Source organism: Acomys minous, assembly GCF_964271855.1.
Source record: "Acomys minous genome assembly, chromosome: 12".
Lineage (NCBI taxonomy): Eukaryota > Metazoa > Chordata > Mammalia > Rodentia > Muridae > Acomys > Acomys minous.
Window position 1 is genome coordinate 1,670,994 of NC_140493.1, and position 67,908 is coordinate 1,738,901.

Consider the following 67,908-nt stretch of genomic DNA (forward strand, 5'->3'; position numbering starts at 1 on the left):
TTCTTGGCTCCGAATCTCGGCTTTCCATTCCTCAGAGACTAGACGCTGGCTCTACTTTAGTTTCTTTCTCGCAACCGACACGTCTCTCCTTAAACTCTGGGTCTGTTTAGTTGGAAGCCTTTGGCTACAGAGGCAGCAGACTGGACCCCGCGTTAGTGTGTCCCTCACTGCCATCTCCACTCTAAGTGCTCTGGGAAGGGTATGGCACAGGTGGCATGCTGTGAGAAGACAATGTCTAGTGATGGGAGAAACAGCTTGGGCTTTAATGGGAGTGCCAGAGGGCCTGGCTCCTAGCAATCCCTTCCAAGAATTTAGGCGTAGTGTTCAGTTCCCTGGAAAAGGCTGACCAGTCCTAATGGCCCATGCCATAGAGATCAAGGAGCCCATAATCTCTTGGGGTCTAAAGCCACCTCATCCTGCTGTAAATGGGTTCTGCTTAGCTCGCTAAAAAAAAAAAAAAGAAAGAAAGAAAAGAAAAAGAAAAAACACTTGAGGAAGTCACATGTCAGGAGGGAGGAGAGAGCTCTCTCTGTCTTCTGTCAACTGAGGCAGGTTTGGGTGATTAAGGGAAGAAAGCAAAGCCGTTTTTAGCCCAGAGGATTATCTTTGAGGTGTGCTGGGAACCAAGAAGTAGCTTCCTGCCTGCGAGGCAGACCAAACCCCAGATGACTCTCAGGTAATTGCTTGTTTCTCCTCCTGCCAAGCCAAGTAGGCTGGAATATAAAGGCCAGCTTCTCCTGTCGTCTCCATCTTCTCCTCATCCCTTTGCTCTGCTAAGTGACTGCTAGCTCACCGCTGCCACACTCCTCACCATGAGCAGACAAGCCTGCAAGAAATCCTTCAGCTGCGGGAGCCAGGGCTTCTCGGGCCGCTCGGCCGTGGCGGCCTCTGGCAGCAGCAGGAAGAGCTGTGTGGCACGCTCCGCGGCAGCCTGTGGAGGGGCTTGTGGGTTCCGGAGTGGAGCAGGGGGCTTTGGCAGTCACAGCCTCTACAGCCTGGGTGGCAGCAGGAGTATCTCTATCAGCGTGGCAGCAGGTGGCTCCCGGACTGGTGGCCTCAGTGGGGGGCGTGGCAGCTGTGGCGGTGGCTATGGAGGTGGCTTTGGTGGTAGCAGAGGAATGGGAGGTGGCTTTGGGGGGGCTAGCGGCTTTGGTAGGCCTGGTGGCTTTGGCCCTAGTGGTTGTCCTGGGGGAATCCAGGAAGTGACCATCAACCAGAGCCTCCTGCAGCCCCTCAATGTGGAGATTGACCCCCAGATTGGGCAAGTGAAGGCCCAGGAGCGGGAGCAGATCAAGACCCTCAACAACAAGTTCGCCTCCTTCATTGACAAGGTAAAAGCAAAGCCCAGAGGCATTGTGGGATGTCTGAGCAGCTAAGGGCTGGTAAACAAAGTTGCCCGTGGGAAGTCCGGCTCTTGGCCTGTTCTACCTTGCTGCTTCCGGGGCAGTGAGCACACCTTTGCTGTTCTTAGTGATTTCTCATTCCAGCTGTGGGAGGAGGGAAGGACTCGGATCTTAATTTCCCTCTAGCGATGAGACAAGGGGCCGTCATGGTCGAGGGACGAGCCCGCTTTTTGTCCTGAAGAATTTAGCCACAGACCCAGAACAGTTTACTTTCTCTTTGACAACCAATTGTGCGATACTTTCAGCTAGCAGCTGACTAACCTTGCACAAGTCTTGAGACTGCCTCTTCCCACCTTCAACAGCGCCTTACCTTCCCAGTGACATTATGTCTCTGCCAATGGTAAGTCGAGCCATCCATGGTGGGGCAGAGCAGGGAATGCTGGGTCCGAGGCAGAGATGAGCCCGGGAGTCGAAGTGAACCTTGGTGAGCTGCAAGATGCACTTCTGAGGGCTCACTGGTCCTTTTTTTAAAAAAACTACCTTCATGGAGGCAAAAGAAGTTTATATGTAAAGTCTAGTTTGAAAATCACTTTAGTCTCGCTGACCTACATTTTGAATCCTGGTAGGCTTAGGGCAGTCTGGTCTTCGGCTCTTCGGTCACTCCATGTGCATCTTGCTCTTGATGCTGTCCCAGGTGGTTGTAAGGACTAAGAGACATAGAACGCATGAAAGCAGGAAGTATACAAAGCCCCTCCACGCTCTCCTTTTCTCGCCCACGTCTCTTCCAGAGTCTGAAGCACAGAGGTCACCATCCACTGAAGAGCTTGGTCCATTTCTCACCTTTCTACTCTTTTCCAACGTGCTCGGCTGAAGAGGCCTTTCCCTTCCTCTCTTCCCTGCAGGTGCGCTTCCTGGAGCAGCAGAACAAGGTTCTGGAGACCAAGTGGGGGCTGCTGCAGGAGCAGAGCACAGGCTCTGCCTCGGGCCCCCGGAACCTGGACCCTTTCTTTGAATCCTACATCGGCTGCTTGCGTAAGCAGTTAGATGCACTTCTCGGGGAGAGGGGAAGCCTGGAGGCTGAGCTGAAGAGCATGCAAGACCTGGTAGAAGACTTCAAAAAGAAGTAAGAGGCGGCCCAGGGGGCGGGGCTTCCTCGTTTGGATTTTTCTAGCACATCTTCAGCTAACACCCTCTGATGGGCTTACTGGGTGAAGTCTGGCCAAGCAGAGGCTGGGGGAGTGGACCGTGCTTGTGTGGCTGATCCTGACATAGTATATTTAGTCTCTGGCTGGTTCCCCTCCGACATCAGCCCAGATGAGCAAGAGGCTGGGAGCTCCTGAGGCTGGGAGCTGCTACCCTGGTTAACAAAAGGGCGGGGCCCCGTGAGGGCGGGGCCCCGTGATTCCAGCTGTCCCTATTCTGAAGTGCGGCTGTGGGTCAGGGCTGGGTCTGAGCGCTCTGAGCCCCTGGTCCAGGGCCGTATAGTGCGAACTCATTCCGTGCGCCTGGCCTCCCGAGTCCGCAGCTTCCCTCCTACCTCCTTCTTAAGGTTCCAAGTGCGGGTTCACACCTGAGGCCGGTGGGAAGTGAGCAGGGCCTCCCGAGGTGGGAGGGAGCTCCAGACATCCCAGGGGTCAGGACCCATGTGGAGGGCGGGGTATACCCGGGCGTCCCCATTCTTCATTCGCTGTACAAGTGGGTGGGTACCCGCTTTGTGGCAGGCTCTAGGCGGGGCTGTGGGAATCCAAGAGCTATAATAGCACTTGCTCTCCAGCCTGTGTAAGTGAAACCATGGCATTGTGTGTGTGTGTGTGTGTGTGTGTGTGTCTAGGGTAAGGGCAGGGCCACACGTGCCACAATTAGATGTGCAGAAGGCAGGGGACAGCTTTTCTTTTTTCTCCAAGATAGGGTCTTACTATAGAGCTCTGGCTGTCCTGAAACTCTCACTATGTAGACCAGCCTGGGCTGGAACTCACAGAGACCCATCTGTTCCTGAATGCTGGGATTAAAGGTGGGCGACACAGTGCCCAAGTCCAGGGGGCAAATTTGAGAGTTCTTTCTCTTCCATTGTGTGGGTTCCAGGGGTCTATTTCAAATCATCAGGCATGGAGACACTTTTTTTTTAAAGACAGGGTTTCTCTGTGCAGAAGAAATTTTCTGTCCTAGAACTTGCTCTGAGGACCAGGCTGGCCTTGAACTCATAGAGATCCACCTGCCTCTGCCTCCTGAGTGCTGGGATTAAAGGCATGCACCACTGCTACCCAGTTTGGTGGCACATTTTTAAACAGAGTCCCAAAGCCATGATACAGTCAGAAGATTTGAGTTCAATTCTTAACCTAAATCCCTCTACAATTCCACTGTAAGGAAGGGAAACTGAAACAGGAATGCCAGGTGAGGACAAACTGCTTCCTCCGTCTCCTGTGGGTACATTGGCTCTGTGAAGGCTCAGAAAGTTCAGGCAGGTGGCTGGACTCTCGGTTCAGGCCCAAGTGCACACACTTTGGCCTCTCATCAAACTTGGAGGAGGAAGAGGGAGGCAGCCCCTGAGCTCCGAGAAGTCTCCAGGCAGGATGTGATTTTTAGGTCTTGGCAGAATGATCATGTGGCATCCTTGTTAAAAAAACGTTTTGAAGTTGATGGTAGCAGGTCATGGATCTCAGAGTGAGGACACTGTGGGCTCCGTGTGGCTGCATGGTCACCTGCCCTTGAAGCAGGTGTCCTGTCAGATTCTGCAGGAGCACTGGGGCCCTCATCTTGTCCTCTTCTATAGTGTGTGTGTGTGTGTGTGTGTGTGTATGTGTGCGTTTGTGTGTGTGTGTTTATGTGTGTGTGTGTTGTCCGCATTGATGTCTGCACACCAAAAGAGGCTATCAGATTCCATGACAGTTATAGACAGTTTTGAGCTGCCAGGCGGGTGCTGGGAATTGAACCCAGGACCCCAGGAAGAGCAGACAGTATGTTTAGCTGCCGAGCCATCTCTCTCCGCTTCTGAAATGTCACTGTCTCAAGCTGTGGCTCTCTCTGCTCAGGTATGAGGAGGAGATCAACAGGCGCACTGCCACCGAGAACGAGTTTGTGGAGGTGAAGAAGGTGAGTGGTGCTGTAGACCCTGGGTCGCTTGCTTTGTCTCCCACTGAGGGGGGAGAATCCCGCTGTGGGCGGGGCTTGCTTCTTTCCTCACAGTCTTAGGAAACGTTTGAAGGAGGCCGTTCATCTTTAAACCCTACTGTAACAGTAAGCTAGTTAGTAACACGAACTAATAACCAATTGTGTGTGTGTGTGTGTGTGTGTGTGTGTGTGTGTGTGTGGCCTATTTTGTGTCTGTTCCCTTTAACAGGTAAGGTGAGATGGAAGGGATAGAGAGGCGGGCTCAGAGGGAGGCTTGGGTCCAGGGGGACAGGGAGACAGGGGTCATACTCTGGTCTCTCTCTTTCAGGATGTGGATGGCGCTTATATGAACAAGGTGGAGCTGCAGGCTAAAGTGGACAGCCTGACAGATGAAATCAACTTTCTGACTGCCCTTTATGACATGGTGATTCTTTCGTTTGCCCCCTAGGGACTGTCCACCGGCCGCTTTACAGGCACAGCACTTAGGGGACAGGTCAAGTGGCGGCACACCCACAAAGCCAGCCCCAGGTCTCCCGACTCAGCTTTGCCCAGATCCAGGGAATGCTCCCTTTGCTGTTCCTCCTGGCTGCAGGGTCAGGGCCCCTCTGTCCCCTGAGCCCCACAGCTCCAGGCCATGGTCAGGCACTAAATAACAGGCCCTCTGCGCTGTGCTGCGAGGGGAAGCCCCACTTGGGCCCACGGGCTGGCGTTTACAGGCGGACACACTGCCCTCCTGTGCAATTTGTCCCTTTCTTTTGGCCCTTCTGTTGGCACGCTGTAGGCTGTAGCCAGACCGGAAATAACAGCTTAATTTTTCTACTCTCCCATTATTTCGCTCCATTCGTGGGCATCTCCATTAGTAGAGAGATCCCAGTATCGCCCGGGATCTGGGACCATCCATGTTTCCTGTAGGAGCTGTCCCAGATGCAGAGCCACGTCAGCGACATGTCTGTGGTCCTCTCCATGGACAACAACCGCTGCCTGGATCTGGACGGCATCATCGCCGAGGTCAAGGCCCAGTACGAGGACATCGCCCAGAGGAGCAAGGCTGAAGCCGAGGCCCTGTACCAGGCTAAGGTGAGGACCCTTCCTTTCTCCCCTTAGCTCTTTAGACTCTGACCAGCCTGCTCACTTTACAAAGCCCTGCTGATTCCGCCGCCGTCGTCTCTCTTCTGTCAGCTTGGGGAGCTGCAGACCACAGCTGGCAGGCACGGGGATGACTTGAGGAGCACCAAGAGCGAGATCATGGACCTCAACCGGATGATCCAGAGGCTGCGAGCCGAGATTGAGAACGTCAAGAAACAGGTGTGGCGAGGCTTCTCGGAGGGAGGGTTTTGGGGGCCTGGGAGAGAGGAGGCAGCGGCCCAGCTCTTGTCCAGGCTTCCCCTCCTCTTCTTTGATGGAGTCACAGCCTCTGCCTTTGGGAGCCTCTCTTGGCTTTCAGCTGTTTCTCCTGCAGGCTGGGCTTCTTGAAACGCCAGCAGGAGAGAGGGCTGCCCATTCTGTGGGCATAGCTAATCTGACAACTGTAGGGTTGGCCTTAAGCACGCAGATGCCCTGTGCTACGGAACATTTAATTTTATTTAACACCTTATAGAACCCCAGTGGCTTCTTTGTATCACTGGAATGAAGTGGTCTGGGAAGGGAGGCTTTTTTTTTTCTTTTTAAACAGCCTTGTAAAAGAGATCAAAGGCTAACAAGCAGCTGTGTTTCTTTTCTTGATGAGTCATGAGCTAATTTAAACGGGGCCCAGGATGACTTAGCCAAATTGCAACACCGACTTGACTTGTGAGCACGTGCTCACGTGCCACTAGGGCAAGCCGATTCTTTCTTGGGAAGAGCCCCCTCAGGTGTTTTGTTTCCTAGCCCTGTGCTAACTTCCTCTTTTACTCTCTGCCCCAGAACGCCAATCTGCAGACTTCCATCGCGGAAGCTGAGCAGCGTGGCGAGGTGGCCCTCAAGGATGCTGACGCCAAACTCCAAGACTTGCAGGCTGCCCTGCAGAAGGCCAAGGAGGACCTGGCCAGGCTGCTGCGCGAGTACCAGGAGCTCATGAACGTCAAGCTGGCGCTGGACGTGGAGATCGCCACCTACAGGAAGCTGCTGGAAGGGGAGGAGTGCAGGTGGGGGGAGGCCACAGGGACAGCGTTATCCAACTGTGGCTTTACGGTGACCTACGATAGCAAAGAAAGAAGTAAATAATGACAATAATAAGAGAGGGCAATTTGGATAGAGACCAGCGAGTCTCCTGAACAGCAGAGGGAGTGCTTAAGTCCACTGTCCTGCTTTTAATCAGCCACTACTGTCTAATTATCTAACTTATCATGGGCACGGTATTGAATCGAATACTTCTGCTCACTCATGTGGTAGGAAACGCATTTTGAGGCTGTGACAAAATTTATAGACCAGGGCTGTCAGTTGGAACATTTCAAGATGAAAATATTCTATGCCAGGCTTTCAGACGCAATAGCTCTTAGCCTCTCAAACCCTTCCTTCCATCTTCCCTCCCCCTCCCATTCCTCACTGTTTTTTTTTTTTTTTTTTTTTTTTTTTGAGATGGGGGTTGTCTCGCTAGCAGTCCCAGCTGATCCTGATTCTTCTGCCTCAGCCTCCTGAGCGCCAGGGCCACTGGTTATGCTCTGTGCTTCCTTCTGGCACTTGAAACGGGCGGAGTGCAACCGAGGATCTGAGTTTTGCATTTAATTGAGCCGAATTTACTATCTTCCTGTGGCTAGTGGTTAGCATATTGGAAGTTCGGTGTGGACAGTCCTTCAGTGCCCACTGCTGAAGCCGAGTCTATGTGGGAAAGTGCTTTGACTCATGCATATCAGTGTGAAGCAAGGGCTTACTGAGTGGGACCGCATGTGAGGGGGTGCCAAGAACCCAGGGACGGTTCTGTTGACCCCTGAACCATGCATGGTTATTCAGACCTCAACCCAGTAGAGGAAGGAGAACCCAGGCTTGGGAGGGAAAGGGCGTCTGATCCGTCTCTATGGGAAAGAGCGGGCATGATTTCATTGCTGGCACTTTGACGGGGGCACTAGAACATTCTATGTCTGCTAAGCTACACCTGCTCCATGAACACGCATAAGGCCCAGGGAGATGGGCATTGTGACTGGGAAAAGTTTCAAATGCAGCACACACAGCAGGCCAGCCTCTCCACCATCACTACTACTGCTGCTGCCCCAAGCCTCATGCCACCCCAAGTCTCATGCCACCCCAAGTCTCATGCCACCCCAAACCCATGCCACCCCAAGTCTCATGCCACCCCAAACCCATGCCACCCCAAACCCATGCCACCCCAAGCCTCATGCCACCCCAAGTCTTATGCCACCCCAAGTCTCATGCCACCCCAAACCCATGCCACCCCAAGTCTCATGCCACCCCAAACCCATGCCACCCCAAGTCTTATGCCACCCCAAGTCTCATGCCACCCCAAGTCTCATGCCACCCCAAGTCTCATGCCACCCCAAGTCTCATGCCACCCCAAGTCTCATGCCACCCCAAGCCCATGCCACCCCAAGTCTCATGCCACCCCAAGTCTCATGCCACCCCAAGTCTTATGCCACCCCAAGTCTCATGCCACCCCAAGCCCATGCCACCCCAAGCCCATGCCACCCCAAGTCTCATGCCACCCCAAGTCTCATGCCACCCCAAGCCCCATGCCACCCCAAGTCTCATGCCACCCCAAGTCTCATGCCACCCCAAGCCCATGCCACCCCAAGTCTCATGCCACCCCAAGCCCATGCCACCCCAAGTCTCATGCCACCCCAAGTCTCATGCCACCCCAAGTCTCATGCCACCCCAAGTCTCATGCCACCCCAAGTCTCATGCCACCCCAAGTCTCATGCCACCCCAAGTCTCATGCCACCCCAAGCCCCATGCCACCCCAAGTCTCATGCCACCCCAAGCCCATGCCACCCCAAGTCTCATGCCACCCCAAGTCTCATGCCACCCCAAGTCTCATGCCACCCCAAGTCTCATGCCACCCCAAGCCTCATGCCACCCCAAGTCTCATGCCACCCCAAGCCCATGCCACCCCAAGTCTCATGCCACCCCAAGCCCATGCCACCCCAAGTCTCATGCCACCCCAAGTCTCATGCCACCCCAAGCCCATGCCACCCCAAGTCTCATGCCACCCCAAGTCTCATGCCACCCCAAGCCCATGCCACCCCAAGTCTCATGCCACCCCAAGTCTCATGCCACCCCAAGCCTCATGCCACCCCAAGCCTCATGCCACCCCAAGTCTCATGCCACCCCAAGCCCATGCCACCCCAAGTCTCATGCCACCCCAAGTCTCATGCCACCCCAAACCCATGCCACCCCAAGTCTCATGCCACCCCAAGCCTCATGCCACCCCAAGCCCATGCCACCCCAAGCCCATGCCACCCCAAGTCTCATGCCACCCCAAGTCTCATGCCACCCCAAGTCTCATGCCACCCCAAGTCTCATGCCACCCCAAGTCTCATGCCACCCCAAGCCCCATGCCACCCCAAGTCTCATGCCACCCCAAGCCCATGCCACCCCAAGTCTCATGCCACCCCAAGTCTCATGCCACCCCAAGTCTCATGCCACCCCAAGCCCCATGCCACCCCAAGTCTCATGCCACCCCAAGCCCATGCCACCCCAAGTCTCATGCCACCCCAAGCCCCATGCCACCCCAAGCCCATGCCACCCCAAGCCCATGCCACCCCAAGTCTCATGCCACCCCAAGTCTCATGCCACCCCAAGTCTCATGCCACCCCAAGCCCATGCCACCCCAAGTCTCATGCCACCCCAAGTCTCATGCCACCCCAAGTCTCATGCCACCCCAAGCCCATGCCACCCCAAGCCCATGCCACCCCAAGCCTACTGGGGAAGGCTTCCTGGAAGAGGAAGGTTGGGTAAATAAAGGCAAGGTAGGGAAGAACAGGATGGGGAAGGGCATGTCAAGATGGAAAATTCCATCCTAATGGAGGGCGAGAGGCAAGGGCTGCCTGGACCAGATCTTCAGGGCCAAGCGTGGGAAGAGGAGGACATGGAGCGTGGCTGGCAGAGGTGCTGCAAGTCATAACTACAATCAGCCCCTATTTGGGGGGGGGAGATGGAGATGGGCACCCCTGGGTTAGCCTTTCCCTTCTCAGGGGCTCTACCCCCAGGAGGGCAGATGGGAGGAGGTGACGCCCCAGGCTATGAACAACTCTCACCCCTCTCTTTCAGGATGTCTGGAGAGTGCCCGAGTGCTGTGAGCATTTGTAAGTACCATATTCAGGGACCTGCCCCTGGGGGCGGGTGCAGAGGGATGGCTCACTGGGCGCAATCTCCTGCTGTGCAGGCGTGAGGACCTAAGTTCGAATCCTTCACCACTCACTTAAAAGGCTGTGCACGCCTGTAGCCTGGGGCTGGGCTGGAGGGGAGGGAGCCTGGGAGCTGGCTGGCCAGCCACCCTTGCTAAAACGGCAAGCTTCAGGTTCAATGAGAGACCCCATCTCAAGTGAGGAAGCCGGAGGCTGACATCCTTCTTAGGCCTTTGCACGTGTGTACACATGTGTGCATGGGCACTTCACTCAAGGCACCCCTGTGATATGAGCCACCTCTCAGCTATAGCTGTGTGCTGTGCCCTCCATGTAAGCTGGGGTCCAGCTCTCTAGCCCTTCGGTTTGTTGGGTGTGCCCTAGGATGGAGAACCAGAAATTTTGTGAACACTTCCTGCTCCTGTTCCTAGCTAGGGCACTAGAGAGCCAACCAAGTTTGCTTGGTCATTTGTAAGCTAACGCCTTGGCTGAGCAGGGTGGGGCTGAGACAGTCAGTGCCTGCCTGGCTCCCCAAGCCTTCCTCCTGAACTGTTTGTCCCCCTGTAGCGGTGGTCAGCAATGTCACCAGCACAAGCAGCAGTTCTGGAGGCTTCAGAGGGTCTGGTGGCAGCAACCATGGAAGGGACAGCAGGGGCGGCAGCAACAGCGGCAGCAGGAGCAGCAGCGGGAGCAGGCTTGGAAGTGGAGGCAGCATCTCCGAGAGTCAGCGTGGAACAGGCTTTAACACCGGTGGCGCCCAGACCTCTGTAGGCAGCAGCTACAAGTCCAGCAGGGGAGGCGGTGGCAGCAGTGTCCGCTTCTCCCAGACCACTAGTTCCATCCAGCAAGTAATCCACCCGTTCAAGTAACCCTCAGGGGCATGAGCATTCCCACTCCCCTGCTTTCCCTGCCTCGGCCTGCAACTTCACATTGCCCCATCTTCTTAGCATCAACAGGGGTGTAGTTCAACCCTGATTTCCCTCAAGTTTCTTGGAGAAGGGGCCAAACTCCTGGCTCTTAAGTCTTCTCATAGGTCGGGGTGGTTCAGCTACTAGTCTGGGCTCATGGTGCTCCTGCGATGGGCCCCAAATCTGGATAGCAACACCTGAGCCTACGCCTTCCTGAGCCTTGGTGTCGGTTCTCAAGAAGCCTTCCTCATCACAGCTGGCTTCCTTCCTCCCCTGAGCTGCGGATCTTTTGCTTATGACATGTTGCACTTCCTTCGCTCAATAAATTGCACCATGCTAAACAAAACTGGTGTTTGCCTTTTATCCAAGGACTCATGGGACAGACCGGATCCAACAGTAGAGCGAAGTTAGGTCTTTTAGAATAAGGCCTGCATTGGCAAGAGGGCATGGCATGTGGTCAGTGCTCTGGAGGATGGCTTTTCTATTGTAGTTCACAAGGATGTCACAATTAGACAAGCACTAATGTGTGCTGAGTGCCTGGTGCACCGCTGGACTTTCCTTAAGATAATAAGAGCTTTTAGCAGCACGTCTGTGAGGCGGATGTTATTGTCGTCTTTGTCTTACTGGTAGAAACAAAGGCATTTGCCTTACACAACTTACCCAGGGCCAAGCAGTTAGGAGGAAGGGACCTCTGCGTGAAAGAACCGACTCAACCCAAAAGCACGTAAGACAAGAGGTTTTGTGGCTGATTCTCACATTGTGACTCACAATGTCAATGGGGGTCCTAAGGACTTCTTGATTCTTCTAGTCCTTAAAAATCCAAAAGGAAATCACATTTATATATTTTGGGAGCACACTTGTGTCAAGGTCAGTTTGCATTTTGGAGGGGAGTCAGTTCCCACTCAACCTTGGTCGCCAGGCTTGGCCACATGTGCCTTTGCCTACCGGATCATCTCTCTGGATTCCTCCTACAGTCTTTCCATGACTGGGTAAGTGAAAAAGCAGGCACACTCTACATACAGGCACATGTCTTGACAATGGGAAATAAAAGGGGCTTGTGGTCTTCTGTGGGGGCACAGCGCACGTGGGACACTTGGCATGGTGCCAATGCATGGGATGCCTTCACTTCCTGTTTTGCTCTTGTCCTGAAGTCTCTACGCACCACCTGAGCTAACGTGGTGGCCCCAGTGGATTTGTTAGACCACTATGTCCTGAGGAGAAGGAAATACCTCCAATCCACCTTTGAGCCGCTGTTGCTCCTAGCCTCAGAGGCTGGCCTGCCTCCTCACTGGTCAAGGCAGGATTGGTATATCTTTCTGCATCGATAACAATCAAACCACAGCTTCTCTGTGTCTGCTTTCTAGTGGCGCAGGGTCCCACGGGATTGCACAGTTTGGGTTTTCTTCAGCCTGTAGGGCTGGAGAGATGGCCCCACTGAGAGCATGCTATGGTTCTGTCCGTGGTGCTGAAATGGGCAAGAGCGTGTTCTCTCTCTCTCTCTCTCTCTCTCTCTCTCTCTCTCTCTCTCTCTCTCTCTCTCTCTCTCTCTCTCTCGTGTGTGTGTGTGTTGTGTCTTTCAGAAGCCTGACACTCCCAGAGCTCCCTCTAACTCACCTCCAATTCTGCTTCAGCTACTTTTGCTGTTGTTGTAGCTGGGCTAGCATATTTCTTGTCTAAAATCAAATAAACATTTGATTTTTTAAAAACCCTCTAAAATATGTTTACAATCCTATTTGCATTTTCTATAGGACCAAGACCTCAAATCATGTGTCTTTAAAAGTCATTAAGGGTAAGAGCTGCGTGTCTTGTGTTTTCCTTGTTGCCTTGGTTGCTGCAGAGTCTGTAGCTGTGGATTGGAATATGTGCCTTCCTCTTCTGACCTTCAATACATGTATATGAATGAGGAGGAGGGGAAAGACTTGAAAAAAACTTCTTTTCTTTAATGATATATTAGAAATGGCTCCTGGAGAAAGCAAACTAGTTAACTAGAACCTTAAAAAAATTACAATTATTTATTTATATGTGTGAGTGTGTGGGAGTGCCACATAGTGCAAGTGGAAGCCAGAGGCAGGCCTAGGTTCTCTCTTTCTACCATGTGGGCCCTCGAGATTGCACTCAGGTCATCTGGCTTGGCCGCCTTTACCCTCTGACCCACACTGCAGGTCTGAGTACGTGATTTTAAATTGCCAACAATATTATCCATCAACTTGGTAATGAAATAATAGCTTCCTTTCAGGAATAAATTTTAAGGAACAAATTAAATAATAAATACAAAAGCCACCTATAAAATGAGAGATGGCTATATCTATCTATCTATTTGAACATTTAGATTAGCAGCCTTATTATATTCTCTTTAAATAAAAGGGCTATGTCAGGTAACATGCTGTGCGTTCAGTAAGCACTTGTGCACCAGCAGACCAGTTAAACAATGCAGAGACTGTTAGAGCTTGGCACAGCTGGTCTTTGCACAGAAGTGCAAGACTTGACCACCGTCATTCCCAAGGTTGCTGTTGTTAGTCCATTTCTGAGGATTAGCTAGAAACAACTATAAAAGCCATCAAGAGAAACCTCCTTCCAGACAGTTATATTTCCTCTGAACCATTGTCCACAGTGGTGGTCATTCTCCTGTGGCAGGGAATCCTCATTTCAGCCCGGTCCTTAGAAATTTCACGAGTGTGTCTGAGTACTCCCTCAGAGGTCCCTGGGGAGGCACAGCCTGGAGTACAAGTTTACACGTATGAGCCTGGTCTTCCCTTCATACGTTTTATTTCCCAAGAGGGTCTCTTCTACTTCTTCTGCTTGGAGAAGCCCCCAGACATCTTGAGAGCGTTCCCACAGAATCTTTTGGGTGCCAGAGCCCAGCCCTGTAAGTGAGGTCTGGCTAGTCCAGGAAAGGGGTGAGCACCTGCAGCCTTACCCTTGACAACCCCTTTCTGTGCTGACTCACCCTGCGCTGGCAACACGTTCCACGTCATTGCAACATCTCTCATATGGAGCTGTACAGGTGCTTTGTCTGCATGCATGCGTAGGGTTTTTAAAATAATCTCTGTTAAGTCTTTCTTTGTGCTCGTTCAAGCTCCAAACTGCCAAATTGTTTTTGGGTTCTGCTCCAACTATACACCTAAAGGCTCTAGTCAGTAATACATTCCTCTTCCCGCCAAACCCACCCGTCCCTGATCAGCCTCCAGCTCACGCTTTTCCACAGCTCAGCAATGCTGACTCTTCGGTCTCCCTTAATCAACAGTAAGGGCATCGGGCTCAGAAACATCGTCACTGTCACTGCTATTCCAGACCCCCAGCTGTGAAGAGCAGAGGATGTGTGTTGGTAAACCAAGGACCACCCAGCTGGCCTTCAGCGGCCTGGAGCTAGCTGCCACATCATCACCAGCCGCCAAATGTGACACCTTTCCACAATCGCATCTTCTTCCTATGCGCATGCGCTATTCCCTTTTATAAAGGCCATGCCCTCACGGCCTGCGCATGCACTATACCCCTTTCTAAAGCCCTTGCCCTCGCAGCCCGTTCTTTCTCCTCTATACTTGCTCAGAGGCAGCTTCCCTCACCTTTTAGATTTGCTGCATCCTGTGACTTTGTTGGACAAGTTCCCTCTTTCCTTTTCTCTTCAGGATCTCCACTTATTCCTCTAATCAATTGCTGCATGTTTTACTACGGGTCTCTCACAGCCCCCCGCCCCCCATGTGTGTGTGTGTGCGCACACACGCGAGCCAGCTTGACTCAATGTTGTTGTTATTGTTATCATTGGATATGATTCACCCTGCAACAGCTCGCTGTCCTCATCCCCAGGGAGACAGGGTTTCTCTGTATAGCCCTGGCTGTCCTGGACTAGCTCAATAGACTAGGCTGGCCTTAAGCTCACAGAGATCCATCTGCCTCTGCCTCCTGAATGAGTGCTGGGATTACAGGCATGCGCCACTGTGCGTGGCTCACTGCAAACTTTTATTTCGAGATAGGGTTTCATGTGTCCCATGCTGACCTGAAAGTCACCATGTAACTGATGAGGACCGATCTTGACTCCTGATCCTTCTGCCTCCCAAGTGTTAAGAGTATAGATGTGAGCCACCACACCTGGCTCAGCACACTTTTTTTTTTTAAATGAGTACACACTAAACACAGTATGGTAAGCCAGTAACTCAGCTGTTCTCAGTCAAGCTCTGCACATGCTACACAACCGTGTGCACCACACCGTCTACACGCCTCTGCCAGGGCAGCAGCTTCATTTACACAGTATCATCGCAGGAGCTGTGCATTGCTTCAACATTGACATGGTTGTGCCATCTCTAGGTGGTAGGAATTTTTTTTCTCTATTGTAGTCTTCTGGGACCACTGTCTTAGTTAGGGTTTCTATTGTTGGAAGAGAACAACATGACCAAAAAGCAAGTTGGGGAGAAGGGAGTTTATTTGGCCTCTATGTCCATATGTTCATTATTGAAAGAAGTCAGGACAGGAACTCAAGCAGGGCATGATCCTGGAGGCAGGAGCTGAGGCAGAGGCCGTGAGGGGTGCTGCTCACTGGCGTGCTCCCCGTGCCTAGCTCAGCCTGCTTTCTTATAGAACCCAGAACCACCAGCCCAGGGGTGGTAGCACCCACAGCGGGCTGGGCCCTCCCCATCACTAACTGAGAAAATGTCTTACAGCTGCATCTCATGGAGGCTCCTTCCCTCTCAAATGACCCTGGCTTGTATCGAGCTGACATAAAACCAGCCAGTTCAGCCACCAGCAACTGTGTGGTCCACGATGGGCTGAAACATCATCACGTGGCACGTGGCAGGTTTTGGACAGAACGCAGGTTCAGCGCGCAGAGTTGGTGAGGCCCCTGGCAAGCCGTGGACATGCAGGCAGGAGGACAGCAGAGGACCGACGTGTCAAGGCCACACTCACAAGTATCTTCCTTGTAAAGTCTTGTCCTCGCCAGCGTAAAGACTGACAAAGGAAGCCAGATAAAGAGAAATAGAGGACATACCTTGGTAGATCTCGGAAACCCTTCACTGAGTAAACTTAACAACTGCAAGACAGCCCAGTGCTCACCAGGCTGAGACCACAGGTAACTGCGCCTCCAGCAGAGAGTTCTAAGTCTGGAGGGGAAAAGCTTGGCTGGGAAGGTCCATTACAGTGAGGAGTGTGTGTCCTACTACAACCTGCTCCTGCTAGAAACAAGCCCCACAGTGCAAGGGTTCCTTTCACTCCCCGCCCTTGCCAACACTCCTTATCTTATCTTTCACCAGTTGCCATCCTAACAGGGGTGAGGCTTTATCTCACTGTGCTTTCATTTGCATTTGTCTCATGGTTGGTGGTGTAGGCTCCTTGCCCTCTGTTGGTGGGAATATAAGGCAGCCCAGCCCAGCCTGGTGGAAAACAGGACGGAAGTTCAAGAACCACCACATGGTTTATTAATTCACGGTTGGGTATATTTACAAGGGAGATGAAATCAGTATCTTGAGCTTATTGCCAAGACGTGGGATGTAACCTCTCTGTCCATAGACAAATGAATGGATAAGGAAAATGCTGGCGCTGGGAAGATGACTCAGTAGTTAAGAGCTTTTCTGGCTCTTCCAGAGGACCCAGCTTCTGTTCCCAGCACCCAGGTTAGGCAGCCTGTAAGTCCAACTCCAAGGGCTAAAGAAAATTTGCGTTGGGTATGCTGAGACATACCTGTGACCCCCGCCCAGCTCTTGGGATATGAAGGAGGCAGGGTCAGAAAGTCAGGACCATCCATCTTCAGTTATATAGAATGTGTGAAACCCACCTGGACTGCGTGACATCTTGTCTCAAGAAACTAAGAAACAACAAAACCAAACAAAAGCAAACCAGAAAAAAAAATGTGACAAATGTAACAATACGCAATGGCATTGTTAATGAGATGTGCAGGAGAAAGAAGCCCTAGGCTATGACAGCATGGATGGCCCCGACCCCCTGGGGGGGCACTATGCTGAGTGACAGACACACACTCCATGATCTCATGCAGGTGTGAAATGGTAAAAGTCCTATTCATAGAAACAACGAGAGAGAGTGGTTGCTGTGAGCTGAGTGGGAGACATGGGGGGCGGGGTTTGGGATGGGGATGGTAGTGTGAGGGCAGAGCCTTTATCATATGAGGGGAGCAAGTGGTCTAAAGTGGAGGAAGAAGAAAGGAAGGCCACTCCTGGCCATGTCTCTTCTTAGGTGGTGATAGCAGTCTGGGGACTGGGATCTTTAGTGACAGTCTTTTGTCTTGGTCAGAATGTTGTCTCTACTCCCTCCACCCCTTCCCCTCCCGCTCCCCACAGAGGGGCGGGGTCTCACCACATCGTCGTTGAGGCTGGCCTGGAACCTGTCATCCTCCTGCATTGCTCCTTACTGCTAGGATCTCAGGGGTGCACAAGCAGCCCTCACCCTTCTGGGTAACTAAAGCAAAGCGCTCTGAAGTCCTCTGCGTGGCTCACCTGGTGACTTTTACGGTGGAGACGATGATGCCGACTCTGTAATGTGTTATGAGACGTTGGATGGGAAAGCCCAGTGTGGTTGACGGAGGGTTTCTTTTTTGTGCAATAACATAGCAACTGTTAAAGCGAAGATCTTGTTGTTTGCTTGGCTCTGTGCTACAAGCATCTCATGGACCTGACGGCTCCAACTTTCCCAGTCCCACGAGACGGGCAGTGCCTGCGCTTTACAGATGGAGCTGAAGTGTGGAGAGGCAAACGTGTAGAGGGTCAGAGAATTCATATGGGGTGGGGTCCTGACTCACATTCAGCAGGTGAGTTCTGGGACCCCACGAGGCAGAGTGTTAAGTGCCACGGAATCTGTCTACTCAGGTGAGATCTGGGCTCCGGGCTATGAGCTTTGTAGCTGCCTGGTCACCCCCCACAGGCCCCCACCTGTTGTGGCTCCCTTCTTACCATGCCTGAAGTCCTCCAGTTCCATCTCATATGTCAGGAATGGTGATGCAAGCCGGCAATAACAGCACTCGGGAGGTGGAGGGAGGGGGTGTCAGAAATTCAAGGTCATCCTCAGTTATTTGAGGCCAGCCTGGGTTACAAGAAACAGTGTCCCCTCCAGAAAAGAAGGTGCTGGGGAGATGGCTTAGTGGGTAAAAGGCTTGTGCAAGCATGAGGACCTGAGTTGCCCAGCACCTTAGGAAAACAGTCGGTAGCTCCAGCCCCAGGGGAATGGAGACAGGCAGACCCCGAGGGCTTCTGGGGAGGCGGTCCAGCAGAAGTGTCAAGCTCTAGGTTCAGTGTGAGTCTGAAAATATAAGATGAGGGGCAGAAGAAGACATCTGACATCAGCCTCTGGCCTCTGCGTGTGGGCATGAACTTTTTGCCCCAAAGATATGGTCGTGGGGCTCACATGACGTCATCGGCGTAGCTTCTTGCAGTGTCAGAGCCCAGTGAAGGGCCATATTGTTTATGACCATTGTTCCAGGAGCCCGCTTGTTCTTTAAATGGAAGAAAAGAATAACAGTTGATTACTTACGTTTGTATACGGCTAAGTCGCCTTAACACGGGAAAGGGGGCACATGAGCCTGGAGTTTCCTGAGTGTTGCATATCCTCCATCCCAGGGATTTGGGATTCTGATCCTCACCCCAATACCAACAACCCCTACAGCCTGTCTCTTCTGACGTCCTCTTGATCACAATGTATGGAAGTGTCCTCTGCCCATACAGCTGTGACTTATGACTTATGAATGAGCCTTACTGTTTTTCTTGAGGTTCAGCTTGGGGCCAACCTGCAACCTTACTTCCCCTTAGGCCCACACATGCCAAGCTGTTCCCTGTGCTTTGGGGACAAGAGACTTCTAGTTACTACGCTGGGTAAAAGAGCCTTAGTATGTTTGGGACAACCCCTTCCCCGTGGGGTTCTGCGGAGCCATGCTAAGGCCTCATGGGGCCTTCTATGGTTAAGAGCACCTGGTAGGGTTGGGTTGACAAGACAGAAGGAGACTGTTTCAGCCTTCATTCCTAGGCTGGTCCTGGGTTCTAGTCAAAGAGGGTTTTAAAGAAAGGTGGGACCCTGGATGCTTTGGGCCTTTAGTTGATGGACCAACAGCCATCCTAACCCAGAAATCAGGAGAATTCCCCAAGGATGTCTCTGCTTGCTAGATACCACCTTCCTCCTGCTGGTCACAGGGCCTGCCACACTGGCGGTGTGGCCCTCAGCCCACTTGTGTCCCAGGCTGCAGGATGAGGGCCTGCCAGGGACTGCCCTGTTGGCAGTCCTCTTTTCTTTTTGGCTTGGGAGGGTGGAGCTGCAATGCTGGCTGCACCAGGAACATGCTCTGTAGCTTGGACCATGTTCCTCTCTCTGTGCCTACTTCCTCCTGTGAAATGACACCGATGGGCTGATGGTCTCAGCTGCAGGCCTAGTCCTGACACTTAAACCAAGGCTGGAGCTCCTGCTCTGTCCAGCAGCTCCTCTCTCCCAACCTCTCTCGCCTCCTCTGCTTCTCTTCTGCCCATCACAGGCCCCAAAGCTCCAGTGGCAGGGCTAGCACCGGCCGCAAGCACCGGCCTGTGCCTGCACCCCAGTGCCTTTCTCTCTGGGTGGGGCCTGGTGAGTGAATCTTCTTCTGGCCTTTCTCTGCCACGCGTGGGGGAGCATATCTCTGTGGATGCTCCTCAAGAGCCCTGCCTGTCGTGGAGTATGATTCTGGTGGCTGATAGCTGCTGGGCCTCACCCTCTTGGCAGCCTTGGGTTTCAGTGTTTGGGAGTCAGGTGGGGACAATCTGACTTCCCACTTTCCTTTTAAGGAGAGCACTTGCTGATGGCAGGCAGAGAGAGATGGGGATGGGGTGAGATCAGAAATTAGTAAATAGGACAGCCACAGAGCTACGGCATGCACACGTACATGGCGGGGGGGGGGGGGGGCAGGGGGGGTGAGGCAGGGGACGGCAGGAAGGAGACATGGATTACTTCAAGTCTTTGTTCTTCAAAATATCTATGTGACAGCCTTTGCTTTCACTTGGAGTTGCGGGGCTCCTCCATTAGCCTGCGCCAGCGATCTGCTGGGCACTTTTAGGGCTCCTGGCCAGGTTAGCTCCTAACGTTAAGGAGATTCCTATTTATTTAGATGAGCGTGAAGACAGAGGTGAAGAGAGATGGACATGGGCAAGCAATACAGACGAGGACCACAGCGGGTGGGTGAGAGGGCCGCCCCACCCCGCAAACCCCGGTATTTAGTTTTAGAGGAAGCTTCTTGAAGGTGTTAGGGGAAGGAGCGGCACTCCACTCACGCTGGAGCGCGGCCATCATGGCGTCTCCCATGCTGCGGATGTTACTCTGTGTTTCAGAGGTCCGAAACCGAGACTTGAGAAGGCAAGCGCCTAAATCAAAGGGCCAGGAAGGGGACAGGCCATGTTTCAAAGACAAGTTTAAAGATGCTCTACCTAAGGACCCCTTCGTCGGCCACTGTGGCCATGCCCACCGCGGCCACGCCCACTGTTCCGCCATGATGCTCCTCCCATCTTCTCTGCTGACCTCTTTTTTGCTGCTTCTGCCTCTGGTGAGTCAGAACCCTGAACTTTGGGAGACTTTTCTCACGCGCAGGAAGCTCCGGAGTCCGGAGTTTCACCTTCAACTTTTTCTTTCTCTGTGCTGTGTTCTCCTTATCTCTGGAGCAAGGGGTTGGGAGGCCTGGCTTCATTGTCCTATCTGAAGTCCCTAGAAGTGTTGGGACGAGATCAACAGACCTAGGCTGGCCATCTGTTTTGAACAGTCCTGTCTCAGCTTAAGCTGGAAATCGCAGTTAACCCAGCTGCTCACCAGGATGGGCCGAGGGGAGAGAGCAACTGTGCACACACTTTGAGGGCGTGGCACTGCCTCAGTTCTGCTATGTTTCAATTGATGGTGTCTGGGAAGTCGGTGGTACCCAAGACTCCAGAGCAGGCAGCTTGTCTGAGATGACAACAGCCAGGAGCAAGCAGGGTCTGGAGAGGAGACCTGAGCATTTGCCTCCCTACCTCAGGCACACTCTCTTCCTCTTCACAGTGATTCCTGGAGGTGACCCGTTAAGCAGTTCCCATGCTCAGAATGCGCTGGACAGTGACAAGGTCTGGAGTCTGGCAGCAGTCCTCCGCACACTCCCAGCTGCAGGATGTTTCTCTCCAGGGGTGTGCCTGGCCTGTCTTTTGATTTTGTAGGCTACCTCATCTTTCTTACCTTGATTGGGATTTCTGCACCAAATTTGGGGGACTCAGAAGTCAGATCCAACTATTGCAAAAATAAAAAATTGATTTATTGCATGAACACACAGAAAGGGGGCATTTAAGAATCTTACGAGAAATTATCCCACAATCTGGAAGAGAACAATTCACATTCCATTTGTGACTTTGGCCCTGCCATGCTTCCTTCAGGCTTTAAATAGTTGTGTCCATGTGGGCAAATCATTAATAATTTTTTCCCTGAAGCTAGGAGTTTATTCTTTCTCTTCAGGTTTAAAAATTTTATTGGTGCAATTTGCATGACATTCACCAGTTATTTGTGCCCAGAAGCACATGCACACACATCTGTGGGACAACACGAATAGATTCTCACGAACCTCACGCTAGTCCTCCTATTGGGGAGCAGTCCTTCCCAGAGACCGCACATGCGCTATGGCTCTTTCACTGCTATCCCCTGGTAAGTACAGAATTTGAGAGCAACCCCTTAAGAACTTACTATTATCGGGCTGGGGAGATGGCTCAGAGGTTAAGAGCACTGACTGCTCTTCAGAGGTCCTGAGTTCAATTCCCAGCAACCACCTGGTGGCTCACAACCATCTATAATGTGATCTGATACCCTCTTCTGCAGATAAAGCACTCATATGCAACAAATAAAATAATCTTTAAAAAAAGAAAGAACTTACTATTATCATTGCCATTTTTTCTAACCAGGAGGACAATTTTATGCTGAACAAATTTTTTTTAAAAAAAATCCAAATTAAGGCTTCCATTTTGTTTATGTCATCTTCACATATCCCTTAAAGGACAACTACACTTTTGGGGTTTTTTTGGTTTTGTTTGTTTTGCTTTGTTCTTTTCACAAAAATATTTTCAGTATCAGATTAGAAGTGTTAGAACAGAAGAAGATATTGTGGGGTAGTTTTCCTCTGAGTCTAAGAGACATTAATACAGGGAGACACTCACAAAATATTTTGTTCACACACACGCACACACACGCACACACACACACACACACACACACACACACACACACACACACACACACACACACACACGCCCATGTGCAGAAGGACAGCAAGTGTCTCCACTTCCATCCCAGCTGTGGTCCCTGAATCAGTAGACACGCCATTGTCCCTTCCTACATCTATCTCTTCGACACACCCCAAAACAAACAACTCAATGTCGTTTCCTAGGAAAAGATCAATTTGAGATTTGAGGAGAAGCTCCGCAGGAGTTTTCGACACTGAGATCCTGAGAGATTTGCTCCCCTTCTGTCTTCTCCGATGTAAGAGATGAGTGATAAACGATCAAGTCGGGGGAGTTTGTCCTCAGTGCAAGCTCAGCAACACGTAGGTGTGAGGCGTTTAAGCAGATGCTACTGGCAGGCAAATACTCCCCTCCCAGGGCTCGGAAAGTTCCCAGCCCAGCAGGCGTGTGTGCCTATGTATATATAGGGCTGAGCCAGCCAGGTCCTTTCCAAGGGACTCACAGCTCTTTTCCTCCTGCTCTCTGCTTCTTTCCCAGGTGGGCCCTTGCTACCTGAGCCTCTGGTTGCCCTTAGCAAGCATGAGCCGCCAGTTCAGCTCTCAGTCTGCATTTAGCTCAAGGAGCAGGCGTGCCTATAGCGGCAGGTCCTCCTCGGGCTTTGGAGGGGGCAGAAAAACTGTGGCGTCTGTGTGTCAGCTCCAGGGGAGGTGTGGTGCTGGCTATGGAGGGGGATTTGGCTCCAGGAGTCTCTACAGTCTGGGTGGTAGTAAAAGCATCTTTGGGAGCCTAGTGGGGAGAAGTGCTAGTGGTTTCTGCCAGGGCGGAGGGTTAGGAGGAGGATTTGGGGGAGGAAGGAGCTTTGGGGGTGGCTATGGTGGAGGTAGCAGATTTGGAGGTGGCTTTGGGGGTGCTAGCAATTTTGGGCCTGGGGGGTTTGGCCCTTCTTGTCCTCCCGGGGGCATCCACGAGGTGACTATTAACCCGAGCCTCCTGGAGCCCCTTCACCTGGAGGTGGATCCTGAGATTCAGAGGGTCAAGACCCAGGAGCGGGAGCAGATCAAGACCCTCAACAACAAGTTTGCCTCCTTCATCGACAAGGTGAGTACCTCAGCGGCAGGCAGAGTCCCTGGTGGCCGTACAGATGGCCAAGAGGGTCTCACACTGCCAGAGTGCTGCTGCTACTACTACTGAGCTAATTCTGGTTGATGACAACAGCTATTTCCTCCTGTGTGTGTTCTGGGATTTCAAGGAAGCGTTTAACCTGGGCTTTCATGTAGGGCCCCCTTCCCCAAGATAGGGTTTCTCTGTGTAGCCTTAGCTGTCCTGGACTCACTCTGTAGATCAGGCTGGCCTCAAACTCATAGAGACCCACCTGCCTCTGCCTCTCCGAGTGCTGGGATTAAAGTGGGCTGACATTGCCTGGCTCACGTAGGTTTTAACATAAACATTTAACATAGGTTTCTCAGGGATGTGTTTTTATTTTATTTTATTTTTCCCTATTAGTAGAAAAGGAGATATGGGTGTGGTGAGGCCACCAGACACACACCACAGTGATCTTACTCTCACCCTCACTACATATGTCTTATTAATCTGTGTGCCCAGCCATTTGCCCACTTAATCACCTGTCCCCACATCCATCCTTCTGCCCACCATCCATACACGTGCATCTGTCTACTCACTTGCTCACCCACCTACTTAAACACATCTATCTGCCCATCCATCCATCCACTTACACACACACAGCATGCAGTTATCTACTCATCCACACACAGCTGGCCAGCTGCTTATCTTCTCAGGCACACATATCCATCCATCTCCACCCACCCACCCCATCCACCCATCATCCATCCATCATCCATCATCCATCCATCCACCCATCCATCCATCCATCCATCATCCATCATCCATCCATCCATCCACCCATCCATCCATCCATCCATCATCCATCCATCATCCATCATCCATCATCCATCTATCCATCCATCCATCCATCCATCCATCCATCCATCCATCATCCATCATCCATCCATCTATCAGCTACCTATCATCCATCATCCATCCATCATCCATCTATCCATCCATCCATCATCCACTCATCATCCATCTGTCCATCCATCCATCATCCATCCATCCATCCATCTCCTCTATGTCTGTCCACCTATTTATCCACTCACCCATCTGTCATCATCCACAATAACCATTGTCTACCCATCCTGCCACCCACACTCACACACACAACCGATTTATGTGCGTACCATTCCCTGCTGTTCGGTCATCTGCATATTAACCCACCCACCTGCCTGTCAATCTACCTGTCCATTTGCCCCACTCCCATTCAACTCACAAATATTTTATTAGGTCTATTGTGTGCTACTGTACACAGAAGCTTTAGGGGTGGCTAGGACACAAATTAGGCTTTTAGGGAGCTCCAAAACTGAATGGCAGAGAATTGTGACGGTTTAAGGGAGATGTGTTAATATGTGTGATGCTCTTTGGGTCACGGCGGCTCAAAGGTGCCATGAACAGTGCCTGCTGGCTATGGGGGTACCTTGCTGGGGACCTCAGGTCCTATATGAATCTTGAAGATGGAAGCCAAACAGTTCCCAGGCAGAGAGAATTTCCATGCAGCAAGGAGGCTGAAAAGTGTGACCCCCCCTTCAGGGAATTTCAAATGCCACAATTTCTAGGAAAACGACAGAAGGAAGGGGGTGCTGTGGTATAAGGAGAGAGTCCGACAGCCTCAGCACCTGGGAAGCTGTTGGTGGGCAATTTGGCGACTCTCCTGATGGCAGGCTAAGTCAGTGATGCTGGCCTTAGCTTAGGAGCTAAGTAAATGATGCTAGCCTTAGCTTAGGAGCTAAGTCGGTGATGCTAGCCTTAGCTTAGGAGCTAAGTAAGTGATGCTAGCCTTAGTTTAGGAGCTGAGTCAGTCATGCTAGCCTTAGCTTAGGAGCTAAGTCAGTGATGTATGGTAAGGCTTTCTGTCTCAGTTGTCCTTTTTACTTGGGGCTAACCAAGCACTACTTTGAAGCCCTTTACCCTAATCCACATGAGGTTTGCCTCATGCTCGGGTCTCTGAGGAGAGGTTGACATATAGCTATGGTAAAACCTTCCTTTTGGCACTTGCAGAGGAGGAAGGCACAGAGCCCACTGCCTGATAACAGGACAAGTGTTGGAGATGGAACAGTGTGTGAGCAGGAGGAGAGCATAGAGGGAGGGTGATGGCCAGGCCCAGGGGAGTTCAACAGAACCGTACGCTGTGTCGGCTTCTGATCACTCGGGATGAGAAACCTGTCTAGACATCATGGATGCCTGATGCTTGAGTACAAGGAAGATTGGCCAGGAGCAAGGACTTAATGGTGAAGGAGATGCTACCAGGAGGTCAAGGTTGGCCAAGGAAGGAGCAGGAAAAACTGACATCAACAGAGTACCATGGATTTCTTGAAATTAGTCTGGGATTTTCACTGGCTCAAGGCTCCTGCCGTGAATAGAAGACCGGTTAGATTTACAGCAGGGTACCAAGGCATGGGGAGGGGGGAGGAAGGGAGGGCAGCTTTGTGTTCTCCCTGTGGAGCAAGCCCTGTGATGACCATCATCAGTCCCTGGGCTGCCACTCTGTAAGAAAGCAAGCTTTCGTAACTGTAATTTCTCACCCTGGTTTCTGCCTGCCCTTTAGTACAGCCTTGGCTATTCTCAATAGCACTGCAGAGCCATCCTTTGAGAGGAACGCGCGCTCTCTCTCTCTTACATAAGTCCTCCCCTGGAATCTTGTGTCATCTGGAATAAAAGCCACAGTCAGAGGAGGCCCCACTGACTTTCCACTCACAGGGAGTGTCGCCACAGAACAGAAATGGATAGTGGCTGGAAGTCCTCGTGGGGGTGTTGTAAGCTGTGCTGACAAGTTTGCTCCCAGGGCTGGTTGCCCAACCCCTTGCTGTGATATGCCAGCCAAGATAAGGCTGAGGAACAGTGTCTTCTGTGCACAGTCCTCTGGTTCGCTCTGAGTCAGAGTGAAAAGGGACTTATCAGGGTTGGTCCCTTAGACAGGAGGAGTGCGGGGCAGTGACTTCTCCATCTATTTCACAGCTCCTGGAGGTGGGGGCTGGACTTTGGTGATCTCTCTCTCTCACTCTCTGTTAGTGTAGATATATATATGTGAATGGATGTGTTTACAAATATATTTATGTAGGGATGTATTTGTGTGTACATGCATTTGTGTATGAGTGAGTGTGTGAGTGTGTGGATGTCAATATTTGTGCATGTAAACATGCATACATATGTGTGCATTATGCACATTTATATGTGTAAATGGATGTGTGAGAATGTGTAGCTGTGTGTGCACACACAGGCACGTGCCTGAGGGAAGCATCACAGCCATCACAGCCATCTCTACCACTGGACGGGAGCGGAAGCTCTGCCTGTGGGCACCTGGCAGAGGATCTGTGCATGAATTCCTCCCCCATGGCCAATCTTTGTCCCCACAGTTTGAGGGGAAGAAGTGTCAAAACGCAGGGTCATGTCCACATTCTACTTCCTGGACTAGCAAAGGCAAAAAGCACTTAGGTTAAAAATTCTGAACTGGGTTCTAGCAGCATTTAATATAAGGTATAGTCTTGAAAACCACAGTGGCAGGCAGCAAACACGGCAGTGGAGGCAGGGGACACCCAGCAAAGAATATTACAAGAACTGTTGGTCCTTCTGTGTCGTCCGTCTTGGGTCATGTGACTCATTCCAGTCATGAAGACAAAGGAAATGGTCATCGCTCACGTTGGCGTGAATAACTTACATGTGGGGTGAGAGCTCCATTATATAAAGGAGTGTAGCTGGGTGACACTGGCTAGAGGTGACCTTAGAAACTACATGGCCTCCCTTGATGGCTAGAAGGCCCATCTTGAGTTTCTGAGGTCTGGGTGTGCTGTAAGGCCGCTGACCGCTCTTCCCAGGAGAAAGCTGTTCTGAGTATGGGGTGTCCTGGGGGATTTCGCTCTTTAGGTCCGCTTCCTGGAGCAGCAGAACCAGGTGCTGCAGACAAAATGGGAGCTGCTGCAGCAGGTCAACACCTCGACTCGGAGCAGCAACCTGGAGCCAGTCTTTGAGAGCTACATCAGTCAACTGCAGAAGTACGTGGACTTTCTGACCACAGAGCAGTCCCGCCAAAACTCGGAGATCCGGAACATGCAGGATGTCGTGGAGGACTACAAGAACAGGTGAGGGTCCTGGGGAAAGGGGCCAGGGGAGCCTGTCAGGGTCTTGCTGCTTGGGGGGCCTTCTGCTGCGGGCATGAATGGGTGGGCTCTGCATGGTTTAACTGCAGGGGTGTGACAGTCCTGGCAGGACAGCAGTGACAGGAAGGGCCGGAGAACCTACACATGACCTTGTAGGCAGTGGTGGACCCTCCTTGCTGGTGCTCTGAGGAGCAGATCCGTGGTTCTGATCCAGCCGGTTGTAGCCAGAGCTTATAAATGATGAACCTGTTTCCAGGGGATGCCGGCTCATGCATTGGGGGCCACACTGGGAAACACCGGCTGAGATGAAATCATACTTAGTAGTTCTTAGTATTGGGGCCTACTAAGCACCAGAGAGCCTACTAAGGCACAATGGTAGAAATGACAGGAGCTGAGTTTCAGGCCAGCTGCTACTGAGGGACTGTAGGTGCCCGAGGGGCCTTTTCCACAGTCTCTCACCTCGAGGGGTACCTTGACATGCTTACTGTGTTGGTCCACCGGAGGGTCACGCGTGTGCGAGTCTACAGGGAAAGATAAAACCCACAGAGCTGGGGACTGTTCCTCTCTTAAAAGTTAATCCCAGCACTCGGGAGGCAGAGGCAGGTGGATCTCTGTGAGTTCAAGGCCAGCCTGGTCTACAAAGTGAGTCCAGGACAGCCAGGGCTACACAGAGAAATCCTATCTAAAAAAAAAAAAAAAAAAAAAAAAAAGACTCAAAGTAGTTGTTACTTTTTGGTCTTAAGGGAAAAGCTAGAGGGAAACAAAGTTGCCACATCAGAATAAATGTTGACGTTTGGGGACATTCTGTGGGTCTCTGAGTTTTCCATGTCCAGTCCTTGTCCTGGCTGTTGGTTAGGAGTTTTGGGAGCTACCTTCGCCACTTATCAGTGGGGCCAGAGCACCAAGGCCTGGCAGGAGCAGCAGTGCTGTGAGCAAGGGCTGTCTGAAAGTCTGGGAGGCAGAACCCTGGGGAGCAGAGGTCAGAGGTCAGCCCTTGCCCCCTGTTTCCTGCCTCCATCCCAGGTACGAAGAGGAAATCAACAAGAGGACCAATGCTGAGAATGACTTTGTCGTTCTGAAGAAGGTAAGGGACAAGGGTGGGGGTGCTTGGGGAGCACGGGACTGGGTAGGAGAAAATTCCCTGGGGATGCTCAGCGCTAAGGACAGGGTAAAGTCCTCAGCATGGCTGGTGTGTGCTCTGTTCAGCTGCAGGGCCCTTATGCACAAGGAAAGTCACACTGACACAGCTGTGTCGCTCCTGGGATCCCCCAGGCTTCAGAAATGGAAATTAAGTTAATGCCAGTTATGTTTAGCCTTGGGACCTGGGGAGGGGCCTGGAGAGCTGATGTGGCTCACCTGGGTGTGGAGGTTTCTGCCCAGGAAAGCAAGTTTCCAGGCCCCAGGTTTGAGTGAAGTGATGGGTGTGGTTTTTAGCCAGGAGGTAAACGCAGAGAGCGTTTGTCACTCAGTCTGCGGCCAGCTGGGAGGTTGGTGGTAGGCAATGCCCTGGTGACAAAACCAAACATCTCTGCTCCTCAGGATGTGGATGCCGCTTTCATGGGCAAATCGGACTTGCATTCCAAGGTGGACACGCTGTATGGGGAAGTCAACTTCCTGAAGTATCTGTTTGACACGGTGAGTGCTGTCTGACCCGGAGAAGCACCCCCTCCCCATCTCACCAACGTGTGTCAGGCTTTTCCAACAGGGCAGCCATTCCCTCTCCTCGAGTGGCTCTTGTGGGCGCAGTGGAGATGGGTGGGGTGGTGAGAACCCTGAGGTAGGTGAGGGTGAAGGAGCTCTCTGCCGCGTTCTCTCTCAGGCCATGCGAGCCATGAGGTAACAACCAGGTCTTCATGTGGGACTTCCTGTGGGAAGACTGAGGGCCACAGGACTCTGAGTGAGCCCTATACAAGACAATAGGAGAGATTTTTGTGGAAAAGACAAGCATAAGGGGAGTGGCAAAGGGCACTCCCCATGCCCACCTGTCACCTACGTCTAACTTGGGGGCCCATGTGGATAGGGCGCTCCCCGTGCCCAGCTGTCACCTGTGTATTGTTTTTAAAAATTATCTGTATTACCCATATTATCTGTAGGCCCACCTAGCAATCAATCAAGATGCAGACACTTGTTATATTTTAAAATAACCTTAATTAACCTTGGGCAGGGCAGATATCAATCTTCTAGACTACCTCCCATAGTAGGGCCTCAGGCATGGGATCCCTGATTCAATCCCACGCCATCTGTTTTTAATAATTTCTATCCAGCTACCTCCCATGTATAATCCCATATACTTGCTTATGTTCTTCATCTGGGACAGATTCTCCATCCACATTGGCCATGTGCTTCTCCTCCATCTAACCCATGGCAGCCTTCCTCTCTTCCCTTCAGGTCTCTCTCCTTCTCCTGGTGGCCGTCCTTCTTCTTCCCAGAATTCCTCTCTCTCCTAGCCCCACCTATCTCCTCTGCCCTGCACTGGTGGGATGGCTTTTTATTAAGCAAAAGGTGGGTCAGAGACAGCAAGCAGTAATTAGCATCAAAATACATCAGACCATCCCCAACACCTGTGTCTAACTTAGGGGCCCATGTGGATAGGGTGCCCCCATGCCCACCTGTCACCTGTGTCTAACTAACCTGGGGGCCCATGTTGATAGGGCGCCCCCCATGCCCACCTGTCACCTGTGTCTAACTAACCTGGGGGCCCATGTTGATAGGGTGCTCCCCATGCCCACCTGTCACCTGTGTCTAACTAACCTGGGGGCCCATGTGGATAGGGTGCCCCCCATGCCCACCTGTCACCTGTGTCTAACTAACCTGGGGGCCCATGTGGATAGGGTGCCCCCCATGCCCACCTGTCACCTGTGTCTAACTAACCTGGGGGCCCATGTGGATAGGGCGCCCCCCCCATGCCCACCTGTCACCTGTGTCTAACTAACCTGGGGGCCCATGTGGATAGGGTGCCCCCCATGCCCACCTGTCACCTGTGTCTAACTAACCTGGGGGCCCATGTTGATAGGGTGCCCCCCATGCCCACCTGTCACCTGTGTCTAACTAACCTGGGGGCCCATGTTGATAGGGTGCCCCCCATGCCCACCTGTCACCTGTGTCTAACTAACCTGGGGGCCCATGTTGATAGGGCACCCCCCATGCCCACCTGTCACCTGTGTCTAACTAACCTGGGGGCCCATGTGGATAGGGTGCTCCCCATGCCCACCTGTCACCTGTGTCTAACTAACCTGGGGGCCCATGTGGATAGGGCACCCCCCATGCCCACCTGTCACCTGTGTCTAACTAACCTGGGGGCCCATGTTGATAGGGCACCCCCCATGCCCACCTGTCACCTGTGTCTAACTAACCTGGGGGCCCATGTGGATAGGGTGCTCCCCATGCCCACCTGTCACCTGTGTCTAACTAACCTGGGGGCCCATGTGGATAGGGCACCCCCCATGCCCACCTGTCACCTGTGTCTAACTAACCTGGGGGCCCATGTGGATAGGGCGCCCCCCATGCCCACCTGTCACCTGTGTCTAACTAACCTGGGGGCCCATGCTCTGAACTGAGTCCATTTAATAGAAGGAAAAATGAACTGAGAGATTCAATTAATTATTTGCTTGGCCAACCTGCTAGTCAAGTGGCTCTAAACTGGCGTCCTTTCCTCAGTCTCTGAGAGTTTTTATGGCGACGAGGAGGAGCAACCGTGTTTGTGAAAGGCTGTATCAAAAAGACCCTGAGGCCAGAAGCAAGGCTAGGGCTGCAAGCACAAGAGGAGGGTGGTGGAGAGGGGCGTCTCGGGGCTCCACAACTTTTATTTGAGATACTTAAGACCCTCCCTTTGTGTTTCAGAATGTATAACAACTAAGGGAGTTTTCTCTCAAGAGGCCCTTCTGGCCCAGATTCCTGGCTTCCTCAGACAGCCATGAGGGAGAAGCAGAGAGAAGGTTGAGGCTCTGGGAGGAGGGAAGGTGTGAGCTGTGCCCCATGTCTCACAGGAGCTGTCCCAGATGCAGACCCACGTCAGCGACACCAACGTCATCCTGTCAATGGACAATAACCGCTCCCTGGACCTGGACAGCATCATCGACTCCGTGCGCGTCCAATATGAATTAATCGCACAGAAGAGCAAGGATGAGGCTGAGGCCCTCTACCAGACCAAGGTGAGCCTGGGCTCTGAGTCTGTACCCTAAACAAACAGATGATTCTTAAACTGCTGCACCCCAAAATAATAAACAGGTACTCCTCAAACTGCTGTTGCCTCCTGACTTTGAAGTCTAACATCTCTGTGAGAGACTTCAGAAATTCTGGCTAAGGGCTATCCTTTTCTCCTCACCACTGAATATATTAGGATAGTTCTGGCCTGGTTATTTATTTATTTATTTATTTATTTATTTATTTATTTATTTGTTATTTCCTTATGGAGAACTCACAGGTGCCAGACTGCTTAACCTTCCTAAGCCTTGTAACAAGCAACTGCCATTAAAAACATTAAAACTAAATAAACCCAGGAGGGCATTTTACAAATGTGTTCCTAACCACTACAACATGCTTATTTTTCATAATAATATCTTTTTCAGTTTTCTAATTTTCTCTTTTATGAATCACTTAGAAACCCTAGAGTCACTTTTTGTGACTCTATTTCACAATGTTCTTAGGAGTATAGGGGCTTTACTAGGTCAATGTGTTTGTCACTATGATGTTGGGCATATTTTTGACTACCTCTTGGGTATGGATTCACGTTTTTGAATGGTTAAGACTCTGGTTGAAGGAGCAAATGCTGACAGCCCAGTCACTGAATTCAGAGTAACCAGGATATGGTGACTTGTGCTGTGGACTTTGGCATCAACTCTGGTGTCTCTGACCTCCGTGCCAAAGTCTGAAAACAGATGTTCTGAGATGCAGTGGATTTTGTCACAAGAGTGGGAAGGGTGTGTGTGTGTGTGTGTGTGTGTGTGTGTATCAGAATGTACATTTTCTTCCCTGCTCTTCCTGAGGAAGCCCTGTGTATCATCTGGTTGATGAAGCAATACTGGGAGAGAGAGAGAGAGAGAGAGAGAGAGAGAGAGAGAGAGAGAGAGAGAGAGAGAGAGAGAGAGAAGGAGGGAGAGAGAGGTGGGGGAGAGAGAGGAGAGAGAGGGGGAGAGACAGAGAGAGACACACACAGAGAAACAGAGAGACAGATTGAGAAGGAGAGAGAGACAGACAAAGACAGAGGGAGGGGAAAGAGAGAAAGAGAGAGGGGAGAGAGAGGAAGGGAAGGAAGGAGGGAGAGAGAGAGAAAGAGAGAGAGAGAAACATGTGTGCTCTGAGGGCTTCTGAGGCCATGTTCTCCTGCCTGGAAGGATAATTACTCTGGAAAAGGGACAAGGAGTATGGTAGGTGGAAAGAGCGAGGGAGTCCCAGTGTGGGTAAAGGCTGTGTGAGGGCTTAGCTGTGTGGAAAAGGGGTAAAGACCATTAAGAAACAGGTTTGTCTGGGTGGGATATGAGCCTGACCTTAGACTGGTAGAAATGAGGGAGAGGGAGGCTTGCTATAGTGGTGTGTGTGAGTGTGTGTGTGCGTGTGTGTGCGTGCACACACATGTGTGTGAGTGTGTGTGCATGAGTGTGTATGTGTGTTGCATGTACTGTGTCTTCTTGCTCCTCAGCGGAGGGAGGTTTGGGATGAGTGGGAGTGCGCAGGATGACAAGATAGTGCAGCCCAGATCTTTCTCTGGGAGACCCCAGTGCTCTGTAGACACTGACGATGGTGTTGCCTCTGACCCCGTACATAGTACCAGGAGCTGCAGATCACAGCCGGGAAACACGGGGACGACCTGAAGAACAGCAAGATGGAGATTTCAGAGCTCAACCGCAACATCCAGAGGCTGCAGGCAGAGATCTCCAGCGTCAAGAAGCAGGTGGGACTGGTGCTCTGGGTGGGCTCCCCAGACGTCCCAGGTCAGACTCCGGGAGCTCAGTACCTCTGCGGTCCTCCACCTGTCCCCAACGCAGATCGAACAGATACACGGGTCCATTTCCGATGCTGAGGAGAGAGGAGAGAGGGCTCTCCGGGACGCAAAGCAGAAACTGCAGGACATGGAGGAGGCCCTGCAGCAGTGTAAGGAGGAGCTGGCTAGGCTGCTGAGGGACTACCAGGCGCTGCTGGGGGTCAAGCTGTCCTTGGACGCGGAGATCGCCACCTACCGCACGCTTCTGGAGGGCGAGGAGAGCAGGTGGGTGAAGAGCAGCCGCGTTGAGGGGGCGGGGGGCGGAGTTCTGGAGAGAGGCTTTGACAGGTGCTCCCAAGAAGATTGTCCAGGACGAGGAGAAACATGCAAGTTAGGACGTATAGGTTGGAAGGGTAGGGGAGAAGCCATCGCTACCGTGCTCCTGTACCCCCCAGCCGAAGCTAGGTGCAGCCAGGTGTGACCCACAGATGCCACGAGGCTTCCAGGAACAGCATCCCTCCTCCTGTGGTTGACAGCTGTGCTTTTGATTTCACAGGATGTCAGGGGAGCTGCAGAGTCAAGTGAGCATCTGTAAGTAGCAACGGTGGGAGGGGGCGGGGCGGGGCGGGGCGGTGGGCGGGGACGGAAGCCGATTGGTGCTGGGCAGGGGTCTGGCGCCGGTCGCCTTCCTCCTACAAAGAACACCAAAGTGAGCAAGGGCTAGTTTCCTTGCATGTGGTACTTGACAAGACTGGCTAGAAGTCAGCAGGATGTGTATACTCAATTAAAACCTGAGCACAGAGGACGTGTCTCTAAACAGGGGCGGCACACTTAAATGAAGGCCTACATCCTTTTGAAGTGCGCAGTTGACTTCCAATGCCTCTGTTTGCAAAGAGGAAGAGATCGCGTCGGATCGCCGCCAGGCTGTAGGAGCTCAGACCAGGTGCAACTGGGTCGCCCCTTCTGACCGCTCTGTCTGTCTTTCCCCGGTACAGCGGTGCAGAGCAGCCAGGTGACCGTAGGCAGCGGCAGCTACGGAGGCGGCAGCGGCAGCGGCAGCGGCGGGGGCTCGGGAGGTTATGGTACCGGCTCCCGCGGCGGCAGCTATGGCTCGAGCAGCAAATACAGCGGTGGCGGTGGCGGCCGGAGCGGCGGCTCCTCCCGCACGCAGATTGTGCAGACCTCCACCCTCAGCTCGCGCAGGCGCGTGGTGGAGTAGCTGCTTCGCGGCAGCAGCTCTTCCCCTGCCGCCTTCTCCCCTTAACTGTCTGGTCTTCTCTCACCTACCTTTTCCCAACGGGTCTCAGCAAGCTTCCAGGTCACTTCGACTCTAGGGGAGGGCGCAGGGCGGATTTGCAGCCTTTTTACTTCGTCAAAGTCACAGGCAGACACATGCTAACTCAGGCACCCCTCCACTGGTCCTACCACTGTCCTGATCCCAAGGGGCCTTATCCAGCAAAGAACAAGAAAGGAAACAAAACAAAACAAAAGTGAAAAACAAACAAACAAACAAACAAAAACAACTTGGAGCACCTCAGTAAATAATAACCGGACCTAAGAGGCCTTCGGAAATTATCCCTCCCAGAAGCCTGTTTAGTGCGGACATCTGCACCAGGAGCCTTCGTGTGTGTGTGCATGCATGCATGCGTGTATGCGCGCTCGTGTGTGTAATGTGTGTGTTCCCACAAGCGCACGTGTGTGCAGTGTGTGCACCTGTGTGTGTGTGTAGTGTGTGTGTGTGCGCGCGCGTGCGCGTGTGCAGGATGGGGCGCTTGCTCTGCAGACCATGACAGTAGGGGTAGGTTTGTTGTTCTGATTTGGTACCTGTAGTTCATACCTGTGTTGACCTGTATTGATTGTCCCCTGGGTTAACAGGCCCAGGTCGGGATGTTTCAGTGAGCATGGGGACTTAAGTCTTTGTCCGAGGAATGTCTGTGCTTAGCAGCAGATGGGGATGGTATGGACCACCAAGTTCTGTTTCTGTCCCTTCCTCTTCCAGCAGCCCCCTGCATTAGGAGCCAGTCCCTTCCAGAACTCTGCTCCAGTGGCCCTGCTGAGAAGGGCTCTAACACCAGAGCACCTACTGTAGGGCAGCCCTGCTCTGCGCATGTGCCTTGGCCTGGGGAATGAGAGCGCTTGACTGTGGGGTTTTGCAGGGACCGCGGTGCAGGCTCTCATACCTCCTAAGTCCCTTTTTCTCCAATTCTGAGCTCTCTGCCAGACTTTGTCTCCTAATTTAAAACTTAATATACAGTTCTATCCAAAGCACTTGAACTGCGCTGAGGGGGCAGGACGAGGAAGGCCCCAGCCGGTGAACGCCACGGGAATGGGGAACGTGGTTTTGCTCCTGGTCTGGAGTCCCTTTCACTTGCTTGCCTGTCCCTGCAGCCTCTGAGTCTGTAATTCCACCTGGGAGAGCATCTCTGTAGGGGCCCGCTGGGGAGAAAGCTGCACTCTGAAGGGTCTGGCAGTTCTGGTTTTCCTATAATAAATTTTTCTGTGATCTCAGCATGTTGTGTGGACAGAAGACGAGTTATTTTGTCAGTTCTCCGAAATTAATTCGAATTTGAAAACTTAAGACTTCCCCCCTTGTGTGAGTATGGTTGTATACAAATGCACAGGAGCATGTGTGTGCCGGTATGTGTGCAGGTGTGTGCACATCCCGCAGAGGCGGAAGACAACATCAGCTGTTGGTCCTAGGGTGTTGGGTTTCTTCTTTTTTGTCTGTGTGTGTGTGTGTGTGTGTGTGTGGGATGACATGTTCTTTTATTGACTGGTAACTCACCAATTAGGCTAGTCTGGTTTGCTGGCCAGTGAACCCCCTGCACCCACCCATCGCTGCCTAACCTGGTGCTAAGATCACAAGTGTTTGTCACCATGCCCAGGCTTTTAAATTGTGAATTCTCAGAGAACAACTCAGGTCCTCAGGTTGGGACACAAGCAGGTTCCTGTGGTGTTATCATTGGCCTCCAAGGCTTATTGCTATTATTGTTATTATTATTATTATTATTATTATTATTATTATTATTATTATTATTATTATTAATTGTTCAAGCAGTCACCATTTTGAAAAGACTCCCGAACTATCACCCTTACTTATCTGTAAAGTTGTTCATCGTCTGAAAATCAGCTGCCCAGTTGCTCAACGGGATATTTGTGTAGCTTCTCCCGTGGCTTATTATGGGCTGCAATCAAGCTGGAGTGGATCGTTGTGCAGCAGGCAGTGGCACAGGCACCAGAGATGCCACGTGGAGTGGACAGGCTTCTCAATCTCGGGGTGATGGAACACAAATGACGTAATATGAGGGGAAAGAAGGTTCAAAGGGAAGAGAAAGTGGAGTGTTCGCCTCTTGGGGGGGCGGTCCTCCAGCTTGATGGCAGAAACAAGACCTCTGAGCACCCAAGCCGACTAGAGAGAGGGGACCTTGGCAGAGATCATGAGAGGGACAGGGGGCTCTGGAAACAGGAAAGTGGTGCAGGGCTTGGAGTTAGAGCAGGGGCAGGTGTGGGCAGGGAGTCAGGAAAGGCTCTCCGAAGAGGAGACTAAAAGATCAGGAAGAATTAAAGTGAGTGAGAGGAACAGACCGAGGAGGTGAGGGAACTAAGGCACATTCACTGCGCATGCGCGTGGGGGTGGGGCTGGGGGCGCCGAGGGCCAAGGCAGCTTTAATAGAAGGTTTAAGGGAAGCAAGGTGTAGACATTTTAGAAACAGAGCAAATCACTCCATAACTGCATCCTATGTGGCGTTTCAGCGTCTGTCTGCCAGAGTCTCTTAAGAGTTGGGACCCGGGATTATGATAGGAGATGAATTCGGTTTCACACCAGTCATTCTGTTTTGGCAGTGGGCTTGCCGGAAGCAGGCTAGAGAAGGGAAAGACGGGCAGAGGGGTTGTCCCAGTAGAAAAAAGAAAAAAAAAAAGAAAAAAGAAAAAAAAAAAAGAAAAGAAAGAAAGAAAGAAGAAAGAACACACAGAAACAAGGTTCTATATTTAAAGCAAATAGACAAGAGCCCAGGCCAAGGGAGAGGTGGGTGGACAGCAACGAGCGCAAAAATGATTGGCAGCGTTTAGCTGTCAGTGAAAGCACCTTAGTCAGCAGGGCGTGGTGGTGGCTGGAGGCAGCTGTGGGAACCGGGGAAAGAAGACTCCGGAAGAAAGTTTGCTCAGGCCCTTCGTCTGTGGGACCACTCTGGCCAGCATTAGCCACAGAGATGAGCCTCCTCAGAGAACAGTGACTAGGGCGGCAGTGGTGGGCACATAAGAGGCCTGGTCGTGCAAGGAAGGGCCGGAGGTTCTAGAAAGAAGAAGCCTGAGGTGGAGTGGGTGGGGCTTGCCAGCTGCAGAGATGTGAAGAGCCTGCCTAAGCAAGACCCACGTGGACAGGCGGGGACCCCAGTAGATTTGGTTAATGTGAGGGACGCAGTCTTTTGAGCCAGCGATGTGAGAGAGGTCCCTTGGGGAGTTATCGGGTTACACTGCTGACTAACTGCTTGGCACGAGGTTGGGGGAAGTCACAAGGGATTGTGGGCATGTGTGCACAGACGCAACCCACATTTCTGCTGCCCGAGTGTGCCTGTGGGAGAGCCAGAGGGAAAGCAAGGGATCCTGCTTTGTACATGCTTAACGTGAAGAATAAGGTCAGATGCCAGGGAAGGCCGCGTCAACGAGAGGCCGAGCACCAAGATCAAAAAACAAGGCCAAGTTTTCTGGCAGCACTAGACCCATTAGAGGGTGTGGGCCGGGATCACTCACTCACACATGTACGATGCTCCAAGGGACTTCAGGGTGACTCTGGGAAAAAGCATCGGAACAGGAGGGCCTGTCATAGGTCCATCTTTCCCATCCTTCTTCTGGGCAGGAGTTGGGACTGTCCCAGAAAGCATGGCCCTGCCTTTTCTAACGCCAAAAGCTATCTTAGTCAGAGAGGAGTGGAAACCGTGAAACAGAAGGAGGGAGCCAAATACCCCAGTTCTGAGATTGTGGGCAAAGAGATGCTCCAGGACAGGGAGCAGGCGAGGAAGGACGGGCTCTCCTCAGAGTCTACGCACTCGCTCGTGTGATGGACAACAGGGATGTCTATAGGTTTTGGACAATAGGGTCTAGCGCTGAAGGCGTTGGGAGACCCCAGAGAAGGGTTTGTGCTGGGGCCAGTGAGCAGTCTTGCCAGGGCCAAACACCACCACATCCAGGTCATCCTGGTGGGAACGGCGAACAGTTATACAAACTGCACAAGATGACTCGCTTGCGTTATGTCATTTGGTTCCCACCGTCCCATGAGAGGATCTGGGAGCTCCCAGTGGGGGCTGATGGGATATTCCATAATGCTGAGTTAATGCTTTCCCATCGGGTAGGTGAGAGAGAGAAAGAGAGAGAGAGAGAGAGAGAGAGAGAGAGAGAGAGAGAGAGAGAGAGAGAGAGCTGGTCCTGCAGGAGCTGTGGATCCCAGGGGAGCTTTGCCAGATGCTCCTCCCCCTGGGAGGCTGTGGCAGGGCAGGGCCACAATAGAAATCTAAATTTAATTTCACCAGCTTCTCAGCTGCAGAGATTTTTATCTAGGACATGGTGAGCAGCCACTGGCTCACTACCATTCTAACTCCATCTGACCTTGGGTGAGATGTGCGTGTCTAGGCTGGGAAAGTTCTTGGAGGAGTGTGCCTAGCCCTTTGGCCCAGGAGGTACCATCAAATTAAAGGGCCAGGTGCTTCAGCAGTCAGTCTTTCTCCTGAGCTCCCTGTGGCTCCCACGGCTTCGCTGGATGTGCTGCCCTGGCTTTATCAGCTCTCCGATCAGTGCAGGAAGCTGGGTGTCTTCAAATTGATCAATCCTCTGTTGCTGGGTTGGGCTGGGAATTTGGGCTTCTGGGAGGTTCTCCAGAATGAACAATCAATTTCCAAATGTCCCAGTGGTAAGCCTGGAAGGCCTTTGGGGGGCTCCAAGTTGTAGCCTGGCTTCCAGCCTGCTGCCCACAGTGTGCTGAGTCCATGGGGGAACAGGCGTCTGGTTTTGTCTGGGGTTCCTTGCATCCAAGCCCGCCTCCTCAGGTGCTGGCTGCTAGCATCATTTCTACCTTCCCTGTAACAAAGTCAATAACTTAAACCTTTCTTAGTATTTTGACAACTTTCAGCAAGGGGCTTGTATCAAAAGTCTCCCAATGATTATGTTAGCTTTGGGGTCCTTCCAAATGCAAGGATGAGGGGACATTCCCCACCCCCAAACCCCCCTCTACACTATGCAGATGCAGCTTCCTGGGAGGGTAGATTTAGCCCCTAATTTTACAAACGAGGCAAGCCAGTCTAAGAGAGAACTGGCGACCTACCTAGGGTCATACTGCCAGAAATGTGCAACCAAGAATGTGACACACACACTCCCTGGCCCCGCCACCCCCAGCCACTGCCAGACTGAGATGGCTTCACTGCCTCCTACACATGCCTCCTGAGTTCCCTCCTCTCCTGGCCTCTGCTGGGTCCCCTCAGCACTGCTCAGCAGCGACTGTCCTCTTTGCATTCAGTGGCTCTGTCCCTTGCATGCTCTGCACCTTTCCGTCTTGCCTTAAAAAGCCTCGGCTGCTCCTCAGCTATTTGCCAATTTTCAACATCTCACCACGCCTCCCCATTGTCTGTGACTCCCCTGCACCCCTCCCAAGCTTCGGCTTTCCCCCGCCCTCCCCCCCCCCCACTCCCCTGAAATTTCCTTCTCCCACAGCCCTGGTGGAGTCCCACAGGGCTGGGTGGCTTGTCATCGCATGTTCCTCTTAATTCTTTTCTCGGTCCCATCCTTCAAAAAGCTCTCAAAACACCACCACACCTGCCCCTGCTGTGCCCCAAAGCTTGCCTCTTGGCAGCAGTGTGGGGGTGGGGAAGGGCATGTGCAGATGTTCTGGAATGTTGTCAGCTTGTACTGTTGGGATTATCCTCCATTTCCACGGCCCATATAGGAGGCCGAGAAGCCCCTGAGATGTGGAGGGTTATTAGCGTTGGCCAGCAAACATACAGACACACACACCTGCAAAGGGGCCCAGTCCATCAGCTTATGCTCAGCTAAGACCACAGTGACCAAGTTTAGGGGAAAGAACCCAACAGACCTAGCAGCTGAGTGGTTGGCTGTCCGGGTGATGGGCTTATTGGAAAGAGAAAACAAGAACTGTGAAGATGAGACCATGAAGAAAGGGGAAGCAGACAAGAGCGTGTCAGTCTCACAGGGAGGAGGAAGGGTCACCATCTGAGGGTTGATGGGAGAAGGTGTAGTTGGTGCAGGCAACAGAGGCCAGAAGAGGCCTGTATTCTGGAGTTGGACAACCCTGGCTCATCAGTTACCATGAGGGTGACCCAGGGCACACATTTCAATCTCTATGAACCTAAGCTATCTTCCCTTTAAAACGGGGCAGCGTCCCTCAGTGACTTGAGGCTTAGCAGCTAACAGTGCTTGGCACCCACAGAAGTCTGGGCTGCCTCTCCTCTTTATCATGCATGCCTGTGTGTTTTCCGAATGTGTGGCTTACACCTTTGTTTCGTAGGTGTTTTACCATATCCTACATCCTAGGACATCTTAGGAGGTGACTGCGGCTCGCCATCAGTGCTTCTGTTCCCGCACTGGGGGCTTGAAGAGGAGCTGTGGAAAGAGACTAGGGGCTCGAACCGGCAAGTCGGGAATCCCCAGGAGTGGACTGTGTGGTCCAGGCAGGTGTCAATCACTTCTTCTGTGGAGCGGTCCCCAGGGCCACTTGCTGTCTCTGTGCCTCTGCTCCAGGTTAGGAGAAAGGTCAGCAGAAAGCACAGGGTCTGCATCCACTATGTCTTGCCCGGGCTGGAGTGTGTGTTAGGCAGGGCCACAGCTCCTCCCGGCCTCAGCCTTCAGCTTCACACAGCGGGTTTAACAGCATAGTTCTCAGGGCTCTGTTGGGAAGCGTGCTCTGGTGCTCGCCCTGTGGGAGCTGCGCGAACTCAAGTGGAGGGTGATTTTGTGTCTTCTTGATCCTAACTAGTTCCTGCCTTTCCCCTTCTCGTGGTACCTGCTGGAGTGTGTCTGCAGTGCTGTGAACTGTCACCGCTGCCTAGTCTCCTCCCTGTTGCTTGCCTGGAGAAGCAGGGCTCATTGGAAAGATCTGTCACTGGCTGGCACATGAATTCACAAACACATGCGTGCAGACACATATGCACACCCCTCCAAAATGCTGGAAGGAATCGATTGTGCCGAACAATATGTCTCATAAGGGAGTATGCCGAGCTAAAAGAATTTTGATTGCCTGTTGGGAGACGATTGGGCAACAGCCTTAGCACACCGAGGCCACTGAGGTCCCCATTGTTCTCAAGGCCTGGATTACTCATCCCCCAAAGAGATGGTTAATTCAGCATCCTAAGGATGTCAGCACTAGGACAGAGGTCCAGAGGCCAGGCTGTGGAGCTGGGATGGGGACAGGGGCAAGGACAGACTGGGGTACCACTAGGGCAGAGTTCCAGAGGCAGGGCTGTGGAGCTGGGATGGGGGCGAGGGAAAGCACAGGCTGGGGTACCACTAGGGCAGAGTTCCAGAGGCTGTGGAACTAGGAGGGACTGGGGCACCCCTTGGAGGAGGGTAGGGCGAATGCTGGTACAAGAGAAAGCTTGATGGCTAGGTTGATGATTGGTGCAATTCCTTGCTTCAGAGCTGCCAGGCGCAGGGGTGTGGGGTGCGGGTGGGGTGTGGGTGGGGTGGGGGGTGGTCTTCATAGATGCCACATCTCCTTGTACACGCAGAGCTTGTCCACAAGGTCACTTGGAGCTAGAAGTCAGAGCAGGCTCCTCCGAAGGTGCCTTCCACTCTGTTTGCATCAGGGGTGAGGAGCATGGGAGGCGGCTAAGATGCCCCTACACAATCATCTGTGATGGTTCTGACCTTTTCAGAGCCCAGCACTACTTCTCTCTGTAAATATTGATCAAGCACTGCTCTACACGAAGGCTCCTCGGCCTGGTGAGGTGCATGCTGGGTGCTCTGGCGCCTGGACATCTTTAAGCTCCCCTCCTTTGAGTGATCTGAAGGAATATTCTCGAAGTTTCCCCCATGTGCCAGGAGCCATAGAATCAGAGGGTAAAAGTCTCTCTCTCAGAGTCCTCCATACCAGGACGCCTTTCATGATGTCCAGCTTGTCCCCTGAAGGACTCTGGAGAATGTGACCCCAGTTACCATGCCAACACACAAACATGTTAGGACCTCATACACTGTATTTAGCCAGGCACCCTCAGTTTACACCCCAGATGGCCACTTGCCCCCAGAAGATGTGAGGACACTTTCCACCCTTGTTCATCAGTTGGTTGGTTTTTTTTTTCTCATCTAAAATGAGATAGATTAATATATTTCTCAGAGTTACTATGGACATTAACTTACTGTGTATAAACCATAAAACACTGCCTGGCACGTGACCAGCTTCTGACACCTCACCACCCCATCATAGCTGTTGTCACCGACTCTAGAGACGCTGTGAACTTCTCAGGTCAGGCTTTCTAGGCTTTCATAACTGCCAGTTCTTCCAAACTCACATTCATCCCCCCTGTGGTCCAGCATGGGGCTTGAACCTGTTGTGCCTCAACTTCCCCAGTTTGCCTTACCACCTGTGTTAGGCGCCTACTCATCTCACCACGCCACATGCTATACTGACGTTTGCAAACCACCTGCCTTCAACTGTCCTCCACTTCCTGCCCTGGTCTATCTTCGAAAAGGAACCAAGTAGGAAGCTTAGGAAAGACCACTCTGCTCCCCTCAGGTGCCTCCAGACCACCTACCCCTCTATCCTGCTTGGTGACAGCTGTCCTTTCAATCAATCAGTGCAGTGCGTTTGAAAGCTTACTCTGGAAAACATGTGGTTTTAGCTCTCAAAGCCTTTGCTGTGTCAGGAGACCTAAGTCGGTGAGCCCTGGAGTTGGAAGGGACACTCTCAGAGATGGATGAGGGCTCCTTTAAGGATCTAAGCTCGAGGAATTGCACCTGCTACTCCAGCCGCATAGAGAGCAGGCAGGGCACGCATACCTTTGTGCCGGGGATTACAAAATCCAGTCAAGACACACTAAGGGGGGCCAATGTGGGGTCCTAGTTTCTCAAAGTCGAACACTTGAGAGCGATCCTGTCTGATAAAGTGATTACCACACGATTCAATCTTGTCTGCGCAGCAAGTTTTGAGAGCCCATCCTGGGAGCTAGGTGTGTAGTGTTTACTGTATTGTTGAGGCTCGTAGAAATCTTGTATGGCTGCAGGCAAGCCAAACCCTTCGCAGGCTCTGCATCTCCGCTGACTCCGAGGACCAAGCCCACTTTCCTCCCAGTATATAAGGGCACAGCGCTGGGCTCAAGGCAGAGGAGTTCTCCGCTCCATCCATCTCTTGTCTTTGCTCTGACTTCTCTCTCAGCCAGCATGAGTCGGCAGTGTAGCTCCAGGTCCATGTGCCTGGGCGGCGGCGGCGGCAGCGGCAGGGGCTTCAGCTCCGGCTCCGCAAGCCTAGTCAGCTATCAGCGCAGATCCACCAGCAGCTCCATGCGCCGCGGCGGAGGCGGCAGCGGTGGCGGGAGATTTTCAGGAGGCTTCTGTGGGAGTTCTGGTGGCGGCGGCGGCGCCGGCTTTGGAAGTAGAAGTCTTGTTAACCTTGGAGGAGGCAGGAGCATCTCCATCAGTGTGGCTGGAGGAGGTCGCAGCGGCTTCGGTGGCGGTGGCAGCTTTGGGGGAGGCGGTTTTGGAGGTGGTTTTGGTAGCGGTGGTGGTTTTGGTAGCGGTGGTGGTTTTGGTAGCGGTGGTTTTGGTGGTGGCGGCTTTGGCAGTGGAGGTGGGTTCGGTGGTGGAGGATATGGGGGTGGTGGCTTTGGGTCTGTCTGCCCACCTGGTGGCATCCAGGAAGTCACTATCAACCAGAGCCTACTGCAGCCCCTCAATGTCGAGATCGACCCTCAGATTCAAAAAGTGAAGTCTCAGGAGCGGGAGCAGATCAAGAACCTCAATAACCAATTTGCCTCCTTCATTGACAGGGTGAGTTCACCGGCTGGGAATGCAGAGGGAGCTAGCTGTTCCTGGGCTGTGAGACTGATAGCACCATGGCGGGGTGGGATTAGCCTTATGGGTCTGCATTTGATGACGTGTTATGGGGTGGAATTCTGGGACATATGGTAAAAGCATGCTCAGGAACTATGCTAATTAATAAGTTCTTTATTGGACAAAGGGAACCTGAAGATGCATGGGGCTGACATCGAATTGCGTTTTGTTTTGTTTGTTTTTTGTTTTTGTTTTTTTAAATTGAGCTCTTGAACTACGGTGTGCTCACATCTACTGACTGAAGTTTATAGAAATGGGGTCAATGCAATTTCCTAGGGTGCAAATAAGAAACCCTCAAGGGTCTTCCTGGCCATAAAGGGGTTAACTCGGGGTGCCCTGTGAAGTAGCAGGAAGGATGGAAGGCAAGCATCTTAACCACAAGACATCCATGTCAAAGCATCATTCCAGCAATTTTTTGTATGTGTGCTGTGCTGTTGGTGATAACAGGGCTGCTTCCTTCCAGGGCTTTCCTGCACTAAAGCCACGTGTTGGATTTTGCTCTGAAGTTGGTGCCACCTTAACTAGCTTCTCCTTACATCTCTTGCTGTCAAATAGGAATTAAAGTTCTTTTTAAAACGAGGCATCAGTCTTGTTCAGTGGCCAGCCATCAGGCCCCCTGCCCTCCCCATCCCCACCCCCATCCCTGCACTTGGGGTAATGGGTCTTCTCTTTCCAGGTGCGCTTCCTGGAGCAACAAAACCAGGTGCTCCAAACCAAGTGGGAACTGCTGCAGCAGGTGGACACCTCCACCCGGACCCACAACCTAGACCCTATGTTTGAACAGTACATTAGCATGCTCAGAAAGAAAGTGGATTCCCTGAAGAATGATCAGTCACGGATGGATTCTGAGCTGAAGACCATGCAGGACATGGTGGAAGACTACAGGAACAAGTAAGTGAGCAAGCCCAGCTGGCTGTGTGGACTATTGAATGTTCCAGAAGGTGACACGCTAAGAGTGTGACTTGTTGTGCAGGAACGTCTTTTCCCTCCGTTGGGGGCAAATCAAGTGGGCACTAAAACAAACAAACAAACAAACAAACAAAAAACCCCCTCATCTTCTCAGAAGATGGATATGGCGGAGTGGTTTTAGTGCTCAGAAGGAAAGGGTGCTCAAGATGACCTTCCTTGTGCAGGGAGGCAGCCGCAGTTTCGTCAACCTAGATAGAACTCTGGGTTTTGGGCCTCAGCCTCCTCTCGTTGTCTGACCAACTCTGCCTTCCCACAGGTATGAGGACGAGATTAATAAGAGGACAAATGCAGAGAATGAGTTTGTGACCATCAAGAAGGTGAGCAAGTTCTGTGGGGGTGGAATTCACCTGTGAACCCGTAGATAGAGGTCGCGGCAGAAAGAAGCCGTGCTGTGGGGAACCAGGTAGCCAGCCTGCTGATGTTTCCTCCCGATTCCACGGGCCATGGCCAGTCCGGGCAGTCAGTTGCTCCATGTGTTTTAGCACCCACAGTAAGCAGGGTGGCACGCTCTCAGCAAGTCAGGCAGGCTCTTCGTGGTATGAAGAGACAGAACAATCTAGAACCATGGAGATCTAACTGGGAAAAAGAGGAGTAGATCTCAAACTCCATCTCTACTTAGAAACCCCTTTTATGGCTGGAGAGAGGAGACCCGTGCTGGAAAGAACACGGCTTTACGGTACCTTTGTTCCTGTAGGATGTGGATTCGGCTTATATGAACAAAGTGGAACTTCAGGCCAAGGTGGACAACCTACAGCAGGAAATTGACTTCCTCACAGCACTCTACCAGACGGTAAACACTCGATTTCAGACACGGCCAACTAAGTGGAGAGCCTTGAGCCAGACTGGGACCCTTCCTCCCACCTCCAGGCCCTCCTCACTCTGAGAGTCACTGTGGTACTCTGTCCCTCAGGAACTGTCTCAGATGCAGACTCACATCAGTGAGACCAACGTCATCCTCTCCATGGACAACAACCGCAGCCTGGACCTGGACGACATCATCTCAGAAGTCAAAGCCCAGTATGACAGCATTTGCCAGAGGAGCAAGGCTGAAGCCGAGAGCTTTTATCAGAACAAGGTAAGCCCTTGCGAGCGTGGCTGCTCTCTGGGGCATCTGGTGTTGTGCCCTGTGTTTGCTGGTGTGTTTGTGCGTCCAAGCACATCTAACTGAGATGGCGTGCCCTCCTCAGTACGAAGAGCTGCAGATCACGGCCGGCAAACATGGGGACAGTGTGAAGAGCTCCAAGATGGAAATCTCTGAGCTGAACAGAGTGATCCAGAGACTTCGATCTGAAATTGATGGTGCCAAGAAGCAGGTACCTCCAGAGACACAGAATGGGGGTGACCCACAGGCCTTGGGGGAGATTTTCCTGATTTTGAGTCTTGCAGTCCCTACCAAGGCCACACTACACTACCATTTCTGGTCCCTTCTGGGACTGTGCCAGCTATCAGAAATCAACTCCCATGTGGGGTACTCTTAAGGGAAGTTTGTGAAAATGACAAATAGAGAAAAGATCAGACGTGATAGCTGAGGGATGAGGAGAGGTAGTCAGAAGTCTCAAACTCGGAGTGCAGTGAAAGGCCTGGGGGGGCGGGGGGTAGAGGCCCACTGTATGGTGGCTGAGCTGACCCAAGGCCCAGCGGTTCCGTGTGCCTCTCTGCACTCTCCCACCGAGGTAGCGAGGCTAGCGTGATGGGAAGGCCAAAGTGACACCAGGGATCATGTGCCCGGGTAACGTGCTGTACTCTCTCCTCAGATCTCCCACATGCAGCAGAACATCAGTGACGCAGAGCAGCGTGGCGAGAACGCACTCAAAGATGCTCAGAACAAGCTGAACGAGCTGGAAGACGCCATGACACAAGCCAAGGAGGATCTCGCCCGGCTGCTGCGTGACTACCAGGAGCTCATGAGCGTCAAGCTGGCCCTGGACATGGAGATCATCACCTACAAGAGACTGCTGGAAGGGGAGGAGATCAGGTGAGGGAGGGCCCTGCCCTCTGGCCTGCCTCGCCGCCTTTTTTTTATTTTTTATTTTGGTTGGGGGCTGGCCTGGATCTCTTGACACAGCCTTTGTAGCTGAACCCCACCAGCTGTGAGAGCCTTGTCTGATGATATAAGGAGATCTCTCCCAGTTTGGAGTCAGGCTGAAGCAACAGACAGGCTTGGGGCATGAGGCTAAGGAGCTGCTGGGGAGAAGTCTGGGGACCCATGAGAAGTGGGCCTCGCCCTCACCCCACCCGCGAGGGTGCAGTGTCCTGAAGGGCTTGATTATGTTTCTTGCAGGATGTCTGGAGAATGCACCCCCAGCGTGAGCGTGTGTAAGTACAAGCAGATTTCTCTGGGCGCCTGGCTGGGCGGGGAGTGGTGCAGTGGGATGGAGTGTAACCGAGTCTCTCTCTGCAGCGGTGAGCACCAGCCACACCAGCATGAGCGGAAGCAGTAGCCGAGGAGGCGGCAGCTACGGCTCCGGAGGCGGCGGCGGCCGCGGCGGCGGCTCTGGCGGCGGCAGCTACGGAGGGGGCTCCGGCGGCGGCAGCTACGGCGGCGGCTCTGGCGGCGGCAGCTATGGTGGCTCCGGAGGCAGCGGTGGGGGCCACCGAGGTGGCTCCGGAGGGGGCGGTGGCAGCTCCGGAGGCAGCTATGGTGGTTCCTCTGGAGGAGGCCGGGGAGGGTCCAGCTCCGGGGGCGTTAAGTCCTCTGGTGGCAGTTCTAGCGTGAAGTTTGTTTCCACCAGTTACTCCCGAGGGACCAGATGAAAAGGTGCTCACCACCCCATTAGCTCTCCCTTTCCATCAATGTGGCTGGCAAGACCAAGATCAATTGCACCAGCCTTATTGGAGAAAAGAGCTATTATGGTTAGTTGCACAGATTCAGCCTGTCTCCCCTTTTCTTTTCTTTTTCGCTCCGCTTGCAAAGAAGTTTTCAGATTAGTAGCAGTCTGAGTCGACCCTACTTTATGTTTTGCTTGAGAAAAAGTTCACAACAGCCACCACCTATACGACATTTCAAAGAAGGCGTCAGATCCAGGGCTTCTTTGCTGCGCTCGCGCCCCTTAGCATCCCTGTATCCGGGAGCACGCCCCCCAGCTTCGGTTTTGTACATAAGGCGTTTGCGAGATTGTCTTTTTATGGCGCGCTCTGAAACTTCCCCCACTGCTTGGTTTTGCTGCAATAAACTGCATTTGAAATTCTCAACCCGTTTTGGTCCGTTTGTGTGGCATGGAGTGGAGAGTGAATGAGTGGTTTGGACGGCTGAGAGGCTGCACAACCAAATGGCCTTTGGGGGAGTCGGGAATTCAGGAACCCGAGTGATCAGGCTACTTTAATGAGGGTGGGACCCCAGGGCACAAGCTCTGCCCTGGAAGGCGGTCACACTGGGGGCTCTAGTCGTGGGAGGCTTTCTTAGAAGGAGCAGGCTGGGAAAGCATTCTGCATTGACAGGATGGGGACCTACTGCCTGAAAACGGAATTTATTGACGTGGAACAGCAGCCACAGCGCCTGGGGGGAGGGGAACTATAGAGAGGCAGATGGCCAGTGTTCCCTCCTCCCCGTCTCTAGCCGACCACCAGCCTTGCCTAATGTGAGAAGCGCCATTCTGGGCACACGGATAAAGCTTGTGGAGTAGCCCCAGCTCTGGCACCTGAACTTAGAGGTGCTTGGGTTGGAATCCTAACTAGTTAGGTAGAAACGCACAAGCTGCAGAAGCTCTGTGTCGGGGGTGTGGAATCACATCTTTTCCTCCGTGGGACCTTTGTGAGGGCTGAATAATAAGATGGATGGACTATAGCTCAGCCGTAGTGAACACACACAGGAAGTGCCCTTTTGATGACAAGGGGGTGAGGATGATGACTGTGGATACAATGGTGACTATGGTTAACTAGCCATTGCTAAGGTTGCTACTTGAACTCTGAACAGCCCAGTTAACTCTTGTTTAAAAAAGAACCAACCAATTGCCAGCTTCCTGATGGTTCCAAAACTATGAAAAACTCAGTTCTCTAAACTCAGTTCTTAGCTTCTAATTAGAAAGTTGTCTTCCTATCCCCAGGGCTAGGCAGGGCTAAGGAACAAGGAGGGTTCAGATGGGCGGGGTTAATATGTAAATAGCACGGGGTGGGGGTGGGGCCTGAGGCCGGGGTTGGGGCCTGGGCAGGGTGGGGGTGGGGTAGGGGTGGGGCATCTCCTTCCCAGGTAGGATTGGTTCTTCCGAGCTTCTTCCTGTCCTGCCTATGGAACACAGACCCAGGCACCAGGCAGCCCCTTGTTTTCCCTGCAGGCTTGAGCTCCCCTGCTCTGTAAACCTGTTTAAGTTGGTGCTTGAAAACACTGAGAAGTTAATCCTTTTTGCTAAAAGTGCAGCAGCAACTGGCCCCTGCCCCGGGGTGGGGGGGTGGGGGGGAATGCCTCAAGCTCTCATACAAAACTGGCTAGCTCAATCAGCTCCTTGTTGGCCCTTTGGAGAAGGCTAGCCCTCATTTTGCCCGGTACCTCAGGATGCTTTAAGCACTCTTTACAAAAGTCTCCTTAATAAATGCTGCAGACCGCCCACCTTGTCACGCGATGACCTTTTTCTGGAACTCTGCTGCTCACAATTTGGCATACCCCTGGACACTCCCTTGTGGAAACTTCAGTGCTACTGCTTTTGTGATCACTCTGGCTTTGTGTCCAGCTTTATGTTTAGCTGGAAGAAATATCTCCCCCAAACATGTTCCTGCCTGGATTGGTGTGGGAGTTTGAAAGGTGTTATGAGGGCAGGTGAGGAGGAGGCGATTTTTGGCTTCCATGGTGTGGTGTGTAGATCCTTGAACGGGCTTTTTTTTTTTTTTTTTTTTTTTTTTTTTTTGTCCATGCTGCATCTCAGTTGTTTCTTAGGTAATATGGATAAGGGAATATTTGCTCTAAGACACCGAGAGAATAAAACACACACCTGTGACTGCTGTAAAGAAAGCGTTAGTTAGAAGGTATTAAAAGACAGCCACCGGGCATGGGATGGGATGGGCTAATAAGTAAAGGGCTTGCTGCGCGCAAACAGGGGGGCATGAGTTTGGCTCCCGAGCACCCTCATAAAAGGCAGGAACCTGTCTATGTAACAGCAGAGCTAGGTGTGGGGGCGAGGTGTAGAGACAGGAGGATCTCCGGGACTTACTGACCAGCCAGCTTGCCCAATGGGTGAACTCTAGACTCACTGAGAAACCATTTCAGAACATAAAGAGGAGCAGGGCTGAGGAAGACTGGCAGTGTGGGCCTCTGGCCTCCGTAAGTATGGACACACACACATACCAACGTGAGCTCATGTGGACAAGACATACGCAGTCTGGTAGGCTGGGGGGGGCAGTGGTGAGGGCGGCTGGGGGGGCAGTGGTGAGGGCGGCTGGGGGGGCAGTGGTGAGGGCGGCTGGGGGGGCAGTGGTGAGGGCGGCTGGGGGGGCAGTGGTGAGGGCGGCTGGGGGGGCAGTGGTGAGGGCGGCTGGGGGGGCAGTGGTGAGGGCGGCTGGGGGGGGCAGTGGTGAGGGTGGCTGGGGGGGGCAGTGGTGAGGGCGGCTGGGGGGGCAGCGGTGAGGGCGGTATGAAAGGGACTCTAGCAGAGACTCCTAGCAGCAGGGGCTATAGAGACTGAAGAGGACATCTAACTAGACAAGTCTCCAAGTAGCAGGAGGGGAACGCCAACCCACTCACAAAAAGCTTCCACCCAAGATTCACCCCGCCTACAGGATGTGCAGGGATAAAGACAGAACAGAAACAGCAGAGAAAGAGGGAATGTCCAACCAACCCCTGGCCCAACCCAAGACCTACCCCCATGGGAGAGAAACAACCCTCCGCACGGTTAAAGATACCCTGCTATGCTTGCAGATGGGAGTTGAGCAGAGTCATCCTCTGAAAGGCTCCACCCAGCAGTGCCTCGGAACTCACAGCCAAACATTGGGCAACACTCAGGGAACCTTGTGGAAAAGTGGGGGGGGGGGGGAGGACCTGGAGGTGACAGAAGCATCACAAGGTGACCAAATGGAATCAACTAACCAGGGCCCAGAGGGGACTGCTGAAAACGAAACACCAAAGAAGGGTCTTGCATGGGCAGGACCTAGGCCTCCTACACAGATGGGCAGCTCAGGCTTCCTGTGGGTCCCCTAGTAAAGGGAGCTGGGAGGAGGGGGGAAGAAAGTGGGGGAGGGGCCCTCTCTGACATGGACTCCCCATCCAGCTTCTCAATTACTACCCCCTGGAGGGACCACCTTGCCAGGCCACAGGGGAAGAGGACAGGCTGGGCCTTGATGAGCTGGGGTGGATGGGAAGGGGTTTCCCCCTTTTCTGAGGAATGGGACGAGGGGGGAAGGGAGGGGGGACTGGGAGGTGAGGAAAGGCAGGGTTACAACCAGGATGTAAAGTGAATAGTTGTGGAAAAAAGAAAAAAAAAGACATGTACATTCTGAAAAGCAAATGAGAAAGAAGGGAGAATATGGTCATCTTCTCAGGGCCCAGGGCAGCACTGTAGAGCCGTGAAATTCATTTTACCAGTATGAACAAAGTTGAGGCCCGCTCCTGACAACTGATTTGTGTGAACATAAGTAGTGGGTGTGTCACAGCACGCACACATTAGCTTGTGAAGCAACCAGAGCCACCTCACCTTGTCATCAAGATACCTAAATCTATCACAAAAGGCACCTTGGTGCTTGTGGATTTAGAGCAGTGGGGGTTGGGTGGCTTCCAGGGACGGCAGAGTTGGGGGGAGGGGAGGGGATGGTTTACCGAAGCTTTCAAGGGCACGTTAGCTTGCATATTTTAGATTCCGTTTTAGGGTTGCACTGTTGGGTGGTGGAGGTGGTGGCAGTGGTGGTGGTGGTGGTGGAGGTAGTGGAGGTGGCTGCAGTGGCTGCAGTGGCTGCAGTGGCTCTCCTTTGCCAGGCTTTCCGCTGCTCTGACATCTTTCCCAAGCCTACTTGACTACCTCCACCTCACTGGGGATTTGAAAGCTTGACACACAGCTGATAAGCCTTAGCTCAGAAGCTGGCTGCGGCTTCTACCCATAGGCAATACAGCACAGCCTGGTTTCTGCATTTTGTATGAAATTTCACGTCTCTGCAGGCACCTCCTTCCTTGGCCTAGACCCAAGTGTCTCCCTCACCGTCCTGTAGCTGGAAAGACACAATCCTTCCCTTAGAATTGAGTGAAGAAGCCATGGAAATATCTCTGGGCCCGCCCATCCTTTTCCTTTGGAGGGTCGCCATGTTCTGAGGGCTGGCCGGCTCTTCCCACCTCACAGTGATATGGCTTTTATACAGGCACATCCTCATGAGAGCTGAGCTGTCTAACTCCCCAGACAACTGAGCTTCCCCCTTGTGCACACCCCTGTCCCCCCACCTGCCTCCTTTCCCACTACCCAAGACAACCTCCTGGAAACTCTGAGAGCACAGCAGTCCTGGCGGCTCTTTTCAGACCTGTTGCCTCTCACATCCTAACATGGCTTAGCTCAGTCCACTCTCTAACTCCTTCCCATGGGCCGTCGCTGGCTCGGGGCTGTTTGAGAGCACTGAGGGAGAAAGAAGCCGAAAGACAATCTGCAGCTGGAGACTTTGGGACTCTTGGAGTCTTAGGAACTAAAAATCCTCTAGAAGACTTTACTGGGATAAAGATGGAGAGGCCTCATGCATCTATACACACACACCTCTCTCTCTCCCTCTCTCTGTCTGTGTCTCTCTCTCCCTCTCTCTGTCTGTGTCTCTCTCTCCCTTTCTCTCTGTCTGTGTCCCTCTCTCCCTCTCTCTCTGTCTGTGTCTCTCTCTCCCTCTCTCTCTGTCTGTGTCCCTCTCTCCCTCTCTCTCTGTCTGTGTCCCTCTCTCCCTCTCTCTCTGTCTGTGTCCCTCTCTCCCTCTCTCTCTCTGTCTGTGTCTCTCTCTCCCTCTCTCTCTCATACATATCTGCATGAAGGTTCGGAACACATAGCTCAGTAGTAGAGTTTTGTTTAACTTGTGTAAAGTCCTATTTTCAATTCCCATTTCTGCAAGTAAACACAAAACAAAGCCAAAAGAAAACAAAGGAAAAAGACCACCCAAGCCAACCAAGCAACCAACCACCACCAACCAAAAAAAGGTATAAAGCCTTAGCCTTATGGATATTGATAAAAGGTTCTTTGGAGGGGGGCTGGAGAGATGGCTTAGAGGTTAGGAGCACTGTCTGTTCTTTCAAAGGTCCTGAGTTCAATTCCCAGCAACCACATGGTGGCTCACAACCATCTATAATGAGATCTGGTGCCCTCTTCTGGAGTGCAGGTACACATGTGGGCAGAATACTGTACAAATTATAAACAGATAAATCTTTTAAAAACCCTTTATTTGGAAAATAATATCGGTATTGTCGTTATTGCTATTTGAGACAGGGCCTTACTCTTTAGCCCAGGCTGGTCCGTAACTTACCATATAGCTCAGGCTGGCCTTGAACTGGTGGCAATCCTCCTACTTTGAGCTTCCAAGCACTGGCATTACAGACAAGGGTGACCAAGTCTGGCTAAATATTATTTCCTTGGATCAGAATTCTGAAAATATCAGTCCCCATTGCTTCCTGTCTTATGGTATAAAATTACAGTAAGACCTTATCCTGTCAGGACAAGAAAAGCAAAGCTATTTTACCATTGAACCAGTTGTGCAAAAGGAGACACAAAAGGGAAAATTGGTAAGAATTCAAACACCCAAGTACTTTCATCAAATTCACCTTGCACACATATCCGGCCTCCCTCTCACACCCTCCCAACTTGTGTATCCCACCTAAAACAAACAAACAAACAAAAAAACCAAAAAACCCCAAACAAACCAACCAACCAACCAACCAAAAATTCGTGCCCCCCCCCCCAAAAAATATATATTTATAGCTATGGGGTCACACACTGAGGGGGCAGGGTGGACCTACGAGGGCCACCCCATTGAAGAAACCTGGTTCTTCCTCCCCAGCACCCATAAACTGTGAATAGCTTCTAGCTAGGGGTGGGGGCTGGAGAGCCTCCCCACTCCATGAATTTTGTTATGAAGGGTCTTAGACCAGGTTTCTCTGGAATATGGAGTAAAGCGGTATTGTGCCCAAACTCAGGACCACTGTCTGTCCATCCAGTGGCAAGCAGTTTGTCTGTCTGTCTGTTGGTAATGCTAACATTCTGAGTAGCTTCGTCATCAATGACACACGTTTACAAAGAGGTAAAACAAACTCCAGTAAGTTTCCTGATGACAGAAAGATGCAGCCAGACAGCAGTTCCCTCTGCAACAACTCAGTGTATTGGCAAACAGCAAAAGTGCAATCATGCGTGATCAAGCACAGTCAGACCCAGGTTGCTAACTGTCAGCAGTTGTGTGTGCGTGTGTGCATGCGTGCATGCGTGCATGAGTGGGTGCATGCATGTATGCATGGGTGCATGAGTGTTTGTGTGTATGTGTGTGTGTATGTCTGTGCCTGGGTAGTGGGGATGTTAATAGAGCATTCTGGGGTTCACCTGGGGTACACAGTTTCAACTCTATGTCCCTTCTCCTGTCTTTCTTGGCTGTGGAAAGGTTGTCTCCACATAAGGGAATATTTGGTGATTTCCTGAATGTGTAACTTTTTGATTAGTTTGTTTTATTCTTAAAAGAAAGAGGATGATTAAAAACAGAACCCAAGGGCCACTCTACCTACAGAGTAAGGAAAAAACAAAAAACCAGTCAAACATGTTCAGGGAACTGTCCCTTAGGGAGGGCAGTCACACAGCACGCTGTCATGGAAACCGAGAGGGGAGAGCACACTGCAAGAAGCAACCTGGAGGGGAAACCAGTGGGGACCAAGGACTCCGGGTGAGAACAAGGTCAGGGTGGGAATTGGTCAGAGAGAGGCCCCTTTCCTGGGGAAGAGATGTGGCCTACAAAATGACTCTCTAAAGCAAAGTTTGGCTGGATCCTTGTGTGAGACAGAAGGGAGATGAAAGATTCCCATAAGACATTGGGTGGTGCCAGTAATTTTCAGTTCTTTGTTGAAAGGATGGGAACCCATGATGCCCTGCGCCACTGTGCGTGACAGTTCTCGCTCCTCCCATATCTGCTGGAGGACACCTGACACTCCCTGTCAATCCATTATCAGAGGGGAAAAAAATGGCGCCGTCTTAGTCACCTTGTGACCTTCCCAGGTTCAGGCAGAGGTGTTCCCACCCTTCCCAGGGGCCCACGCCCTGCTCCCAATCTGTCAATATTGGCCCTGCTCGCTCTGTCTAGGCAGTGTGGGGTGTCCTCTGCTGGAACACTGGTGTCGCTACACATGCAGACGCTGCTGCAAGGCTTCTAGGCACAGGGAGGCACAGGGAGGCACAGGGAGGCACAGGGAGGCACAGGGAGGCACAAGGAGGCACAGGGAGGCACAGGGAGGCCCAGGGAGGCCCAGGGAGGCCCAGGGAGGCACAGGGAGGCACAGGGAGGCACAAGGAGGCACAGGGAGGCACAGGGAGGCACAGGGAGGCACAAGGAGGCACAGGGAGGCACAGGGAGGCACAGGGAGGCCCAGGGAGGCCCAGGGAGGCACAGGGAGGCACAGGGAGGCCCAGGGAGGCCCAGGGAGGCACAGGGAGGCACAGGGAGGCACAAGGAGGCACAGGAAGGCACAGGGAGGCACAGGGAGGCACAGGGAGGCCCAGGGAGGCACAGGGAGGCCCAGGGAGGCACAGGGAGGCCCAGGGAGGCACAGGGAGGCACAGGGAGGCCCAGGGAGGCACAGGGAGGCACAGGGAGGCACAGGGAGGCCCAGGGAGGCACAAGGAGGCACAGGGAGGCACAGGGAGGCACAGGGAGGCACAGGGAGGCCCAGGGAGGCACAAGGAGGCACAGGAAGGCACAGGGAGGCACAGGGAGGCACAAGGAGGCACAGGGAGGCACAGGGAGGCACAAGGAGGCACAGGAAGGCACAAGGAGGCACAGGGAGGCACAGGGAGGCGCAGGGAGGCACAGGGAGGCACAAGGAGGCACAGGAAGGCACAGGGAGGCACAGGGAGGCACAAGGAGGCACAGGAAGGCACAAGGAGGCACAGGGAGGCACAAGGAGGCACAGGGAGGCACAGGGAGGCACAGGGAGGCCCAAGGAGGCACAGGAAGGCACAGGGAGGCACAGGGAGGCACAGGGAGGCCCAGGGAGGCACAAGGAGGCACAGGAAGGCACAGGGAGGCACAGGGAGGCACAGGGAGGCACAAGGAGGCACAGGGAGGCACAAGGAGGCACAGGGAGGCACAGGGAGGCACAGGGAGGCACAGGGAGGCACAGGGAGGCACAGGGAGGCACAGGGAGGCACAGGGAGGCACAGGGAGGCACAAGGAGGCACAGGAAGGCACAGGGAGGCACAGGGAGGCACAGGGAGGCCCAGGGAGGCACAAGGAGGCACAGGAAGGCACAGGGAGGCACAGGGAGGCACAAGGAGGCACAGGGAGGCACAGGGAGGCACAAGGAGGCACAGGAAGGCACAGGGAGGCACAGGGAGGCACAAGGAGGCACAGGGAGGCACAAGGAGGCACAGGGAGGCACAAGGAGGCACAGGAAGGCACAGGGAGGCACAGGGAGGCACAGGGAGGCGCAGGGAGGCACAGGGAGGCACAAGGAGGCACAGGAAGGCACAGGGAGGCACAGGGAGGCACAGGGAGGCACAGGGAGGCACAAGGAGGCACAGGGAGGCACAGGGAGGCACAGGGAGGCACAGGGAGGCACAGGGAGGCCCAAGGAGGCACAGGAAGGCACAGGGAGGCACAGGGAGGCACAGGGAGGCCCAGGGAGGCACAAGGAGGCACAGGAAGGCACAGGGAGGCACAGGGAGGCACAGGGAGGCGCAGGGAGGCACAAGGAGGCACAGGGAGGCACAAGGAGGCACAGGGAGGCACAGGGAGGCACAGGGAGGCGCAGGGAGGCGCAGGGAGGCACAGGGAGGCACAGGGAGGCCCAGGGAGGCACAGGGAGGCACAGGGAGGCACAAGGAGGCACAGGAAGGCACAGGGAGGCACAAGGAGGCACAGGAAGGCACAGGGAGGCACAGGAAGGCACCGGGAGGCACAGGGAGGCACAGGGAGGCACAGGGAGGCACAAGGAGGCACAGGGAGGCACAAGGAGGCACAGGGAGGCACAGGAAGGCACAGGGAGGCACAGGGAGGCACAAGGAGGCACAGGGAGGCACAAGGAGGCACAGGGAGGCACAGGGAGGCACAAGGAGGCACAGGGAGGCACAAGGAGGCACAGGGAGGCACAGGGAGGCACAGGAAGGCACAGGGAGGCACAGGAAGGCACAGGGAGGCACAGGGAGGCACAGGAAGGCACAGGGAGGCACAGGGAGGCACAGGGAGGCACAGGGAGGCACAGGAAGGCACAGGGAGGCACAGGGAGGCCCAGGGAGGCCCAGGGAGGCACAGGGAGGCACAAGGAGGCACAGGGAGGCACAAGGAGGCACAGGAAGGCACAGGGAGGCACAGGGAGGCACAGGGAGGCACAGGGAGGCACAAGGAGGCACAAGGAGGCACAGGGAGGCACAGGGAGGCACAAGGAGGCACAGGGAGGCACAAGGAGGCACAGGGAGGCACAGGGAGGCACAGGGAGGCACAGGAAGGCACAGGGAGGCACAGGAAGGCACAGGGAGGCACAGGGAGGCACAGGGAGGACCAGGGAGGCCCAGGGAGGCACAAGGAGGCACAGGAAGGCACAGGGAGGCACAGGGAGGCACAGGGAGGCACAAGGAGGCACAGGGAGGCACAGGGAGGCACAGGAAGGCACAGGAAGGCACAGGGAGGCACAGGGAGGCACAGGAAGGCACAGGGAGGCCCAGGGAGGCACAAGGAGGCACAGGAAGGCGCAGGGAGGCGCAGGGAGGCGCAGGGAGGCGCAGGGAGGCACAGGGAGGCACAGGGAGGCACAGGAAGGCGCAGGGAGGCACAGGGAGGCACAGGGAGGCACAGGGAGGCCCAGGGAGGCACAGGGAGGCACAAGGAGGCACAGGAAGGCGCAGGGAGGCGCAGGGAGGCGCAGGGAGGCACAGGGAGGCACAGGGAGGCACAGGAAGGCGCAGGGAGGCACAGGGAGGCACAGGGAGGCACAGGGAGGCACAGGGAGGCCCAGGGAGGCACAGGGAGGCACAAGGAGGCACAGGAAGGCACAGGGAGGCACAGGGAGGCACAGGGAGGCACAAGGAGGCACAGGAAGGCACAGGGAGGCACAGGGAGGCACAGGGAGGCACAAGGAGGCACAGGGAGGCACAGGGAGGCACAGGGAGGCACAGGGAGGCACAGGGAGGCCCAGGGAGGCACAAGGAGGCACAGGAAGGCACAGGGAGGCACAGGGAGGCACAGGGAGGCACAGGGAGGCACAGGGAGGCACAAGGAGGCACAGGGAGGCACAGGGAGGCACAGGGAGGCACAGGGAGGCACAAGGAGGCACAGGGAGGCACAGGGAGGCGCAGGGAGGCACAGGGAGGCACAAGGAGGCACAGGGAGGCACAGGGAGGCACAGGGAGGCACAAGGAGGCACAGGGAGGCACAGGGAGGCACAAGGAGGCACAGGGAGGCACAAGGAGGCACAGGGAGGCACAGGGAGGCACAGGAAGGCACAGGGAGGCACAGGGAGGCACAGGGAGGCCCAGGGAGGCCCAGGGAGGCACAAGGAGGCACAGGAAGGCACAGGGAGGCACAGGGAGGCACAGGGAGGCACAAGGAGGCACAGGGAGGCACAGGGAGGCACAGGAAGGCACAGGGAGGCACAGGAAGGCACAGGGAGGCACAGGGAGGCACAGGGAGGCACAGGAAGGCACAGGGAGGCCCAGGGAGGCCCAGGGAGGCACAAGGAGGCACAGGAAGGCGCAGGGAGGCGCAGGGAGGCGCAGGGAGGCACAGGGAGGCACAGGGAGGCACAGGAAGGCGCAGGGAGGCACAGGGAGGCACAGGGAGGCACAGGGAGGCCCAGGGAGGCCCAGGGAGGCCCAGGGAGGCACAAGGAGGCACAGGAAGGCGCAGGGAGGCGCAGGGAGGCGCAGGGAGGCACAGGGAGGCACAGGGAGGCACAGGAAGGCGCAGGGAGGCGCAGGGAGGCACAGGGAGGCACAGGGAGGCACAGGGAGGCCCAGGGAGGCCCAGGGAGGCACAAGGAGGCACAGGAAGGCACAGGGAGGCACAGGGAGGCACAGGGAGGCACAGGGAGGCACAAGGAGGCACAGGAAGGCACAGGGAGGCACAGGGAGGCACAAGGAGGCACAGGGAGGCACAGGGAGGCACAGGGAGGCACAGGGAGGCCCAGGGAGGCCCAGGGAGGCACAAGGAGGCACAGGAAGGCACAGGGAGGCACAGGGAGGCACAGGGAGGCACAGGGAGGCGCAGGGAGGCGCAGGGAGGCGCAGGGAGGCGCAGGGAGGCACAGGGAGGCACAGGGAGGCACACGGAGGCACAGGGAGGCACAGGGAGGCACAAGGAGGCACAGGAAGGCACAGGGAGGCGCAGGGAGGCGCAGGGAGGCACAGGGAGGCGCAGGGAGGCACAGGGAGGCACAAGGAGGCACAGGGAGGCACAGGGAGGCGCAGGGAGGCGCAGGGAGGCACAGGGAGGCGCAGGGAGGCGCAGGGAGGCGCAGGGAGGCGCAGGGAGGCACAGGGAGGCACAGGGAGGCACAGGGAGGCACAGGGAGGCACAGGGAGGCGCAGGGAGGCGCAGGGAGGCACAGGGAGGCGCAGGGAGACGCAGGGAGACGCAGGGAGGCACAGGGAGGCACAGGGAGGCACAAGGAGGCGCAGGGAGACGCAGGGAGGCACAGGGAGGCGCAGGGAGGCGCAGGGAGACGCAGGGAGGCACAAGGAGGCACAGGGAGGCACAGGGAGGCACAGGGAGACGCAGGGAGGCGCAGGGAGGCACAGGGAGACACAGGAAGATGCTGCGGCTGGTCTGCTCAGGGCGACTCTGTTGGCAGTGGCAGCAGGAAAAGTATTCCTTGGTTCTGCTCGTGGGTTGTGAGGACGCAGGGAAGCAGCTAGGTCCCTCTTGGCATGGGGATTCGCTGGCAGTGAGTGAAAGGTCTCATGGCTGGAGACTGGGGCTCAGTCCCCGCTGAAAAGCGAGAATTCAAAGGCCAGAAAGGTGGCGAGGGAGGGTGGGGCGTGATGGCCACTTCTGGTGGAGACGAATCACACCCACGGAAGAGGGTCAGTCTTCTTAGAAATAATAGGGGGTCTCTGAAGAACGTTCACCCAGGCCCAGCTTTCTGCATGGCTGGCCCTGTGATGATGAACTATGCTCTTTTAGAGACCTGCAATAGAGGGGACTCTGGCTAGGGGGCGCTATAGAGAGATCTCTAGCCTGGGGAGAGGGTAGCTGACGTCCAATTGTTTTCTGTCTGTCTGTTCTCTCTCTCTCTCTGTCTCTCTCCACCCTTTCCCCTCCCTGCCCCCCCACCCCCCCCACTCGCCTCCAGTTCCAAATATTCTCAGGTTCCTAGACTGAACTTCTAGAATATTTTGACCAGTAATTTAAAAAAGTGTAAAGGCTTGACTTTGGCTTTGGCTACTTCGGAGGCGTTTTGAAGAACATTTTTGCTTGTTCAGTTAAAAAAAAAATGTTAGGGGCTGAAGAGAGGGCTCAGTGGTTAAGAGCACTGGCTGCGTTTGGAGAGGACCTGGGTTCAGTTCCCAGCATGGACAGGGCATCCCACAATTGTCTGCAATTCTGGTTCCAGGGGACCCAGTGTCCTCTTCTGGCACCCATGGACAACACCTGGCATGCATGCACACATACATATGCACAGCCAAATGCTTACACACAGAAAAAAAACTCCTTTTTCAAAAAGAAGTTGAGTCTTTGGCATGGGTTGCTCGGGTTAACTCTGCTACACCCCCAGTGTGACGCAAAAGCTTGTGGACGGACTTGCACTGGCAAAGAGCAGAGGGCAGCTTGGAGCTGCTCCTGATGCCGCCCTTCCCCCGCCACGGTCTCTCAGGGCTGTGGGAGTGCTCTTGGCATCTCCCTGGGACGTGTGCGTGCGGGACAGGGATGCATAGTTCATTTGAGGAGCTGGGGCTGTCGCTCCCCCTCAACCTAAAACCCGCACAAACCACATCATAATAACATGAAAGGCAGAAGGGGCCGGAAAGTCGCCTCTATGAAAAGTGACCGTCTTCTCCACGCTCGGTCTCCATTCTGCGGCCGTAATGGCAAAGTACGTGCAGCCATTAGGAAGTCTAGCCAGGCCTGGTAGGCCAGGTGCAACCCCAGCTGCTTTAAGAGGAGGGCGATGCTGGCTCAAAGCTAACCCAGGTTACTTAGTAAAACAGTAAGCCTAGAGCTGGGGGATGGCGAAGCTCTTGCCTGGCAATGTGAGATGCTATTCTTTTCCTATCACCCTTTCAAGAAAATAACATTTTGGGAGCTAAAGCGATGATGATGTGGTGGTTAGGGTCACTGGCTGCTCTTTCCGTGTGTTCAGGTTCAATTCCCAGCTCCCCATCACCTGTAACCCCAGCTCCAGGGGACCCAGCATCCTCTCCTGCTCCTTGTAGACACAGGCGTGTGTGGTGCACGGACGCAACATGCAGGGAAAACACTCGTATGCATAAAGTAAAATAAAGTAAATGTAAAGAATTTTAAAATAGCATTTTATTCAAGGCCCAGACAAAGGCCACAGTTTCCCCGGGGGCGTGAGAGAGCCCCTTCCTGCTTCACTTTAACCTGCCGGTGTCTCAGTGTTGGAGCGGTGATGTGAATCTGTCACCCGAGTGATTTGGGAGGCCACCATTTATTTATTTCTGGATCTTTTAAAATACATTTAAAACCACTAAAAGGCAGCATCTCGGGTCTTAAATTTAAGGTATTTAAGCTGTTTCGGGTGGGAAGTGTGTCCTGGCGAGGCACGCGCCTCCGACTAAAACAAGAGCTCTGGCTTCTCTTGCTAACTGTGTGGACAGCGATTCCTGTGCTGGGCTTGGGAAGGGTGGGGGAGGGGAGGGAGCTGGCAGGAGAAGCAAGGACATCTGCCCTTTGTGGGGCTGGAGAGGCCCCTGGGGACCCAGCAAGGAGAGGAGACTAGTTACCTCTTTAGAAAGATCTCAAAGGGATAACACTTCTTGAAATGGGGGGGGGGGTAAGGAAGGGAAGTTGGGGTGCACATTAACTTGCATAATCACTCACCAGTGGGGTTTGTCATGGGCAAAGTGGGGGGCACAATGGTGGGAGGTCTGGACAGAGAAAGCTGTGTCAGTGTTGTGTGACAGACTTTCCCTACAGAGATGCTACACACACACATACACTCACACATTCTCACACACACACACACACTCACACACACACACACACACACACTCTCACACACACACTCACACACTCACACACACACACTCACACACTTTCACACACACTACTCATATATACACTCACATTCTCACACTCACATTCTCACACACATTCACACTCTTGCACACACACTGAAATGCACTCTCACTGGCACATACTCATATACTCGCACACATACTCTTACACACACTCAAACCCACACACATCCACATATCACTTATACTGAAACGTATTTGCTCACACTTCACACCCCCCACAAACTCTCACATACTTGCACACGTACTCCAAACACATGCGCACTTACACATATGCTCTATACTCACTCATACACATGCTCAAACACACCCCTCACACGCTCACATACATATACTCACACATTCAAACATAATCAAGTACACTTTCGACATTCTCACACACACTGGTAAACTTACACGTTCACACGCATATACACATGCTCACCCACACTCATCTGTACTCAGTCACACTTATACAGTTACCCACACATCCACACACACTCATACACAGTCTCTTCCACACACAAGCTCACACGCACTCGTACATGCTCACACAGACACTCACGCCCACACTCATCCCCTTACACACTCACACACACTCCCAGCCACACTCTCACAGCCACACTCACACCACACTCACACCCCCACACTCACCCCCATGACCACACTCACCCCCACCCCTCTACACACACACACACTCACCCCTACAGCCACACTCACACTCACCCTTACACACACTCACACTCACAGCCACACTCTCACAGCCATATTTACAGCCACACTCACACCCACTCTCATACCCACACTCCACTTACACCCACACTCACACATTCACACTCACACACATACATGTTTACTCACTCCAAAAAAGGGAGCCCACAAAGACCAAAGCAACAGTTGCACCAATGTCTAGATTTATAAGGTGAGGAGTTTTATTTTGGGGGCAGGGGGTTGTTGACAGGAGCATAGATGAAGGGGTTCTGACATGGAGCCGGGAGAGGAGGGGAGGGGGGAGGAGGGGAGGAAGGAGGGAAGGGGAGGGGGGAGGGGAGGGGAAGGGAGGGGAGGGGAAGGGAGGGGAGGGAAAGGCCCACCAGGCGTAGGTGATGACTCCCTCAGACCTGCAACCCTGAGCTCTACACAGGCAGCTCTACAGTTAAACATCTTTCCAGTTTGGCCCACGAGGAGCCTCTCCCGAGCCTCGTTCACTCCCTCGTTCTGTAGGGAGGCGCCCTCAGGAGCTCTGGCTTCTGTTCCTCCTGGAATAACCAACTTTTGTTTACTTCCTGTTCACCATCTGAGGCTCCAGACCAGGCACCATCTGAGGCTGAGGCTTGTCAGCCCGTGGGTCACAACCCCTTTAGGGGCGTCAAAAGGCCCTTTCACAGGGGTCACCTAAGACCATCAGAAAACACGATATTAACATTACGACTCACAACCGTAGTAAAATTACAGTTACGGTGTATCAATGGAATAGCTGTATGGCTGGGGGTCACCCGACGTGAGGGGCTGTAATAAAGGGTCGCAGGGCTAGGGAGGCTGAGAGCTGCTGCTCTAGAGCCCCCCGTCTCTCCTGGAGCCAAGGCTTCCATTTGGAGGGAGTGCCGCAATCCTGAGGAAGTTGGCGTGTGTGTGTGTGTGTGTGTGTGTGTGTGTGTGTGTGTGTGTGTGTCAGGATGGCCTGGCCTCTCAGGCTGGGAGGGAAGATGTGAAGCTCTCATCTTGTTTTTCACTATGAGGTGATCAGACGGCCTTTGTGGTTCAGCCTCAGTCATGAGTAGGCGCAGTCAGCTCTGCCCTGGGATGAGCAGCCTGGGGGTGGGTGGGGCTGGTCCTGCTGTCACTGTCACCCTTTTGTTTTACTTTGTGTGTGTGTGCACAGCGGTGAGTGCATTTGTGTCTTTGTGTGTGCCCTGTGAGTACATTTGTGCGTGTGAGTGTGTGTGTGTGTGCAGGGTGACTATATTTGTGTCTCTGCGTGCACGGTGAGTATGTTTGTGTATGAGTGTGTGTGTGTGTGTGCAGGGTAAGTGCATTTCTGTTTCTGTGTTTGCACTGTGAGTATATTTGTGTGTAAGTGTATGTGTGCAGAGTGAGTGCATTTGTGTCTCTGTGTGTGCATGGTGAGTACATTTGGAGTGTGTGTGAGTGTGTGTGCGCAGGATGACTGCATTTGTGTCTCTGTGTGTGCACTGTGAGTATATTTGTATGGAAGTGTGTGTGTGCACTGTGAGTACATTTGTGTGTGTGTGAGTGTGTGTGTGTGTGCAGGGTGAGTGCATTTGTGTCTCTGTGTGTGCACGATGAGTGCATTTGTGAATGTGTGCATGTGTGTGCAGGGTGGGTGCATTTGTGTGCATGTGTGTGTGTGCAACAGAAGTTAACTTGGTATTGTTTTTTAGGCACTGTCTGGCCCGTGTTCTTCAGGTAAGGTCTCTCACTGGAGCCCCTGTTTCCCAGGCGGCCGTGAAGCCTAGGGTGGTACTGTTATCTGCAAACAAACCCAATCTACCCATCTTCAGGCGAATGTTTCTCCATCTCTGGGTTCCCCTCTCCCTTTTCAGTGTGTAACCCTTAACCATCCTTTGTAACGTAGCTCACAGGTGTTCCTCCTTCCCTGCTTCCTGCATCGCTTTTTCTGTTTCCATTTTCTTGCTCCTGGTGTGTGTGTATGGTGGTGTGCCAGCCCATGACAGCCAGCAGAGAGCCTCTGTTTCTAGCTACATTCTGTCACGTCGTGTGATAGGTTGAAGTCAGCTCTGGTGGCTGTTTTTATGCTACATAGATTAGAAAATACTCCAAATCAGGGCTCCCCCCGCCCCTCCCCCCCCCTCAGCCAACTGGAGAGCAGCCATTAAACACTGAGCAGCACACGCCGTCTCTACTGCGCATCTGTGTGCTGCTCGGGGATAACAAATTTCTTGAGGGAGGGGACTGTGTCTTCATTTTTTCATCCTCAAGAACACAGCAGAGTGGAGTTTTACTTCAGGAGACTTGCAAGGCGAGCAGAGCCGTCTTGTAGTTAGTTCAGTGGTGTGGGTAGACAGGGATCAGAGGGAGGGGCCCATCGGCACAGGCCCAGGTCCACCAGTGCAGGACTGTCTTGGGTTGGGTCCTGGTCCAGGGTGGAGGTGGGATGGATGGGCAGACAGGATCCCCAGGCAGTCTTCATCATAAATGGAGAACCTACGAGGCGGTGTCTCGTGTGCATGGTTGTCCCTGTCTGTCCCCGAGGCTGGTGCCCGTTTCATCTCAATTCTATGGAACAGTAGAGGCGGTGTGGGAGGCAGGCCTAGGCTTAGCTTTCGGGTCCCAAATCCCACCCAGTACCACACTCAACATTTCCGGTATTTATGCAACATGGCCACTGGTGGATCCCTTGGTCACAGATCTAAGTGTGTCCTGAGGTCGGCAGGGTTGATTTCCACTCATCCTGTGCCCAGTGAAGCTGAAAAACAATCCAGGCAAGTGAAGAACGGGGTGCCTTCTGTCTCTGTGTCCCTGCAGACAGAATGAAAGGATTCAGTTCACAGGCACACATGTGAGAGCACCGTGGCCAGCAGGCGTGAGAAGCAGCTGGCTGTCTCCATCCCCACTGCGCTAACTGGGAAGGTGTGTTTGGGATTAGAGGAAGCCTGCTGCTCCTTGGGAGCCGCTCTGGTTTTGGCTTTGTTTCCTCACTCCCACTCTCTCGGTTTTGACTGTGGATAAAAAAAGGATTTCTGCGGTAAAGACATAAGGCTTGGAGGCAAGGTGGCATGTCAGAGCCTTGTGCCATCTCACTGGTACCTGTGGCCTGCCAGGTGCCACTACGGAGAGATGCACGCTTAGCAGGAGTGTGTGTGTGTGTGTGTGTGTGTGTTGCAGTTGTTCCACAGCAAAGCTGTCGACAACCTGTGACACTTGCTCCTGAACACAGCTTAATGGCTGCTTTCCTGGCCATCTACAGGGAAGCCAGCGGGAAGGTGCGGCTGGTCTGGCTCCCTGACAGCCCAAGGGAAGGAAGCATCGCATGGCAGTGGAAAATTTAGGCAGCTGTAAAGGAAACGGCTGTACGCCTACTTCCACTTCTCCATCATTACGGGTAATTGAGTGTTGACTGCTGTGTTTATTAGGCTCCTGCCTTTGGACTCCTGAGCCTTTATTCTGGTGTGAAGCTAGTGCTGTCTGGGCGGGTGCATCTCGGTGGCAGCAGCGGGGCTGGGATGGCACTTTGTCACTGAACTCAGTCTTTTCCACTTAACAGAGGAACTAAGGTGATCTCTGCCAGATATCTGAGCAGATATCTGAGAGGGGAGGGTGGAGCTGACAGACAGATGTGGGGCCTGTGATTGTCACGCTCGCTCACACGCTCCACTGGCCTGCAGAATGACACTTTAGTACTGACCGGAAGCATTTCAGAAGGAGGCCATCAGAGCAAAGGACGTGTACAAGGGTGGCCTGCCGCGGTCATGAAAGGTGTGGGAGGAGGTGCGTCCTGGGTTTCTGGGAAGGGTCACTTCCTTAGTGGCCAGCAGGTGTGTCCTGCCCTTCACTCTTGAGTGACTTCATTCAGGAGCTCGAGCCTCTTCCCTGGATGGGATTCAAATGCCGCTGCTTGATCAGTGATCAGGGACACTGATCACCTCTATTGAGTCCCTGCACTGTGCTCCGTAAATATGTGCAGCTGAAGTCTGAGTAAAAAGCACCTGCTGCTCTTCCGTAGGGACTGGAGTTCAGTTCTCAACATCCAACACCCACAGTGGTCAACTCACAGCTGCCTGTAACCCCAGCTTCTGGGGAGTCTGATGGCTTCTATAGGCACCTCACCAACATACTGAGAGAGTACACACACACACACACACACACACACACACACACACACACTTGCACACACGTGCACCCACACACACGTACCCACACGTGCTTACACATGCACTCACCCGTGCACGTGCACACACACACAATCTAAAAGAAAAAAAAGTGAAATTAAATCATTAAGAGAAAGTCCATTTCCAAAAACTGCTAAATGATGGACAGGTGCCTGGCACCTGCCCAGGCAGGAGCCCAGAGCTTGCTGGGATTGACAGAAAGAGGGGCAGAATGCTGCAGGGAACTGGGAGGGCCAGGGCGATGGGCTTACATACCATGGGTGAGGGGTGTCCCACCAGACAGATAGAGGAAGCCCCGAGGGGGGCCAAGGGGTGGGATCTGGGTTATTGTAGTTAGGATGGCTCAGCATCTTCCATACCATGTCAAACTGTGAGGAAGGCAAAGGGCTTGCTGGAAGTTGGGCTGAGTAGTGCTGGCACCATTGTATCTTAGCTAATCCTGGCTCTTTTATCTTCTCTTCACAGGCAGGTGACAAAGGCCAGCAAGAGGCAGGTCACCCGGGTGCAGCCTTTAGAGGCTAACAAGTGTTGAAGCCATGCCTCAGACCATCTGTGCAGGGTGGGCACGTGTCCTTCATTAGCGTGTAACTAGATCAGGACTGGGCGTGGAGCACCCACTGCCCCTCCTGTTAACTCCCCTCAGACAGTCTGGGCTCGGGACTGCACTGCTGACATGTTAAACGGTCCCACGCAAGCATTAGAGTCACAGCTTTACCCCCTAAATAGATAATGCCTCAAAGTAATTTCCATGGGGATATCACAGTCATTGAGGAAAAAAAAAATAGGCCTAGGGCAAAGAAA

At 53.3% G+C, this 67,908-nt stretch overlaps 2 protein-coding genes and 1 long non-coding RNA gene across 3 annotated transcripts in view; all 3 read left to right on the forward strand.

The window, feature by feature from the left end:
* Positions 1 to 812: 812 nt before the first annotated feature.
* On the forward strand, positions 813 to 10,593 carry LOC311579762 (keratin, type II cytoskeletal 2 oral-like; the record flags this gene model as incomplete). The annotated part of the gene is made up of 9 exons (XM_084750608.1): positions 813 to 1,331; positions 2,246 to 2,466; positions 4,373 to 4,433; positions 4,780 to 4,875; positions 5,364 to 5,528; positions 5,631 to 5,756; positions 6,354 to 6,574; positions 9,651 to 9,685; positions 10,292 to 10,593. The coding sequence occupies 9 exons, from the start codon at positions 813 to 815 to the stop codon at positions 10,591 to 10,593; spliced, it is 1,746 nt and encodes a 581-aa protein (XP_084606734.1).
* Positions 10,594 to 22,337: 11,744 nt separating this feature from the next.
* On the forward strand, positions 22,338 to 48,128 carry LOC311579763 (uncharacterized protein). The gene is made up of 19 exons (XM_084750609.1): positions 22,338 to 22,871; positions 26,766 to 26,980; positions 28,022 to 28,082; positions 28,538 to 28,633; positions 30,985 to 31,149; positions 32,763 to 32,888; positions 32,983 to 33,203; positions 33,475 to 33,509; positions 33,914 to 34,133; positions 37,777 to 37,930; positions 43,071 to 43,904; positions 44,644 to 44,858; positions 45,193 to 45,253; positions 45,631 to 45,726; positions 45,847 to 46,011; positions 46,124 to 46,249; positions 46,691 to 46,911; positions 47,218 to 47,252; positions 47,338 to 48,128. The coding sequence occupies exons 1-19, from the start codon at positions 22,353 to 22,355 to the stop codon at positions 47,688 to 47,690; spliced, it is 3,918 nt and encodes a 1,305-aa protein (XP_084606735.1). The 5' UTR covers positions 22,338 to 22,352; the 3' UTR covers positions 47,691 to 48,128.
* Positions 48,129 to 54,687: 6,559 nt separating this feature from the next.
* Positions 54,688 to 67,908, forward strand: part of LOC311579300 — a 16,779-nt gene continuing 3,558 nt past the window's right edge. Inside the window, exons 1-2 of the long non-coding RNA XR_014773112.1 lie at positions 54,688 to 54,737; positions 66,186 to 66,320. This is a non-coding gene — a long non-coding RNA (uncharacterized lncRNA). The remainder of the gene's footprint in view (positions 54,738 to 66,185; positions 66,321 to 67,908) is intronic.

Excerpts from the sequence above, each read along its gene's own strand:
- LOC311579763 (XM_084750609.1), top strand. The coding sequence starts at position 22,353 with ATGAGCCGCCAGTTCAGCTCTCAGTCTGCATTTAGCTCAAGGAGCAGG. Across the intron at positions 26,981-28,021 it reads GTGGAGGACTACAAGAACAG|GTACGAAGAGGAAATCAACA; the intron begins GTGAGGGTCCTG and ends CCTCCATCCCAG. Across the intron at positions 43,905-44,643 it reads TTGCCTCCTTCATTGACAGG|GTGCGCTTCCTGGAGCAACA; the intron begins GTGAGTTCACCG and ends TTCTCTTTCCAG.